At 37.0% G+C, this 62,121-nt stretch overlaps 9 protein-coding genes, 1 long non-coding RNA gene and 1 other non-coding gene across 11 annotated transcripts in view; 5 read left to right on the top strand and 6 right to left on the bottom strand.

Annotated features, from left to right (window-relative positions):
• The first annotated feature begins 3,715 nt into the window (after positions 1-3,715).
• LOC110760753 (homeobox-leucine zipper protein ATHB-15) lies at positions 3,716-10,731 on the top strand. The gene is made up of 18 exons (XM_021963071.2): positions 3,716-4,748; positions 5,117-5,276; positions 5,485-5,585; positions 5,690-5,780; positions 6,334-6,429; positions 6,507-6,620; positions 6,704-6,787; positions 6,933-7,088; positions 7,195-7,269; positions 7,453-7,559; positions 7,646-7,838; positions 8,050-8,235; positions 8,363-8,443; positions 9,008-9,142; positions 9,249-9,574; positions 9,887-9,992; positions 10,097-10,246; positions 10,426-10,731. The coding sequence occupies exons 1-18, from the start codon at positions 4,543-4,545 to the stop codon at positions 10,570-10,572; spliced, it is 2,514 nt and encodes an 837-aa protein (XP_021818763.1). The 5' UTR covers positions 3,716-4,542; the 3' UTR covers positions 10,573-10,731.
• An 891-nt stretch (positions 10,732-11,622) lies between these two features.
• LOC110760765 (CASP-like protein (DUF1677)) lies at positions 11,623-12,996 on the bottom strand. Its single transcript, XM_021963085.2, has one exon. The coding sequence runs from the start codon at positions 12,870-12,872 to the stop codon at positions 12,282-12,284; it is 591 nt and encodes a 196-aa protein (XP_021818777.1). The 5' UTR covers positions 12,873-12,996; the 3' UTR covers positions 11,623-12,281.
• A 3,548-nt stretch (positions 12,997-16,544) lies between these two features.
• On the top strand, positions 16,545-17,472 carry LOC110760764 (Avr9/Cf-9 rapidly elicited protein). The gene has a single exon (XM_021963084.2). It carries the CDS (start codon positions 16,650-16,652, stop codon positions 17,256-17,258), a length of 609 nt encoding a protein of 202 aa, XP_021818776.2. The 5' UTR covers positions 16,545-16,649; the 3' UTR covers positions 17,259-17,472.
• A 4,878-nt stretch (positions 17,473-22,350) lies between these two features.
• On the top strand, positions 22,351-23,517 carry LOC148295487 (uncharacterized). The gene is made up of 3 exons (XR_015834673.1): positions 22,351-22,679; positions 22,921-22,984; positions 23,372-23,517. It is a non-coding gene; the product is annotated as an uncharacterized LOC148295487 (long non-coding RNA).
• Positions 23,518-30,919: 7,402 nt separating this feature from the next.
• Positions 30,920-30,992, bottom strand: TRNAK-CUU (transfer RNA lysine (anticodon CUU)). Its single transcript has one exon. It is a non-coding gene; the product is annotated as a tRNA-Lys (tRNA).
• An 819-nt stretch (positions 30,993-31,811) lies between these two features.
• Positions 31,812-37,677, top strand: LOC110760752 (casein kinase 1-like protein HD16). The gene is made up of 16 exons (XM_021963070.2): positions 31,812-32,470; positions 33,495-33,620; positions 33,731-33,804; positions 33,891-33,960; positions 34,088-34,143; positions 34,253-34,324; positions 34,932-35,026; positions 35,116-35,182; positions 35,312-35,441; positions 35,529-35,747; positions 35,864-36,003; positions 36,179-36,353; positions 36,538-36,628; positions 36,740-36,897; positions 37,078-37,266; positions 37,362-37,677. Exons 1-16 carry the CDS (start codon positions 32,063-32,065, stop codon positions 37,419-37,421), a joined length of 2,130 nt encoding a protein of 709 aa, XP_021818762.2. The 5' UTR covers positions 31,812-32,062; the 3' UTR covers positions 37,422-37,677.
• Positions 37,678-38,501: 824 nt separating this feature from the next.
• SHH1 (SAWADEE HOMEODOMAIN protein) lies at positions 38,502-42,964 on the bottom strand. The gene is made up of 9 exons (XM_021963063.2): positions 42,682-42,964; positions 41,966-42,051; positions 41,740-41,785; positions 41,497-41,635; positions 40,390-40,453; positions 39,695-39,746; positions 39,248-39,391; positions 38,919-39,038; positions 38,502-38,829 (listed from the first exon to the last, which is right to left on the bottom strand). Exons 1-9 carry the CDS (start codon positions 42,745-42,747, stop codon positions 38,710-38,712), a joined length of 837 nt encoding a protein of 278 aa, XP_021818755.2. The 5' UTR covers positions 42,748-42,964; the 3' UTR covers positions 38,502-38,709.
• Positions 42,965-45,146: 2,182 nt separating this feature from the next.
• Positions 45,147-49,060, bottom strand: LOC110760775 (uncharacterized). The gene is made up of 4 exons (XM_021963097.2): positions 48,924-49,060; positions 48,703-48,775; positions 48,253-48,338; positions 45,147-46,541 (listed from the first exon to the last, which is right to left on the bottom strand). The coding sequence occupies exons 1-4, from the start codon at positions 49,058-49,060 to the stop codon at positions 46,451-46,453; spliced, it is 387 nt and encodes a 128-aa protein (XP_021818789.2). The 3' UTR covers positions 45,147-46,450.
• LOC110760776 (zinc finger CCCH domain-containing protein 20-like) lies at positions 45,413-45,842 on the bottom strand. Its single transcript, XM_088250208.1, has 2 exons — positions 45,724-45,842; positions 45,413-45,641 (listed from the first exon to the last, which is right to left on the bottom strand). Exons 1-2 carry the CDS (start codon positions 45,840-45,842, stop codon positions 45,413-45,415), a joined length of 348 nt encoding a protein of 115 aa, XP_088106334.1.
• Positions 49,061-50,317: 1,257 nt separating the features above from the next.
• DTA4 (downstream target of AGL15-4) lies at positions 50,318-52,465 on the bottom strand. Its single transcript, XM_021963088.2, has 3 exons — positions 51,594-52,465; positions 51,143-51,503; positions 50,318-50,617 (listed from the first exon to the last, which is right to left on the bottom strand). The coding sequence occupies exons 1-3, from the start codon at positions 52,127-52,129 to the stop codon at positions 50,399-50,401; spliced, it is 1,116 nt and encodes a 371-aa protein (XP_021818780.2). The 5' UTR covers positions 52,130-52,465; the 3' UTR covers positions 50,318-50,398.
• Positions 52,466-61,481: 9,016 nt separating this feature from the next.
• Positions 61,482-62,121, top strand: part of LOC148295486 (ABC transporter G family member 29-like) — a 9,149-nt gene continuing 8,509 nt past the window's right edge. Inside the window, exons 1-2 of the mRNA XM_088250179.1 lie at positions 61,482-61,774; positions 61,887-62,121. The exon at positions 61,887-62,121 is cut by the window's right edge and continues 193 nt beyond it. Of these exons, the coding sequence (XP_088106305.1) occupies positions 61,902-62,121 (220 nt within the window). The 5' untranslated portion in view covers positions 61,482-61,774; positions 61,887-61,901. The remainder of the gene's footprint in view (positions 61,775-61,886) is intronic.

Raw genomic sequence — 62,121 nt, 5'->3', positions numbered from 1 at the left:
TTCGCCACGTCATGGCTCCGTTTCTCGAAGTCATAGCCTTGTTGTGGGCCCCGCCATTTGCTTGTCGGGTCATGCCTTGTCTCCTCTCGCTGCATGCGGGCCCACATCGAGCCCACCACCGGCAATTAAAAGCCCTCCCTCTTTGAAATAAAAGATTAAAACAATTAATTAAAAAAAATAATAAGAGAGTATAGTATTTGCCATCTGGCAATTTCTGTCACGTGCATGTCATGTGCTAAAATTAGGGCGATGTATGCATGATGATGGGGTTTTTATTTTTTTGAATGTTTGAGATGGGGCAAGGCAAGGCAAGGGCGATGCATGATGAGATGAGTGGGTCGTAGGAGGAGTGTGCATAATTGTTCAAGTCCAGAAGTCAAAATTTCCGTACTATACTTACGTCCCTATCCATCGAATTCAATTCACCGCACCTTTTTTATTTTTTTGGTCGTAATTCACCGCACTTGGTGGGTCGTCAAATGAATTCTACTTCAATTAAAAATAAAAATAAAAATAAAAACAGGAAGCTCGTCTCTATTTAAAAGCTCAAAGCTCGTATTTTTCATAAGTTTTTTTTTTTAATCAAATTTAAAAGCTGGTCTCTTTTTTCTTTCCATTTCTCATGCCTCATTTTGTGGCCCAACTTGAATTGGATAGGAATTGACTCCAAATCAATCCTTATTATAGTCTCATTCCTCTAAATGAGACTTGTAAAACACAATATGTTGGACTGTTGTCCAAATTTAATAATCGCGTTTGAGCACACCAAACAATTACCAAGACTCTTGTCCATTTTAATTGAAATAGTTCAGTCCAGTTTCACCAAGAACTCAAAGTTTTATGTGGTGTCTAGATAGTTGGGAATGCAATTCTCATCACACGAGTATGAACTTCCCTTATAAGGGGAATTTCACACCATCAATTTTCCTTAACGCACTTTTTTTGACTAACTTACCTTCTAGGAAGTCCAAATTAACTTATTATCTTCTAAATTTCGAATACCATTTTTTACCATTGCAAGTATTAATAATTTTAATAAAAGTGTAAGGGTATTACAACAAAATTGGACACATTTTAATTCCTATCTTTGGTCTGGGTTTAGGGTTGAATTCAATTAGTCTATCTTTGGTCTTGGTTTAGGGCTCAACTTCTTTTTTTCAAAACGGGTTTTCAAACTGTGAATAGTTTGTCGACTCCACCTCAGATACACAAATCATGTGGTTTTTAAAGAACCAATCAACAAAATCATTTAATACGTACAAATGCTTTTGTCTATTTTAAGGGAAAACATTACCAAAAACGTGTTTGATCATTTGGATATTCATATACTTTTCTAGAAACATGACAAAGATTATTCTTTCAATTTACTTTGTTATAGAGGTTTACAATTTGTGTTGTAACAGTATAAATTGAATGAGACAATTGATATTATCGGTTGAGGAAAAACAAACAAAACAATCTCTCAAAGTAAAAAAACTTACATGTAACAGGATAGTACTGTTTTGCTATCCCCGGTCAATAATACAATAACACATGGAAAAGTTATCATATATGTCATTGCGTGATTGGTCGAAGATAGCAAAAAGTGTTATCCCCGTTACATGAGAGTTTCTCTCCTCTCAAAGGGGTGTTGTTTGTGAAACCAAATTCATAATTCCGGTGTCGTTTTCCATAATTTCCCAATCAAGGGCTCATTTGGTGTCTAGGATTGGATTAGGTTATTAACTTATCGATGTAACAAACGGACCCTTACTAACAATTTATTACAAACTTAGCATTAGATATTTTTCTTAGCCTAATTTATCAGATTGTGCCATGCCAAAAAAAGAAGATTCACATGCTAAATGTGAATTCGAACTTCCTATTATCATATATGTTTACAAGTTATGCTAAACACACAATCTACTACCCAAATACGCGGAGACAAATGTAAATATAGTATCAAGGAGTGGACCCCACCAAATTGTTGAGAGGCCATCATCAACCACTGGCATTATCCATGGTTGGACTGTCATGTATGTAATGTATGTACAAATTTTGAGCATAGTACCATTTCACATAATTTTCGTGACTGATTTTAATTTTAATTCCCTCCTCTAATGAAGTTGTTATTGTATCGATATTTCAAGTCAATTATTGATATGTAAAAAAGTCAAAATGTATGGTGATGTGTGTGACGTTATTACTCTTGTATCTTAAGTTAACCGCATATTGACATATAAGAAGGTTAAAGCATATAACAATATGCGATTAGATTGAAATACCATCGTAAAACATATGATAATACGTGATTGGATTGAAATACGAACTTCACATCCTTGTATTGTATGGATTAATTTTTTCTCATATAGCTAAATCTGCCTGAACGACAGAGGCTAGAGATAAGGCATATGCTAAACCCCTTCCTGTCCCTACAAAAAACACAAACACATTACATCACACACCACCCACCCCCCGATCCCATCACCCAAAATTTTCCCCATCTCACATGTCATGTCAAGGTCATGTCACGTATGTGCAATGCAATGCAAGAAATTATATATATATATAGCTGCTGCGAGTATATTGGTGCCTGCATTATCTGCATTTTTCTGCAAACAAAATCCATGTATATTAATTTCATTAATTATTACATATAATTATCATGAGATACAGTAGGATCTGTTCTCTACCTCTTATAGCATTGTGATGATGATGACGTAGCCTCCTAGTAAACAATTTTAAAAAGAAAAAGTAATAATTATTTAATACAGAAATAAATTGAAAATGATATTGGTTTTGTTGTTGGTGTGCAAGTGTAATAATCTTTTTCTTTTTGGGTATAGCTTTGAAATCGAGACGCATGCAAAAACCTAATGATGGTGTCCTCTGCCCTTCCTCCCCAGTCTCCCATGCCCCCTTTCTTTCTTTCTTTTTTTCTTTCCCCCTTTACTATTTCAAAAGCTTTTCTCATTTTTTTTTGCTTCTGTTCTGTTCTGTTCTGATGCGCGCATTATCTCCCTTCAATGCCCCTTCTGCCTGCTCCTGCAGGCTGCTGCTGCACTGCAAAATATCCCTCTGACCACCTATGCTTCCCAAATTTTCAACCTTTCATGCCCTCCAATTTTCTTTGACCAATTTGCCATCATTCCATCATCCATTAATAGTGCCCACCTCCTTCTCCGTCAATGAAAACTAAAACCCACCCATCAATAAGAAAGATCCTAAAACTGGTGTCTTCAACTCAGTCATAAAACATTTCCCTTTCATGTTATATACTATTTAGTTTATGTGTTGCTTGATTATTATCACAAAGACATATTTGCATAGTACTAGTATGTGTAACGGTAACGTTAAAATAGATTGAAAAAAGTAATAAATTCTTAATTCAAATGAAAAATTAAAAGATTATAGCGATTTGTTTGTATACGGCGATCGTCTCACAGTAACTGATCACGTAAATGACATGTAAACAAATAATTGTGAGAACAACGTTTGTACACATATGTTGGTTGGAAGTACTAATCCTAGTTGTATCACGATTGACACACTCTGATGTATATTTACTGTGTTGGTCTGAAAATTCAAAGGCATTGAGTTGAAGGAAGGGTAATCATGCAAATTCAGTGGGGACTGGAGGCAGAGATTGTCTTTCTGAAACTAGCTCAAGGACATTTTGGTCAATTGAATAGGATGAAAGAAAAACAGAACAAAAATATTCAAAGGTAAAGTTTTTGCTCCATTTCCCTACACACACAGTGGAGCGAGCGAAGAAGACCCTCTCTCTGAAGCCGAAAGTGACGAACCAATGAAAAACAACAACACCAACAACAAAACCGTATGAGTACCAAAGCAAAAACAAGAAAAGCAAACCAAAAACACTGAGCAAAAGCATAAAAAAAAATTTACTGCTTTGCTTTCCCTTTTCTTCTTCTTCTTCATCCAGCTCAAAGTCTTCACCTTTCAGCTTCCAAAACTCAAACCACACACGCATCAACCATGCTGCTCCCAACCCATTAGACCCCAGAAGATGTCTGGGAGATTAGATATGGAAACCATCGAGATCGGTGAGACGGTGACGTTTCCTCTGGTTCTTAGGCCGTAGTAGAGAGATCGCTTTGTCCCAGCTGGGGAGGAAGACTCGTTCCACTAACTGAGTCAATTTAGTAACTCGTGTTTCGTTTCAAACGTTTTGGTTTTAGTTTTGGTTTTTGGAATCAGATCGGTTGTGTTTGCTGATCTCGAAGGATTTGTATAGCTTCTTTGTGTTTGGTGCTGTCTCTTTGGGTTTAAAGAAAACGAGGACAACTCCGTTCCAGCTAAGGATAGTGCTGTTCCTTGTCGGTTTATCTCCATCCTGGGAAAAAGATATTTATTTTTGAATATTTAGGCATCAAGGTCTGCAAGTTTGTACATTTGGGTAGAGACCCAGTTGCCATTCTGGTCTGTTTTGGTGCTCTGAAGCTTTGAAAGGTGTTTGAAGTTGTGGTTTCAGCAAGAGAAGCCATCTGGGTTTGGTGTATTTTTTGTGGGTAGCAAGTGATTTTGAGCTGAACATTGGAAATGGCTATGTCCTGCAAGGATGGTAAAGGAGGATTGGATAATGGCAAGTATGTGAGGTACACACCTGAGCAGGTTGAGGCCCTTGAAAGGCTCTATCATGAATGCCCCAAACCCAGTTCGATTCGTCGCCAACAGCTTATTAGGGAGTGCCCAATTCTCTCTAACATCGAGCCCAAACAAATTAAGGTTTGGTTCCAGAATAGAAGGTATGGTTGGTAGCCAATCTTTGTACTTTTGGTTTTTCTCCTCTGTTTTGTTGGTTGCTTAGAGAAAGGTTAGGAAAGAAAAACTCGAATTTATGGCCTAGATCTTGAAATGTTTGATTCTTTGAGCAGAATGCAAGTCTATGGGTTCGTTGTGATGAATATAATCAGTTACAAATTACATTTAAATTCTGAATTTTGAGTGGAAATATGTCCTTAGTTAGCATACAGTATATTCAGTTGCATGGGGCTCGATTTCCTTATTTGTGCTAAATTGTTTATCAGAAAATCTTAATTACATTGCATTTATTTCAGTTCTTGGGCAACCCTTTAATGACAATGCATTGTCTGTTTCTGCTTTGTTGGTTCAGATGTAGAGAGAAGCAGCGGAAAGAGGCTTCGCGCCTCCAAGCTGTCAATAGGAAGCTCACCGCTATGAATAAGCTTTTAATGGAGGAAAATGATAGGTTGCAGAAGCAGGTGTCTCATCTGGTGTATGAAAATGGTTATTTCCGTCAGCATACCCAGGGGGTGAGAGTTCTAATCCTTTTGTGTATTTTCCCTCATTTGGAATCTTAGAATAGATAAAATCATTAGCCAGAAAAAAATTTGAATATAAGATTTTTTTGAAGAACAATTATTCAGCTACATAATATACCCAGAATGAATGTCTTGAATTATTGATTTTTGTAATTTCTGAATAATCTGGAAGTTGACATAAGTGCTTGTTTTCTTACAGACAACGCTTGCAACCAAAGACACGAGTTGTGAATCAGTGGTGACGAGTGGTCAACACCATTTGACACCTCAGCATCCGCCAAGGGATGCAAGTCCTGCAGGGTTAGTGGGATGTAGTTGTTATGTCCTTTTCAGTCATCGTGCTTTGTGACACCCTTATTGTTTGTGTGTGCGGCTTATGGGTTCATGCTTTGTTTGTTTTCTAGACTTTTGTCCATTGCAGAAGAAACTTTAGCAGAGTTTCTTTCAAAGGCTACTGGAACTGCTGTTGAGTGGGTCCAAATGCCTGGAATGAAGGTATATCTCTATCTTTCTTTTAATTAATCATTTTTATTCAATAAGTGAGTTGGAAATGCCAAAACAATGGAACAATGGGAAACTGGAATTATAATTCCAAATTTAAACATTTAAGTGATCAGGGCATTTAAGCCCAATTTGGAGCCGTACCTCTTCTCTGAAGGAGAAAGTGTGACAATAACATCTTGTGGCATGCTGATGTGGTCTTACATGTCCACTATGTTATTTGTGTGGATTTATAACGCCATGTCTGCATGACACATAGGACTGTCGCACCATAATTTTTCCTCTTAAGAGGAAATTTTAAGTTCAAGTCCTATATTCCCAGATGATGCAACTGATCCATTGTAAAACTGGAAACAACACGTTTTGATTATTGATATTTATTGCACTCTTAAATGCCATTTATTTAGCACGACTTAATTGATATTATTTTTTTGGGTTTTCTCTGAATATAGTAAAGTACAGTCTTCTATTTGTATATTGTATTTTGAAAGGGGATTTCTGCCTTTGAAATTTGTTTAATCCTTTCACCTCTTCTTGATATTTTCAGCCTGGTCCGGATTCCATTGGAATCGTTGCTATTTCTCATGGTTGCACTGGAGTGGCAGCACGAGCCTGCGGCCTGGTGGGTCTAGAGCCTACCAGGGTAAGTAAATATGATCCTTTGCGTCTATTTTCTTCTTCTTTGGGCTTATGATTGACTAATGATTATATTCTGTTTAGGTTGCAGAGATCCTCAAAGATCTCCCTTCGTGGCTGCGTGATTGCCGCGCTGTAGATGTTTTGAATGTACTGCCTACAGCAAACGGTGGAACCATTGAGTTGCTCTACATGCAGGTAGGTTCTACTTATCATATAAGTTATTGCATTCTTCTACCCATTTTTTTTGTGGTATTAATTTCTTAATTTTTCTGATGTAGCTCTATGCGCCGACAACTTTGGCGCCCGCATGTGATTTCTGGCTGTTGCGCTATACTTCTGTTTTAGAGGATGGCAGCCTTGTGGTATGTAGAATTATGAGTCATCTTACCAAATAACTATCATTTTGATTGAGCATTTAATACCTTGTGACGCACACAAGTAAACACCTGCTTAAATATCTTCACTTACCAGTTTACCTCAAGTTCTCATCATGTGTATAATCCTCAGATTTGTGTGAGGTCTCTGAAAAACACTCAAAATGGTCCAACCATGCCTCCAGTGCAGCATTTTGTTAGAGCAGAAATGCTGCCTAGTGGCTACCTCATACGACCCTGTGAAGGGGGTGGTTCAATTATACATATTGTTGACCATATGGATTTGGAGGTAAGTAAGCTTTTCATTAAGTATAATGGGATGATATTCTTCATTTACTTTAGTAGTGATATATCCATTAAAAGAATTATAGCTCTTACACTTGTTTCATCACTAGCCTTGTAGCGTACCAGAAGTCTTGCGCCCATTGTATGAATCATCTGCTGTTCTTGCTCAAAAGATGACAATGGCGGTAAGATTACCATATGGTTTATAGTTTTGACTTTATTGTTTTTAGGGTTAAGTCATGTATAATCATCCAGATGGATACATATGTATAATCAAGATGGATACTAATCTGTATGACAAGACTGCTACCATGAAGGGTATAGGGGAGATGATTAGTTTTTAATTAGTTTTTCTGACTTTCATTCAGGCTTTACGCCAGCTGAGGCAGATAGCACATGAGGTATCTCAATCTAATGTCACAGGGTGGGGCAGACGTCCTGCAGCTCTACGAGCACTAAGCCAGAGGCTTAGCAGGTTAGTATATTATGTTTGTTTCAGTAATCTCCATCAGTCAGCGAAGGGATCTTTCGTAATTGAAAGCTAATGGAGTTTTCTGCCAGGGGTTTTAATGAGGCACTTAATGGATTTACTGATGAGGGGTGGTCAATGATGGGAAATGATGGCATGGATGATGTTACTATCCTCATAAACTCATCTCCTGACAAGTTAATGGGTTTAAATCTTTCCTTTGCTAGTGGATTTCCAGCTGTCAGTAATTCTGTATTATGTGCTAAAGCATCAATGCTGCTACAGGTCAGGATGCTTACCATCTCTCATTTCAATCACCCTTAACAAACAACTGGAAATTAAAATTAACACACCAGCTAAGTTATGCCATGCATGGTATTTGCATTATGTAAATGCGGGGTGGCCTTTCTAATGGACAATGACTTTGAAAAATTTCACGGTGAGCTTACCTTCTAACCTTTTCCTTGTTGGTCGTGTACGTTTTTTATTTTTCCAGAATGTGCCTCCTGCTATCCTTCTTAGGTTCCTGCGCGAACATAGGTCAGAATGGGCAGACAACAATATTGATGCTTACTCAGCTGCAGCTGTTAAAGTTGGCCCTTGTAGCTTAGCTGGGTCACGAGTTGGAAGTTTCGGAGGTCAAGTTATACTCCCCCTGGCTCACACTATTGAACATGAAGAGGTAAGCAAGTTGATAATAAGGAATTTACAGCTTTTAAAAATGTCTTGTTTTACAGTGGTTTATACACCAGTCCAATAAGAAAACACTACTATGCTTTCTTTAATTTATATGTTTTTGTGCTTTTCAGTTCTTGGAAGTCATTAAACTGGAAGGTGTTGGCCATTCTCCTGAAGATGCAATGATGCCGAGAGAAATGTTTCTCTTGCAAGTACGTATCTGTTCTGGCTGTGTTAATGATGGTTCTTATATATGAGAGTGTTTGTCTTAGGTTACTGTTTTTGTGTTGGTCTCATAGCTTAGCTTGGACTGTCAAAGCCACATCATACAAACTAATTCGTAACCTGATTTTTTTTGGGGTAAATTAACCTGAATTGATTTCCTGCAAATCATAGGCATTTCATGTTTTAGCTCAAGCTCATAACCCGTTAAGTGCAAATTTGGAGTGTTCAGCATCATGCTAATTCAAATTAGTGTTCTGCATCATGTTTCTTGTTTACGATTCGTTATTTTTGGTCTAAAATATATGTGACGCATTTCAAGATATCCTGTGAATATGTGGTCAAGTTTTTTGTGAAAGAAAAGGCCTAAGAGTATGAGATATTGTGTTGTGAAATTACTAAGTGGATAACAGAAAACATGGAGAGACAAGTGATATGAATAAGAGATACAATATCGTGTTCCTATTCAATTTTTCCCCAATCATCTATTTAGTTGTTTTTTTGTCAAATGAAATTTGTTCTCTCACTTAAATTCCATATCTGGTTTTTAATAGCTATGCAGTGGAATGGACGAAAATGCTGTGGGTTCCTGTGCTGAACTCATATTTGCTCCGATTGATGCTTCCTTTGCTGATGATGCACCTCTTCTGCCTTCTGGTTTTCGCATCATTCCTCTCGATTATGGGAAGGTTAGCCTCTGAACTATATCTAAATTGATATTATCTGTCACAATCCATATGTTGCTAGTTTTTCAATGGAAATTCTTATTAGCTAGTGCTCTGGAAAATGTTTCAGGAAGCCTCCAGTCCAAACCGCACCTTGGACCTTGCTTCTGCTCTTGAAATTGGACCAACTGGAAATAAAGCATCGAGTGAATTTTCTGCAAATACTGGTTGTGTGAGATCTGTGATGACTATAGCATTTGAATTTGCATGCGAGAGCCACATGCAAGAACATGTAGCATCCATGGCCCGGCAATATGTTCGCAGCATCATATCTTCAGTTCAGAGGGTGGCATTAGCACTATCTCCTTCACATTTAAGTTCACATGCTGGTCTTCGCTCACCACTTGGTACTCCTGAAGCCCAAACACTTGCTCGTTGGATCTGCAACAGTTACAGGTGTTGTATACCTCTCTCTCTCTCTCTCTCTCTCTCTCTCTCTCTCTCTCTCTCTCTCTCTCTCTCTCCCCCCTCCCCCTTACGTTTTTTTGGTTGGGTTGAGGGGGGAAGGGATTATATTAATGTTGATTGAGACATGTCAAAATGTTGCCTGAGATACATGGAGCACTGTGGGACAATTGAAAATGAGCTTTTTGCTACACGTACAATATTGCCACATTATTTCTTCAGTTGCAATGCTACAAGTGTTTCAATCATAAAGTTTGATTAATGAAGCCATCTCATAATAAACCAGTACTATTGATATTGCAGGTGCTATTTGGGTGTGGAGCTGCTTAAATCCTCCAATGAAGGAGGTGAATCCATCCTCAAATCCTTGTGGCATCACTCAGATGCAATTATGTGCTGCTCTCTGAAGGTGAGCATTACACTTACGACCTGAAAAAGCACCAATACAACACTTTGCTTTCCTCTCATACCAACTTATTTTAAGCAATTTAATATTGAACTCCATTTATGCAGGCATTGCCAGTTTTTACCTTTGCAAACCAGGCAGGGCTCGACATGCTAGAGACCACCTTGGTTGCACTGCAAGACATAACTCTGGAAAAGATTTTTGATGACCATGGACGGAAGACTCTCTGCTCAGAATTCCCGCAAATAATGCAACAGGTCTAGTTGACCCTTTCCGAATTCTATAGTTTTTCCAATTTCATTTTAAACTAACGCGCAAAAGGAGAGCTAATTTAACAGCAGTCGTGAATGGTCTCCGTGTAAAGAATTGCTGAACACAATTCACTCAATGGAGTTATAAGCTTTGATTTTGATATGTCTGTTCTATAATTTTGTAGGGTTTTGCTTGCCTTCAAGGTGGCATATGCCTTTCCAGCATGGGGCGACCGGTGTCGTATGAGAGAGCAGTGGCTTGGAAAGTGTTGAATGAAGAGGAGACAGCTCACTGCATGTGTTTTCTATTTGTAAACTGGTCCTTCGTCTGATATCGGGGACCAGGTCACTAAGACTAGGGGGGTTATAATAGGGTTGAATAGAGGAGACTTGGAAACCTTTTATGCTTAAACTCTCTCTTATCTATGTTTTGCTGTGATAAATACTATGGATGTTAAGACTGATATTGTGTTAGCTTGTTCTTGCTGTACTCTTTAAATGCCTTGTTTCTATGCCTTTGTTTTCCAGTTTTTATCTTTTTCGGGTGGTTTCAGATGAAAAGATTGCATGGCAAAACAAAACTACATTGGAGAACCCTAATTGCACCGAAATAATTTATTTATGAGGATTGGATATCATGAGTTCTCTCTCTTTAAAGTATCTTGAGTTCCATTAATCTATAGTGTATGTTGGATAATCAAGTTTAAGGTATGTCATTTAAAAAAATACTTGGCTTGTCCAAACCATTTCTGTAGCATAAGTTACTCTGGTGCATTTTCTGCACTTCCCTTTTCGTTTGGGTTGTTATCATAAAACATTAGATCAAATTCAAACTTATATATTCAAAATGTTATTGGTTTGATTTTATAAAAAAAAAAATTGGAAAAAGGAGTTGCACATGGAACTGATCAATGAAACACCTCGAATACAAAATCAGCTTGAAGCAATGGGATTAAGACGCTACAGTATAAAACTCAACCTTTCTTTATTTCTTTCTCACCTTTGTTTCCATCTTTTCTCATATGGGAAAGATTCGAATTCTAAAATCATTTTCTTCTTCTATGGCAGTGCGCGTGAGAAAGTTGAATTAGGGTTGTTTATTTTACTATTACTTTTTTGGCAGTGCGCGTGAGAAAACTAACCGAGTGTCATGTTCGAAATTGCATGACACTTTGGCAGTGTGTGTGAGAAAACCCCCTATCTCTTCCTAACTTTGACAACCAAAAAACAATCGATTTAAATTAGTTTTTGTTGTTGTTGTTGCCGCCAAGGGCTTTAAATTAGTTAGGTGAGTGCGTTTCTACCTGAATTAATTTGATTGATTTGCCAGGATTGAGTTCACAACATTATTGCTTCTAGTTTCATCGACTAGAGAGGAAATATATAACAAACAACACTACTATTAAAATACATGATTTCAATACATATAGCTTGATGGAAAATTACATAGAGAGGCTTGAGGTCGGAGTCGAAGTGAGGATCCATATCATAGGAGCTCTTCACAGAAACTAACAACTAAGCCTTCTCAAGTCAGACAAATAGCTACGATGCACATGAGCAAGGGGACTAAGGAGGAAAAGAGAAAGGAAAAAAGAGTGCAATGAAGGAGCATTTGTTTAACCCCCAAAACCCCATATATAGGGTGACAGTTGGTGCTGGTTCAACACGTTAACATAATAAGTAGGAAACACAAAAAGAAAAGAAGGGGTGGAGGAGAGAATCAAGTAGACATTGAAAAAACCCTAGAGTACATAAACAGGGATAGCTAGGCGAGTTTGGACGAACCCGAAAAACCCAGAAGGAAAAATGTCGATCCATCACCGGTGCATAGAGTAATTTTGTTGTGAATCAATAAGACCATTAGAAGAGAAACCCTAAGAGAGATTTAAGAAGGTTAATTTATAGAGTGGGAGCTAGTTATACTAGTAAATAATCAGCATATATAAAAAGGGGAGAGGTTGACAAATACAAAACCATGCCCCCTAGAGATCATGATCAGATAGATGTATGGCAACTAGCCTTTTAATTAATTAGCAGCTATTCAAGCCATGGAGAGATCATTCATTTCCCTCGTAATCGCCGGAATGCAACTCGAACTCCGAGCAATTCCTCCCTTTCCCTTTGCCCCTCCTTTGTCCCTCGGGCTAATCGACTTGGCCCTCATACCTCTCCCTTCCATTTTGCTCTTCTTCAACATCTCCCTCATGGCCTCAGCTTGAAACAAAACTGGATAAGGCCTACTGTACTTGTTAAACCTAACACATGCACTTATATGTGTATTCAAGGCCTCTTCTTTATCTCCTCCATTTTTCTCCACCTCCTCTTTCACTGCCTCCGAGCATAACCCACATATCCACTTCCCCAAGAACTTGTCCCTCACTCGGTCTATGTACTCCGGCGTGCACTCTTCACTCATACCACAACACTCACACTTTGCATTTTCAACCTCTGAAATTGGTGGGAGGGATTTCAGATCTTGATCAACGGCTTCTTTGCTTAGCTCATATGAGATATCGGATACAGTTCTTTTAAGGCTATCGGATGAGAATGAGAGCTTTGGTGGCTTGGACTTGGAGAAGTTGTTGGTCCTAGAGTAGTTAGAGCCAACAATAGTCTCTCCATTAGGTGCCATGTTAGAAAATTTTGACGCAAACCCTAACGTAGGAATCAAGCTAAGTGGATTGAGTGAACTTGAATTTGGTAGTGGGAAGTTAATTTGGCCAAAGAACTTAGACGATTGTCACATGGTGGTAGAGAAGGAGGTCTAGTAGCCTACTTATAGTAGTCAGTTCGGACTTTACTGGGAATCTAAGGCCATTGTTATTTTTATGGATGTTGTTAATTCATATGTCACTTATCAATCGAAGTGTGAATAGTGCTCGTGACGATGCTAGATTTTTCAAGAAAGTTTTGAAAGAAAAGGAAAGCTGGTTTTGCTTTTCTAGGTCTGAAATAAATGCCTAGCTGATTTTTGCTAAAGAACTTTTTATGGGGTTCTAATTTTTTTTCCTTTGCTCTTGATCATGTGGAGGAGGATATTTTGGCTTCATGAAAAGGTCGCATATTCGTTTTTCTTTTGAAGAATAAAACATGAAGAAGCTGTGGCACATCCTATACCAAGACTATATGCTTGGTTAATAAGGATACTGAAAGTCTCAATTCATATCAAAAGCTTAATTTATTCAGCATGGAAAGCCATTGGAGTAGTTTTTACAATCACACCGCCAAGTGATGTTACCAATTCACTCATGTTATAATCTATATATCTATTTATTAAAGTTATACTCTAAGACAGGCACACTTAAAAACTCTCGAGAAAATTATGTTAATTTCAAAATTGGAATACATTACTATCATACTTACAGAGCATATTTATTCACGTAGAGGCTAGTTGTATTGTATCCATGAACGTGAAAGCTTATACAATAGTTTAGCCAAACAAAGTGTTAAAAAAATAAATACATAAATTGATTTTAGATCACCATTTATAAAATGATGACTTCCATAATTTAATGTTACATATTATTTGTCTGAGAAAAAGAAGAAGTAAGATGTCGCTTTACATGAAGTACCTAAAAGAAGGAAAATGTAATTTTGTAGCTTGAAAACAATTGTCTTTTGCTTTCACCAATAATTAATTTGTCCCTATAAAAGGTCACAAGTTGCATATTCACGTGTGCTCCTACTCAAACCATTAACCCTATACATCGATCGTGGTCCAACCAAACTCTCTCTACTAGCACCGAGCCCAAAATGAAAGAAAAGGACTGCCTGCCTCACATGTTGCCTCTCTCTCTCTCTCTCTCTCCCTCTCCACAACCACAACTCTTATTTCACGAGCAGTTATAAGTCAATCATACCAGATACATACATGAACTCTATATCTGTGTGTGTGGAGGGGAGAGGTTGGTGAGAGAGAGAGAGAGAGAGAGGTTAGGCTAATTTATTAATCATAGGAAGAAGCAGTCATTGTAACTCACATTTATCTTGTAAGAAAAAGGTTGCTTTAGATATGTGGATTTCATTGACAGATGACAATAAGTAAGAAATTAGTTTCTCTGTTTGGTCTTAATATTGTTTAGTTTTGATTTTCTTGGCTGTTATCAATCTAAGAGTTCTACGGTTCAATGTCAAACTCAAATATAAAAGATAACTTGTTACCCAAAAAAAATATAAAAGATAACTGACAAACTTGTAATGTTTTTTCAGTCACGATGCTTGAGATTTGAACTCAAAATCTACTCCAATAAAAATATAAAGGAAAACAGAGTGCCGTTAAACTAAATGATCATTTGACGACAAATTTGGTATTCAAAGCTCAGGCAAAAAAACAAAAACAATGTTAAATCAATTCTGGCTACATAAAAACCTCTAGCTGAGTAGGCTGGTATTTGTACACCCATGTTCCGCGCACACCATATTGAGATAAATATACCAGATTGGATGGGACACAATCATCATGTGATAGACTATGCGTGCATACAATAAATTTTCTTGGGAGGTTATTTTCTCATTTTTCTTTTCTTCACTTACGCTCTTTTTAGCTTTTTAATACTTTCTAATCAATATTGTTCTTTTTGGTTTTTTCTCTTTCCTATTTTACCCTTATCCTACAATTCTCTTTAATAAACATGTACAATCACTTACTAATAATATGAAACAACAAAAATCTGAGACTATTATGCATACCTTGCTCTCTGCATATCTAAGCTCCTAATGACAATTTGGTTAGTAGCATTCTTTGGTTCTTCTACCATATTTATATGTTAGCCCAAAAAATTTATTATCTATTAACTACAACAAAGATAAATAATACTCACATTTCTATCCATTTTCCAGATTTATTTTTGTTTTTTGTTTTATTTTCTGTTAACTTTTCTTAACTTTAGTTATCAAAATCTTAATGTAGGGTAAGAGTAGAATAGGAAAGAGAAAGAATAAAAGAGAACAATATTGATTAAAAAGTATTAAAAAGAGGAGTGTAAGTGGAGAAAAGGGGAGTGAAAAAATCACCTCCCATTTTCTTTTGTTGTGTTGTTTTTAATTTGTCTATCTGTTATAATATAAGTAGATCTTTATTGATATTATACCTTAAAAATGATAAATCTTAACCATATCGTCTACTTATATTATAGTACATTGACGAGTTATACCACATGACCGTTTTTCAGTGCTATATAATAATTTCTCGTCCTCCTGGTAGGGTGAATTTTGGGCCACGAAGCAATGTCATTCCTTTCCCGACTGTATTGCCAAGAACCCGATTAGCATCCAATTTCTAAACCGAAATGGCATCAGATAGTGAGAGGCCCAATAGGAGTGGTGAACATTAATGGAGTAATAAGCCCTAACAAACTTTTGGCCCGGCCCACTTTACGGGCCTAGAATGAATTATAGTTGGGTGTTCATAACAAACGTTGGGGTCTCCTTAGAACTATCCATTGATAAGAGAGCTCTGTTTACCATCAGGGCTATTGGGCTGGAACAATGAACCTAGTTTTCCTACGTTTAAAGTGCAAGTTAATTATTTTTGCACTACTAATTAAAATTTTATATAATATAATTTAAAAACTATGATCTTTTATATGATAAAATTATAATTAACCTTGAAGTTCAATACTAACACTAAATTGAACTAACTATACCAACCAACTAATTATTAGTTTAGTGGTAATTTTATTTTCAGTGTTGAAAGATGTCTCAAGTTCGAATCACCTATTTCTCAAGTATATAGAAGTTCTATATACACACATGTAAATTATATATTTACTAAATGAGATTATATTTTTCTTCTTAATATTGAAAGTTCAAATCTCCCTCCCTGTCTATTTTTTATTTATAATTTCTACCATCAAACTAATCGAATGTAAAATAGGTTTAATTGTCATTTCCCTTTGTCATAGTTGAAAATTGGATTCTCTCTATTATAATTAGAACTTTTATATACGGACTTGAAATTTTATACACGTTTGTACATACATATGATACTGTGTACGGATTGATCATTTAAAAAAAATTATGAAATAAAATAAAATTTAAAAAGTAACACCAAAATGTGCATAGATATATCCCTAAGAAAAGTAGCACTAAAAATCTATGCAACCCAAAAAACAACACAAGAAATCAGTACATCCACTCCACAACAAAGTCATTCTAGCAAGTGCACATTTGAAATAGAAACCCTACTTTTCAGACCATAAAACAAATAAAAATAATAATTTCCGAATAAGAAATCATACAAACCCAACTCTCTTCTCTTCCCCCACCTCCGTATCCACCCTTTAAATACCCCCTCCTCCCCTTCTTTTAGAACTCGTACCAAACAACTCTCTCTAATAATCTCTCTCTCTCTCTCTCTCTCTCTCTCTCTCTCTCAAACATTTCAGAAAATAGAATTAAAGCCTTGAAAATGGAACAAAATAATCTACCAGTAGTGGCCAAGAAAATATGGAGCATAGTACGTGTAGCTTTCTTCATGTTAAGAAAGGGCATTTCAAAGCGAAAGCTCCTCCTCGACCTCAACATGATGATGAAGCGTGGCAAGCTCGCCAGCAAAGCCCTAAGCAACCTCATGTTCCACCACCACCACAGCCAAAGCCACTCCCACCACTGCAGCGCCGCCTCCTCCGCCGCCCCTCGGGAGTACGAGTTCAGCTGCAGCAACACCCCCAACTACACCTTCCACCTCATGGGCAAGCGCCGCCACCAGAGCCACCACCACAACTTCTTCGCGTGTGCTCACGCGCCGCCCACTCAGGATGACGAGGTGGCGGCCGCTGGAGCCGTGAAGGCGGTGCTGGAAATGTTGAATAACGAAGTGATGGCTGCGGAGGCTTCAGTGGCAGCGTCACCGCTTCCCGGGTTCGGGAAGAGCCCCATGGTCCGCCAGCTGAGGATAACGGACTCTCCGTTTCCGTTGAGGGAGGCGGACGAGGACAGCCACGTGGACAAAGCGGCGGAGGAGTTTATAGAGAAGTTCTACAAGAATTTGTGGCAGCAGAATAGAATGCACGACTGATCAGTTTGGGGTCATGCACATATATTATCCGTTGAAGATATTTATGTGATGCGCAGAGCAGTTTATGTTTAATTTGAGTCATTTGAGTCCGCCTATATTGTTGTTGTTGTTGGGTGTTTGATAAACAATAAAATTAAGAGAATTAGCTTAGCTTAATTAATTTGTGTCAACCTGCAGTTGTTTTTCTTAATTTCAATTTCAAGTCCTTAATTGATTTCTATGTTCTTGAAAACGCTGCATTATCAAAACCAAAACAAAAGTTGGTCAATCCAAATTTTCAGGCTTTTAGCCTCGTGGGTTTTCTATTTCTTTTATTGAGGTTTGTTTGTTTGTTTGTTTTTTTTAAATTTTTATAAAAAAAACATAAACAGATTCACGGTATATATTTGGAATTAAAAATTTGAAAAACAAAGATACAGTTAGATTCATCATCTCTCAAGGTACCAGTTCGTACAGCAAAGCTTGCAGGAACCTGGGGAGAAAGTTTTAGTTTGTTTAATCTTGTTTCTTAATTTTTCACTTTAAATTTCCTACCTATTGAAAATCAAATTAATGCATGCATGCATAATATTCTAATTTCCTGCATAATTTATATATATATATATATATATATATATATATATATATATAATTTCTTATGGGATTTGTAATTTCAAAGCCAGGTTGGAAAGTCTGAACACTGCTAATCATTTGAACCTTAGTTTGCAAGTCATATGCATGCGCTCCAATTTACAAGGACCAGTTTGGGGCCATAAGAGAGAGAGAGAGAGAGAGTTGATTATGCTATAAATTAAATTAAATTAAATTAAATGAAAATTCAAAAGCTCAGAGTGGCTTTTACAGCTACAGTACCACTTCCACTACATCCTGATGTGATTCCACTACGTTAAAGCGAAACCAATATAGTACTAGCAAAACGCTGGCCCCTCCTCCCCCTAAAAAAATTAGTCACCTTTTTTTTTATATATAATTTATACTTTTCCTTTTTTCTCTCTTTTTTCCTTTGTTTTTATCAAGTTTTATAAGAAAACTTGCTGCTTTTTTCAAGATCGTATACATAGTCATACACTCAAATTACAAATGAAAAGAAACACAGCACTATTGATCTGAGGGTTTCGTAAAGAGACGTCTTTACCAGACAGCTAGGACCTGCTATGAAGCCGTTGATAACGACCACACCAACAACAGAGAAAAAGGTTCAAAACATGGGTGAAAATCCAAAAATAAATCCTGTTCCAGCACATTTCATTGTGCGTTGGTGCATGAAACTTGGTGAATGATTGATTTGTTTAGTAACCCAGTAATTATAAAATTAAAAGTTCATTTCATAAAGAAGGTTATGTCAGTAATTTAATTAACATTTAAATTCTAAAACAAGGTTAACGTTGGATGTTAGTTTGACACAGATGGATTAGGTATACATATGACAGATCATATATGGATTAATTAACCTTTAGGTTATTTTTTTGGATAACAAATTTGTAGATTAATTTATAACCCACCATTTCCCCTACCTCGCCTAATGTCACTTGAGCTACTCAGGGGTACATCTCAAAGGGTTATTTTTTTGATAGCTAGGTTCAAAACCTTTGAATCTTTTTTTTAAAAGACAAAGAAATGTCGTATCAGAGCTTTATTTATTTCTCTTTAATATAAATTTTAAATTTTTTAAAAAAATACAAGCGATAGTCTAAACTACAAGAAGGATGAGGGTTTGAACATGACATCACTGGTCTGTTAATCAAAGCGCTTTCTAACTGGACTGGACCCAATTGGCATAAGCCCTAAACCTTAGAATCTTAAAAACTATGTCTCGAGCCCTCCCATACATTAAAGCGATGGGCATGCATTATTGTCTTGAAGAATCTCATATAGAACCAAAGATACCACTCCAATCCAAAGCTTTGAGCCGACAAAAGGCCAATGCAAACAATAGTATAATTAATTTTAGGTCAATTAATTTGTGGTTAACTCCAAAAATTAGTGCTCAAGTCGATCCCAATAGTAGATACGTGAAAGTGAGATGCATATATATGTTGGTATTTCTTGCGGGCAAAGATGTTTGTTTTGGCTAAGCACTGTGGGCAGAAGTGCTAATGAATTGCAAGTCGCTTTAGCTTTTTAATTTCCATATTTTTAATATGAAAGGTGTCATCAATCTAAGTTCTCATAAAGCCAAAAACTTTAAGTAATATGTTAGGTGCAAATAAGAAATCCAGGCAAATTGCTAGACAGATGTCACCTTTTGAACTCACCGCTGGTCAAGATTGACATGCTTCACGTGTAAAACCAAACTTGTAAATTAAGAATTATATCAAGGATTTTTTTAGTGAAAACAACCCCTTTGTTATTTAAATCAAGGTGAATTGAACACCTGCTGGGCACGCATACTTAGTTATTAAGAGAAGAGAGAGATACTTTCTCTCACCCCGAAACATCAAACTAAACACGATATTGGCAAGAAAAATCTTTTTATTTAGGTTTTTTATGGTACTATATGAATTCCATGTATTTCTCACATTTATATGTAAAGCCCTTTCACTTAGGGTGCTTTTGGTTTCCTGCTAGTGTAGGATTTGTTGGTCTTTCATGATCTCTCTCTGGAGTACTGGTGCTGCAATGAGCCTTCTGGATCAACTCTGAGTGAATTGGGCTTGATTTTTTGTGCCTTTCTCATTGTCTTGCTGGATTTAAATTTTCCAGATTATTGTATGCAAGAACCTCCGTTTGAGATGTGTTCTTACTATTAATATCTTGTTCCCATGTTATAATGAATTTATGCTTGTTCTCAAAACAGAACAAAAAACCTTTGGTGGCAGCTGAGTTAAGAGGATTTTGTATTTTATTCAAAATGTATGAGTAATAAATTTAGTTTGAGAAAAAAAGGGATTCTTATATATATTTATATACAAATATTTTTTGAATACAAACGATAATCTAAACTATAAGAAGAGAGCGATTTCTCATACACACACTACCACATTGCCATGGAGAGGTTAGAATTTGAGATCACTTGTTTGCAAGTCAATGCCATTTTCCACTGGACTAGATCCTGTGACTAGAGATTCTTATATTTAATAAGTTTCTAGTTCATGAGCTATAAGAGTCTACCTAACACAATAGTCCACATAAGTTATAGGCACGGTGGTGTGGATGGGTAGGTTGGGTTGTGACGGTGGTGTCCGGTAGCTAGAGATTTTGTACATTATATTCATAGATTTTTTCTAGTTTCATGCCTGAACAGAACATGAATATTAATTGATAAATAAATGTGACTGCTATTAATATAAATAGATCAAATTCGGGTCGTCTATTCTCTAAAAATCTGAAAATACCCACCCTTAATTTCTAATCACTAATCTTTTCTCTCTCTAACATTTTTCTAGTTCAACAAACATATATAGCTGCTAAGGGTTTGGATTAATATTGCACCCCATGATAATGGTTGACTTGTAGAATTTGATAAAACATAATAAAATTAAAATATCACCCAAAGTATTCACAGTACATCATCAATCAACAAATAAAAAGTAAAAGTCAGTCTCCACTTTTCACTTTTGCCATTCCACCGTCTCTCTCATATGTGAGATATTTTGTGCGAGTTTTTTTGTTGGGGAGGCTCATGCAACTCACTTCTTGTCAGCCTGCCTTTCTAATTAACTTTATAACTCGTATTGATTTGGTTTGGCCACGCTCGAAGATATGTTGAATTCAAATTTCATGAACGATAATTTGAATTTCTTCTCGTATTAGATAAGTTAGAAAAGTAAGAATAATATTTACGCAAGTTCAAATAAACTCGGTTAGAATAATCTCATAATTGAGGTGATTAATTGCCAAACTCCTAATTTTAAGGCGCTTATGTTGCAGCTTAGATTGTGTGTGGGTCGAAAACTAAAGATTCTTTCAAATTTAGCTGTGGATTTTGGGTTCAATTATTGGACTCTTTTTCGTTTAATATTTGATATGTATGATGTGTGTGTATATATCCCTGTTCTGATACTGACATGCTTTTCGTCTGTATTTTTGTTTGACATATTTGACATTTCATACTTCGAAGTAGTTGACTAGTCAGGATCACACCTTTTCAATTTTGGGTCTGCAAATTAATTTAAAGGGTAATCTTTTCACAAAGTAAACTATTTCTATGTAGAAGGTTTTGGTTTTTAGAATCCATCCAGGAACTTAGTTCTCATGTAACCAAATTTTAGATGCATGGACCCATCAAATTATAAACATTTGTTGCACTAAAACACCGTCATATGATATATTCAGTTCACCTACTATAGAATGAGTGGATATTTATTGATATATACTATATCTTAAAATTTAATCTCGTTTTCGTTGTCTACCTTAATCGTCATTTTCTCATCCATAAGTAAATTCTCAATTTTTATCTGCTTGTAAAAGTTGTTCAACCGGCATAGTAATTTTTCTTTTAAACTTCCTCTTATTAGATTTTAGGTTTTAACTTTTGAGTCTTGGAATGGTGAATTTGCACTTTAAAATAATTAACATGTCAGGAAAGAGATTAAAAAAAATAAGAAGAAAAGAAATTGTTGATAGTCGAAGCACCTTACATACATAAAAGGAAATCCGAATATTAACGTCCAAATAAGAGAATAATTATGTGTATATATAATATAGTTTTAGGTGCCAACATTTGGAAGTGCATTTGTAAGATTACGATGCATCTTGGTGATTAAGAAAAATGATATGTATTAGAGTACATGCACATCTTGGTGATTAAGATATATACCCTATATATATATACATATTTAAATTCTCAGATCTTTGTTTGATGTATATTCGCCAAAAGGATGGCTACAAACCATTAGGACTTTTCCTCTGAGATGCTAGCTAGGGGTGGGCATCAAAACCGAAATACCGAAGTCATCCCGAAACCGTGTCAAACCGTGTCAATTTCGTGCCATCCCGTTTGGTGTTGATGTGTAAACGGGATGATACCGTGTCATCCCGTTACTGTTTGACACGACATCGGTTTCACATTTGTGATCCCGGTTGATGTCATACCGTACCGAATAGTAAATTATTTTATTAATTCCTATTTTCATTTCAGTTCTAACCCTAAGTCCATAGAGATGTTTTTGTCGACTGCCTCTTTGTTTCTCTGCGTTTTTTCCTCCTTTCTCCTTTCCTCTGTCTGGTTTTTCTCTTCTCTTCTCCTTTCTCAATCAAATTGAATCTGTTCCCAACTCCACAACATCAATCGATCTCATCTTCTTCTCCTCCTCATCCTCCTTTGTCTCTGTCTCTCTGTCTCTCTGTCTCTCTGTCTCTGTTCTTCTCCAAAACGGCAAAACCAAACCCGTGGAAAAGGAAAGCCCCAACCCAACCCGAAGTCTCTCCGAATTTGTAGGATCTTCTTCTTCAAGCCTTACCCTCTGCTACCAATCTCAGGTATTTGTTTTCAAATTTGAGAGATTATTTGATTTTGGGAAGACATGAATTGGTTCTGTAAGCATGTGTGGGAATCTATTAATACCATATGGTATCAATTCTCTTATTATTTAGGATGGATTGGTTTTGATTTTGGGAAGACATGAATTATTAACATGCATATGGGCTACTGTCAGTTTACTGTTTATGTATATGTATATATATCTGATAGTTATGTTCTTAAAGAAGTTTCTGTGCTCAGATTTCAGGCACAATAACTGTGGTTCAGCATCAATTCTATTCCATGACAAACTAGACCTCCAATGGTACACGACATCACTAATCAAGTATCAAGATTTGAAATAGTTGGATTTCAAACCTAAATTCATACATCTCAGACCCTAAATACAAAATAAATGAATTTTGAATGCCATAGCATTTAGACCACAAGTTGGCATTTCGATACCAAATGCAAATATCTTTTATGCATTCCATGGTCTGTTTTCTTATATATAAGCATATAAATTGTGCATTAATTTACTATCATTAAATTTTATATTGTCTCATCTTCTTACAACATGAAATGCAATGGTAGCACACGTGGGTTCAATTAATCATTTAAATTATGAATGTAATCAAGACCAGCCATTTGAATTAATTGGTATCATATCATAATCAAACCCAAAGTAATATTAATTTGTCATTTGGTGCAGCTTTGCTGTTAAATTATTCTTGCATCAGCTCTCCAATGTAGCTTGAAGCCCCAATTGGGAATTTGGAATGGTAAGAAGCCTTGAAACTTGTTTTTACTATTATTATGAATCTATTAATGATATCCATATGATACTTTTGTTCTATGCATCAGTCTGCATATAATGCTTCTTCAACGGGAACCTCACCCTCATTTGAGATGGCACCACCACCAACACAGTCTGCACCATATCCAACCCAATTTTCAGAAGGAGCTGTACTGTCAACGCCACCTCAAACTCAAATTGAAGATGATGATGATGACTCAGTAAGTGAAATCAACTCAGAAACTAAACCTAGATGTGTGAAACGTAGTTGGGTTTGGGATCATTTTACTACATATGAGGACAAGAAACATGAAAAAAAGAAAGATGCAACAGGGAAGATTATAGAAGTTGAAGTGGTTCATAAGAGAGCAAAATGTGTCTATTGTCCTAAAGGTCCTTTAGGAGATTATGTTGTGGATAGTGGGAAAAATGGGACAAGTGGAATGCTTAACCACATTAGAAAGTATTGCAGATATTACCCTGCAAATGTTGACAAAACTCAGAAGATAATTAGTGGTGATAAGAGTCAAGGTAACAAGCTTGTTGCTAGGGGGTTTGTGCAGACTGATGTTTTGGAAGCTTGTGCTGAGATGATTATTATAGATGAGCTTCCATTCAGTTTTGTAGAGAAGAAGGGCTTTAGGAAATTTTGCAGTGTTGCTTGCCCTTTGTTCAATGTTCCTAGCAGGAGAACAATTGTAAGACAATTTCTGAAAATGTATGATGAGCAGAGGTTGAAGTTGAAGAAAGATTTGAGGGAAACTAGGGTGTGCCTCACTACTGATACTTGGACTAGTGTCCAAAACTGTAATTATATGGTGTTAACTGCTCATTTCATTGATTCTGAGTGGAAAATGCACAAGAGGGTTTTAAACTTTTGTGTGATTTCAAATCACCAAGGTTCAACAATAGGGAAGCTCATTGAAAGTTGTTTACTTGAGTGGGGGATAGAAAAAGTTTTGGCTATAACTGTGGATAATGCATCTGCTAATAAAGTTGCTATAAATTGGGTTAGGTCAAAGTTGAATAGAAGGGCAAAAGCAGAACCTGTTTTGCAAGGGAAGTACCTACATGTGAGATGTCTTGCTCATATCACAAACTTAATTGTAGTTAGTGGTTTGAAGAGGCTTTCTAAGTCTATTTTGGCCATTAGAAATGCAGTTAGGTATGTTAGGTCTTCTCCTCAAAGGTTGGAGTTTTTTAAAACATGTGTGGAAGCAGAGGGACTGTCCCTCAAAGGTATGGTTTGCATGGATGTCCCCACAAGGTGGAATTCGACATTTATAATGTTGGATGCAGCCTTAAAATATAAAAAGGCTTTTGTAAGAATGGGGGAGGATGATGACAGCCCTTTCTTGGCTTACTTCAAGGAACCAGAACATGAAGTTGATGAGGATGGTGTGGTTGTAAGCAATACTAAGCATATTAGGGTTGGACCACCAAGTGAAGATGATTGGGAGAATGCTACTGTTTTTGTGAAGTTCTTGAGGGTTTTTTATGAGGTCACACTGAAGGTGAGTGCATCGTTGCACCCCACTGTCAACAAAGCTTTTCATTCTATTTTAGCAATAGAAAAAGAGATTGATAAATTGTTTGTGTTACCTGAGATGGCCACTGGTTCAGAAGCAGAAAAAGTGTTGATTGATATGGCAAGCAAAATGAGAGAAAAATATAACAAGTACTTTGTCAAATTTGAAGATATGAATGTGATGTTGGTTGTTGCTATTGTTTTGGACCCTAGATTCAAGCTTAGGCATGTGACACATCTGTTTAAGAAGGAGAAGTTTGATGATGCAGAAGTGGAAAAAAAAAACCAGAGAGATAAAGGAGGTGTTGATGTCTATGTATGAAGAATATGTACCTAGATTGGATGGTGGAATTCACATGAAAGGTGGAAATGTGAATTCTGCTCCACAGACAGTGAATGCAAGTTCAGAAGATGTTGATGATATAATGGATGATTGGATAAAGGTGGTGGAAGAGAGTGAAGAGGCTGTGGTTGCACATGAAGTGGATACCTACTTGCATGATCCTTTGGAATTAACAACCAAAGAGGTCTATTTTGACATCTTGTTATGGTGGAAGCTCAATGGTCCTAAGTATCCTGTGTTGGCAGCTATTGCAAAGGATATTCTTGCCATTCAAGTATCAACAGTGGCATCTGAGAGTTGTTTTAGCACTGGGGGAAGAGTAATTGATGCATTTAGGAGTTCATTAACTCCTAGATCAGTGGAGGCATTGATATGTATGCAAAATTGGTTGAAGGGAGATGACATTTGCACAACTTTAGAAGATGAACCTACTCCTGAAGAATATGAGTTTTATGAGAGTGTTGAATTAGGTTTGTTTACTATGTTTATTAATTATTACTTATAATGTTGTATTTATTTTTAATTTGATCTTAAATGTTTAGGCTTTTTAATTGTTTATTATTTTATAATGTTACATTTGGTTATAAGAACATGTGTGGATTTATTTTTTGCAGAATATGCAAGTACTGAAGCTGCTGCCACCAGTACAAACACATTTGGTTTAACTTGAAAATTTGCAGATTTGATTGAACTATTGTAAGTTGTAACAGGAGCCATTTGATTTTCAGAATTGATTGAATCTGAAGAATTGCATATTTGATTGAACTCTTGTAAGTTGTAACAGCAGCCATTTTCAGATTTGATTGAACTTGAAAATTTGCAGATTTGATTGAACTATTGTAAGTTGTAACAGCAGCCATTTGATTTTCAGATTTGATTGAACTTGAAAATTTGCAGATTTGATTGAACTATTGTAAGTTGTAACAGCAGCCATTTGATTTTCAGATTTGATTGAACTTGAAAATTTGCAGATTTGATTGAACTATTGTATGTTGTAACAGCAGCCATTTGATTTTCAGATTTGATTGAACTTGAAAATTTGCAGATTTGATTGAACTATTGTAACAGCATCCATTTGATTTTCAGATTTGATTGAACTTGAAAATTTGTAGATTTGTTACGGTATCAACATTGATACCGAATCATACCGATCCCGTTTGGGTTCGGTACGATTTGAACGTGTTTTCAAAAACCCTCATCCCGTGTCATCCCATACCGATTCCACTATTCGGGATTGACACCGGGATGACCTTCATCCCGTGTCATGTCATACCGTGCCCACCCCTAATGCTAGCTACTCTTCCAGGGCTGTCCAAGAAAGGAACTGTTTTGTTGTGATGAAAGTGTTATTTTGCTTTTCTTTTGTACTAAAGCTCGCAAGTAAATGATGTGTTTGTATACATCTCGTTAAGAATAAATGAAGTTCAGAGTGGATCCAGATTTGAATAAATGACAGACTAACACATTATTTGGCAAGTAAAACTTAGTAAAAAAGGTTGATGTGTACAGAGCATTACTCAAAGAACACCTTTTGTTAGGGAAGGAAGGAAAAAATAGTAGAAAATTGATATATACTATGGTCTTGCGACAAAACAATGTGCATGTGTAAGATATTAAAATTGACTTCAAATTGAAAACTATGAGCAAAAAGCCTTGCTTTAAAGGTGGGGGGAAACTTGAAAGTGGCAAAATTATACGGCTCCAAAAAAAAGTTCAATTTCTTTCATGCCAACCTTTCTCCATTTCCCCCACTCACAAAAAGAGGGTCTTACAATAATACAAAGCATGCATCCTCTTTCACTTGTAAATCCTAATTACATTTGTGAGTGCAACATCAAAATGCCCACACGCATATCATTTTTGGACGTTTATGCAGACACAGATCCACATATATGTGCATGAAAGTTGTTCAAAAGCTTGCACTGATCTAACTCTAAAATAAAAAGTTACTAGAATGGAAATTGATTTGTTTGGTATTGGTCCAATGTCTTCCGTGATCCCCTGTTTTAAAAGGTCGAGAAAGAAAAGCGAAGAGGATGATGTAAGGAGAGATGTTCTGGTTGATATGATTAAGTAATTAATTTTTTCAGGTTAGTGAATTTTTTTGATAGAAGTGACATTGGGGGAGGAAGGAATCAAACCTAAAATCTCGGGTGCATGGATAAATGCTCATAACCACTTGAGTTATAAACTCCTTATCAGGTTAGTGAATTTTTTAAATTAAATAACTCAAGTTAATAAGGAAAAACTTTTGTTATAACTGTAACATCGCGTGATTGTGTTATGTATGTATAAAGTCTAAAATTCATATCTTGAGTTTAAAAATTAGTTATTATACATAATACTCTATCAAGACCATCGATCCTTAATAACATACATGCAATTGAAAGATAGCATTTTGGTACATATATTGTATATACATGGATGATGAACATAGTTGCAACTTTGCAACCCAAAAGTTAAAAAATATGCTTTAACGTTAACGTTCATATATATATATATATTAGGTTGAGTGTGTGATTTATATAAATTTGAGTGTTTTAATTTTTAAATGTTCCAAAAAGCAAGCTTAGAAAACGACCCAAAAGAAAGAGTTGGTGGGTTGTAGGCGAAGTGCCTAATAATTGAACCTCACTCGACCACACCAACGATGTCTCTCTAGCTAGATCATGCCAAGAACATACTTCCATGATCTTTTAATTGCCATTGAAGCCTTTTTTTTTTGGCATACATTTTGAGACACGTGGCATTCCATGCACATAATTAAGGATTATGTCAAATACAAGTACCATCAATCTCATTCAGGCAACATATCTAGCTAGCTTTACCAAACCCAACAAAAAAAAAAGAAAAAAAAAAAAAGTATAGCTAGGTCAAAAGAAAGGGGGGAGGGGTGGGTTTAAAAAAAAAAAAAAAACCTTTGTAGTGCTTTTTAATCTTTCACAATTAGCATGTGCATTAGTGAAAAAGCAAGTATTTAATTACCTTAGTGCTACATCTGGCAGCTAAATTACCATGGAGTTGCAAAAATAATTATTGGGAAGCAAACTTAGGGCAACTGGAAAAGTTGTCGTACGCATTGCTTTTTTTTCCCTGTTGCTTCAAAATTATTATTGTCCATGCTTAAAGAGACTTTAGAGTTCATATGCTTTGCTTTTTGGCCACTTAGAATGAGTTGTTTTGTTTTGCATCCAAAGCCAAAACTTGTGTTGCCCTAAATATATGGTGCTCATCCACAGACTTAAATTAGGAGAGTTGTATTGGTATTGGGCACCAAAAGTCTAGCTGTTGGTGTTTGAGGTGGCAATTCCTAACTCAATAATTCTGCACACCATCAATTTGATTATCCAAACCAAGCTCCAGCAGAATGTACGATATGTACAGCCCATTTAAGCTCAAAAATGGTATTGGATTGGATGAGTGGATTATGGATAAATAATCCAACAATTATATATATATATATAGTTCTTCTCTTATGCAGACGTTATTATCGTACGTGTAGACGTCATTGTAAATAATGAAGGATAGTAGAAAATACATGGTTTCTATGTGTGCATGATAATAACATCCAAATAGTTTGTTTATAGAGTATTAACCCCCATTTTTTCACCGGGATAATAACATCCGAATATCCTCATAGGAGAAAATCTGTATTATATCAAAAGATAAAAGGGCTTAAATCAATCCTCCTGTGTCTTTCTTATTAAGGAAAAGTGGCCTAGCTAGACAGAGATTCTAGTGCATATTATAGGGCCCTTAATTGGATCTTATCTTATCTACTTTATTATACGTGCCTTCATATCATACGATCTAAAATTTCCTTTTAAATGACTTCTCAGCAAATAGGAGCACGATCTCCAACACTGACAATTAGATAAAATACCTAAAAAGAATAGATTTGGACATGTAGAATCTGGATTAAGAGAATAAAATATACTTGGATAAAATGTGAATCAACATCATGAGACTTATCAACATAACCTAACCCTTCGTATTATTGTTGTTTCAGATATACCTTTCAAAGGGGTGCAACTTGGATGAGTTGAACATGAACTCAACTCAAAATTTGAATGGGCTAAGTGAGTTAGAGAAAGCATGCACTAGCTATAAGCATGGGTTGATAGATTAGCATTCAACCCATACTGGATCAATCGAAACCTTATGACTGTTACTTGTAGACATATACATAAGATTGTATACATATTCTATTTTAAAAAATAATATCAAATGTCAAATAATAGATATTTAAGTTGAGAAATATTAAATAATAGTTGATCTCATACTCGTTTATTCTCTCATCAATACATGACTTTTCCAATTCATGATCTCTCATTCCAAGTAAACTCGTCTGATCCAATCTCCTTATTTGGTGGCCAACTTTGAATTGGATTGGAGTTGAGTCCAAGTGAGTCACAACCCATCTAGATGAGACTTGTAAGACACAATATGTTGGACGGTTGTCCAATTTAATAAGTATAGTCCTAACATACCAAACAACTGTCATGACACTTGTCCAATTTAATTGAAATAGTCTAATCTAGTCTGACCCACCAAACATAGAGGAAAATTGTAAGCCACAAGATGTTGGACTGTTGTCCAATTAATAATTCAACAACAAATATTTATATATATATATATATATATATATATATATATATTTTGGGGCGAAGATACTGGGCTAACACCCATCTCTTATCTCAATGACACAAAAGGATAGAGAAACTAAATGAGGCCTATAGACTCCAAGTAAATCTTCACTTAGAAACTAAGAGCTCATTTGGGACTGCTTCTCTAGGAAATAAACATTTATAAATTTATTGAACAATAGTTAGATTATTAGTCTAATTAATTGAAGCAGTCCAATCTAGACCTAGCCACCAACGGGGCCATATGCATATATCGAATTAACCTACATTTCAGGTTATTTTTGGTAAATTAAATATATGAACTGAAGTGGTGAGTTGAGCCCAACCCAATCATTCTAGGTCAACTTGAGCTCAATCTGGCTTAACAAGTTGTTGGCACTTGATCAGTTGACTTCATTGGCACTTGATCAGTTGACCTTGGGCCCAAACCCAAATTGGGTATATGTCTACTTGAGCTTCGACTTGACGTCCTAAACTGCCCAACAACCCGACTTGCTCCTCTACTCCCACCCAAAAAAGCTATATCATTCTGAATTCAAAATTCATAACTACTTTTTTTGAGGTGGCTAGAATGAGAGTTATAGGGAGGAGGTTCTTAATAGCCGTCCGATTCAGTGCTGAGTTATTGTTAAATTGTTGGATTGAACCCTCGTTACATAAGCTCCCACTTTTTCTTTGGTCACAGCTGCTAAATTGCTAAAGCCATCCAAAATTTACTCCTCTTTCTTTTTGGTCCATTAGCCAACATTAAAATAAAAAAATAAAAAAGAAATGGTATCTTGGCCATTAGCCAAATGTTGACCTTCAACCTACAAAAAAGGGTTCAAGTCCAAAGGCATCATCAGAATGTCTCATTCTCATAGACCAAAAGAAAGTGTTATTGGGCCACTGATAATAAGGAACCGTATCAAATGGCTAAAGAATTATATATATATAAAAAATGAAATCGCCCACCGTGGGGCTCGAACCCACGACCACAAGGTTAAGAGCCTTGCGCTCTACCAACTGAGCTAGACGGGCTTGTTGTTTGTAACTCAATTTCCTCAGTATTAATCTGTTTACCACGCGCTCTAAAGACATGTTTAGACATTACCAAAGGCCAAACCAAGCAATTAGATTAATCATTCACTCATTAGAATTTAAGATTTCCAAGAATTACAAACAATGCCAATTATAACAATCATACAGCTTTCTCAACACGTCATGTCTTTGAATTAAATTTAACATTCGTTACAGATAATAACCATTACAAACTAAGGCTGCTTATAATTCTATTAACACAATTTTTCTATCGTAAAAGACTATATAATCTTTTAAAAACCTATATGAAATACTATTGTCCCGTAATATACCTCAATTTAACAATCATTATGATCCACTGCTATTATTTTTGATATAAAAAAAAACCACTATTATTTTTGCTTTTATGAAACTTACTTTTCTTAGAAGCAATTTCTTTTTTTTGGTTAGAAGAATTTTGTTAGAAGCATTTGAAAACTGAAATTGAGATATAAAAAATCGTAACGTTTTGCACAAAATAATCATGACTTCAATCAGTCAACGATGAATCTATGAAAGTTCCAACTTTCCAATTATTTGCAGCCACCGCGAGAGGTGGCTAGGGCAGTTTGGGAAATTCAGAATTCCATCAAGCCCTTTTTCGTCTTTGCACAACAATTGCTTTTCAACCCCAAGAATAAACAAAATAAATAAAAAACCTAAATCCCACCGTGAATTACCCTCCTCATCAACGTCCCCAATTCACCGACATGAAAAAAATAAAATAGCTTTCCCAAATTTCACTTTATTTCCTTTATTTTTCGAATAAAACATTTAATTATAAATTAATACCTTTCAATGCCTTCGTCTTCGCTCTTTCTCTCTCTCTGAAACTAGTCGAAGCCCTCCCTCTGAGTCTTTCTGATCTCTTCCAAACCCTAGTTTCTCTTCAACGATCACAGGCTCAGCGATTCGCGAATTGCCGATTGAACCCCAAGACTCCACATTCTTTCGACGCATTACTCAGCCAATAGTCGAGGCCTTAAACGGCGGCGCGGAGAAGACGGAGCATGAGAATCGGACGATGAACGATGCCAATACCGCGTGGCGGAGTGCGCAGGGGACGAGGAGCAGCAGCTAAGAAGCAGAAAAAGGAGAAGGTTCCGAGTCCGATCGACGCTGGAGAGGCGATAGCGACGAGAACAAGGCGGAGGCGAGCGGCGGCTGCGGCGGCAGAAGCAGTGCCGAGTAATCCGAATAACAGGAACGAGACTAATAAGGCGAAAGAAGAGGAGCACAAACGAGAGGAGGTGGTGGTGGTGGGTGATCCGCAAAACGTAGTCGTTGAGGAGGAGGAGGAGGAGGAGGAGGAGGAGAAGGAAGTGGAAGAGAAGAAAATGGATGAGTATAGTGGCGGAGGTGGGGCCGGCGGCGCTCCGAGTAATGATAAGGCAAATGCTGGTGAAGACGAAGGAAGCACAACTCCGCTTCCTGAGAAGGTACTATCTTTATTATTGTTTACATTACTTTTTATATTTGTAACGAAAGGATTTGGTCTTTACCGAATCCTATCGAACATGAATGCCTTTTGGTGGTCATCTGCATAATAACATGTTGCGGGAAGTGGGATTGTGGGGCATTGGGGTTTGTTACTGTGGTTGAGTGAACATGTTTGTTTTTATTTGATTTAGCTTTGAGGTTTCGTAAGCAGTGAATTTTGTGGCTTGTGTTAACAACTTAAATGCAAATGTGCATTCTGTTCTGACTAGATAGTGTATACTTGGATCAGAATCCTCTCTCCATTTTATGAAATGGAGAGGTCTGGTTGGTAGATCATGGCCATTCATTTTGTATGGATCTGGGAACAAGTGTTTTGGTAGATAGGCTATGTGGTGTTCTATGTGTTGACATTATTGATCATAATGTTTGACGACTTATCCCTAATTTGTACTGCATTTTGGTGTTTTGCCTGATTGCTCGCCTCCTTTAAATGGGCAAGAATTGAAACCTGAACTTTACCTCCTGTAACCCCTTTTGGAAACTTTGGTTGACTCTGAGAAGGTGTCTGGGCACCTTTTTCTAGATCACGTTAGCACAATTAAGTAGTGAAAACAAATTAAGTTACTGGTTGAAGTTGGAGTGCAGTTATGGAGGTATTTTGAGAACTAGAAGTGTACTGCATGATCTAATTCTTAGAATCACATAATGTATTGATGGATACTGTATAAGCAGCATGTGTTTCTGTGTATTGACTCACATTTTTTATGATCACCATGCTTTAGTCCTTGTGTCCTGTTAGTTATAGGTTTATCCCATTATATATTCTTGAATAATAATTATTGTTTTAATTATTACTAATAATAACGAGCAGTAGTTATAACTATAACTCTGAGAATTGCACCACTATGCTTAGTCTAACAAGTGCTGCATCTTTAGACAACGTCCATAGTTTTTTTTTTTTTTTTTTGAATCGCTTGACATAAATTGATGTCTTTATGCTAATTCCTAGGTTTGTTGCTGCAGGTTCATGTTGGTGGTTCCCCTGTTTACAAAGTAGAACGAAAGCTGGGTAAGGGTGGCTTTGGACAAGTTTTTGTTGGTCGACGTGTTTTGAATACAAATGAGAGAACTGGCCCAGGGGCTGTAGAGGTACAACAATTTGTTAAATTTGACTGTTGAGTTTTATTCTCTCTTTGTCTTTACCTTTTACTTTCTTTTGTCTCTCCCTTACCTACACATTCTTTTCCTTGGTATCTTAGGTAGCCTTAAAATTCGAGCATAGAAATAGTAAAGGGTGTAACTATGGACCACCAGCTGAGTGGCTAGTATACAAGTGAGCATGCCTCTATCTCTCATGTTTTGGTATTGTTTTTAAATTTTATTTGTGCATCCATAATTTACTTTGTGTTGCTTGTACAGCACTCTTGGTGGCAGCCATGGTGTGCCACGAGTACACTTTAAAGGCCAGCAAGGCGACTATTATATCATGGTATGCAGTCTTTTTTTGGCTTACTTGTTTTGAGTCTTGTTAGCAATACTATAATGTTTTGGGAGTCATATGATATACTAGTTCATGAATAGCTTTTTGATTTTGACTGAAAACTTTTATGCTGCAGGTTATGGATATGTTGGGGCCAAGCTTGTGGGATGTTTGGAATAATAACTCTCATACGTGAGTTTCAGTTACAAAATTGACTCCTAATTTAGTAAATAGTTTAATTATTATCTTACGGATTTCATGAATTTTCAGTTTCATAATTTAGTTGTCTTCTGAATTTTAGAATGACCACTGAAATGGTTGCGTGCATTGCCATTGAAGCAATATCAATATTGGAGAAGATGCATTCTCGAGGGTAAGATTTTTTGTTACAAATCAATGCACATTTGTTATCATTGTCATTGTTTCTCTCTCTCTCTCTCTCTCTCTCTCTCTCTCTCTGTGTGTCTGTCTTTCTCTAGCCTTCCTTTCACTCTCATATCATTTCACTTTGGTGCTTTGGTCTGGAACATTATTTATCCAGAAAAAACCTTTCGGCTATGTGATCAATTTCTTTAGAGAAGTTTATATGTGGGAAGTATTAATGCGAAAGAATAAGTATGCCTAAGATTCTTCTCTGTGATAGCTTGATATCATATTTAGGCTTTTCAACAATACGAGAGCACATGGCATGCACAATTTACTCTTTTCCTCTACATCATACAATTTTGTTGTTTAGTTTATTAAGACATTAGGAAGCTAGTTATATAGAAAGCTTTTATGGACAATATGCTCTGTTTGCAGTTTTGATTTAGAAATTGTTTGGGACAGTTGAAGTAGTTTTGGGGGATAGCCACTGTATTTGTATTTTGGCTATCTTATTAAATTGAATGTGTTTAGGATTAGTTCTTCAGATGTTTTTGCAGTTTGTTGAAAGCCATATTAAAAATGATTTTAAGCTATGCTACCACATCTATTTTCAGGTATGTACATGGGGATGTAAAGCCTGAGAATTTTCTGCTTGGCCCACCTGGGACTCCTGACGAGAAAAAGTTGTTTTTAGTTGATCTTGGACTAGGTATTTTGTGAATCTCGGTTTCCTTAATGTTATGTCGTATAGTGGTTCTCAGTAAGTTATCATATTATAACTTGTTTTGGGTTTATCAGCAACTAGATGGAGAGAAACTACAACTGGTCGGCATGTAGAATATGACCAGAGGCCAGATGTTTTCAGGTATAAGCACGGTTTCCTATCTAGTCTTCTGGGATAGTTTGAATGCTGCTTTGTTTTTGCCTTCCTCTTCTTTATTCTCCCTTGTTCAAGCTTTCTGCTACTTAGTTCTTAAGTTTTTTGGTCCGACAGAGGAACAGTGCGTTATGCTAGCGTGCATGCTCATTTAGGGAGAACGGGTAGTAGGAGAGATGATCTCGAGTCTCTAGCTTACACCCTTGTATTCCTTCTTCGCGGTCGTCTCCCTTGGCAAGGATACCAGGTTTGCCCTTTCTTTCTTAGTTTAAATAAAAATTTCTGTCTTGCCTACCTTGCTTTTATTTTACTTTTAGCATGGTGGTTCTTTCAGGGAGAGAATAAAGGGTTTCTTGTTTGCAAGAAGAAGATGGCAACATCTCCAGAGATATTGTGTTCCTTCTCTCCACAGCCTTTTAGACAGTTTGTGGAATATGTGGTGAACTTGAAGTTTGATGAAGAACCTAATTATGCAAAATATATATCACTCTTTGACGGGATTGTAGGTCCAAATCCTGATATCAGGCCAATAAACACAGAGGGTGCACAGAAGGTGTGTATGATCTTCTCTCCTTTCGATGATGATGCTTACCCTTGAGCAGTAGTTTATGTACTTGTATTTTTAGAAGAAGGATTGTGCATCTAATATATGCTCCATGTATTGTGAAGCTTATTAATCTGGTTGGTCATAAGAGAGGAAGATTGACAATGGAGGAAGATGATGAACAACCAAAGAAGAGGATTCGAATGGGTATGCCAGCAACACAATGGATTAGTGTCTATAATGCTCGCAGACCAATGAAGCAAAGGTATTTGTATGACTCAAGCAGTGAATCATTTACTTATTTGGTGATGGTTTTGGGGACTTCTCTTCTTGATAATATAATAGATATACCCTGTGTATCATGCTTTCTATTTTTATAGTTAAATTGTTGTCTTCTTGTCGTCATATTGTTTAAACTGTTTCTTCTCATGTTTCTATAGGTATCACTATAATGTGGCTGATACAAGGCTTGCTCAGCATATCGAGAAGGGGAACGAGGATGGGTTATATATTAGCAGTGTGGCCTCTTCTCAAGATTTGTGGGCCTTAATTATGGATGCAGGCACTGATTTCACTTCCCAAGTCTACGAACTCTCACCATGTTCTCTTCACAAGGTACATGCATATGCTTTTTAATCAACCTGAAGTGATTGTCTTTGTTGGCATACTGACTTTGTTTTTATGAGAGTTTGTATGTTCACTTTGGTATTTTATTGCTAACTTTTAATAAACTGTTTGCATGTAACAGTCCTTTCATTCAAATTGTAATGTTTCATGAATTTTTTGGATGTGTTTGAAGGAATGGATAATGGAGCAGTGGGAGAATAACTATTACATCAGTGCGATAGCTGGAGCTACTAATGGGAGTTCATTAGTAGTAATGTCCAAGGGTTAGTATAGTGTTTTGGGGTTTTCATGGACATTTAAACTGGAAAGGGTGTGTTTTCTTTTTGATTTTTTGAATTCTTTTATTTATTACTGATGTCAATTGTTCGGTCCAGGTACACCATTCACGCAGCAGTCGTACAAAGTAAGCGATACATTTCCTTTCAAGTGGATTAACAAAAAGTGGAGGGAGGGTTTTTATGTTACTGCAATGGCCACTTCAGGAAGTAGATGGGCAGTTGTTATGTCTCGTGGTGCAGGTTATTCGGAGCAGGTAATCTTGGATGAAAAAACACATTTCCTTCTCTGAGTTGTCTTTCCAATTGCCTATGGTGGTTAGCACTTTTGATTTTATAGTAGGTAGTGAGTAATTGGAGAAGCAATTTGGCCTAGTGAATTAGTGAACTGTACAGAACTATTTATTTAACAGGGCAGACCATTTTTTGTTTTTCAGGTTGTTGAACTAGATTTCCTTTATCCCAGCGAAGGTATTCATCGGCGGTGGGACTCTGGATATCGTATAACAGCAACTGCAGCAACGTGGGATCAGGCTGCATTTGTTCTTAGTGTGCCAAGGAGGAAGCCTCAAGACGAAACACAAGAGACTCTTCGTACTTCTGCTTTTCCTAGTACACATGTCAAGGTAACGTATATTTATCATTTTGTTTTGTCAAGGACCTTTTCTTTTCCGTCTTTCAATATGTTGGCATAAGAGTAACTCAAATCCGGGTATTACAGGAGAAGTGGGCGAAGAATCTCTATATTGCATCTATGTGTTATGGACGAACAGTTTCTTAAGCTGCTGAGAATTGTTAGGGATGCTCCGTACACCATCCGGTATTGCTCTGATAGCTCATCTGATTCTCTCTCTTGACTGGGGTGTCGTAACATCCACCGTTGACAAAATTTTGATGACTTTGAAGAAGCTCTAGTTAATTGTAATTATAGAAACTTTTAGCGGAAACCTATTGTTCGTCTCTGTGTGGGAATTGTCTCTTGATGTCAATGATAAATTAAAAGCTCATTTTCGTGCAAAAAAGGAGCATATTGCCTATTTTCTACTCCCAAGGACCTTCACGTCAGAAATATTCGTATATGCTTTAACCACAACTTGAACGAACCAATCTGGCATCCTTGCCAAACAATCACTTGCCGACAAGTTTGGAATATTGTGATGTGCTTTGGCATGTGACTGGTTTTGGGAGCGAAATTGAAACTTGGGAGTATTTATATGTAATATATAATATTATATATAATCGCTTCTTGAACTGCAAGGCCTCGTTTTTGGTTTTTGTTGAGGAACAAAAACAATTACAGAACAAAGCCTCGAGTCTCACCGAGGCCATAACGAAGAAACAATCCAAACTTTTTTTTTCCTGAATGTATTAACTTCTACAAAACAAGAAAGAACAGAAACAAATGAACTCATACTAAGATTGAATGAAACATCAATTAAGACAATGTTCTAGTAAATTATTCGAAATGAAATGTCCCTTTTAAGGTAATCACACAAAGAATCTGCGGTCCCCCGCCCCTCTTTAAAACTCTAGCTTTAGGTTTGAAGAAGTTGGTCAATTTCTTCTTTTACTGTCGGAAGCAGTTGGTCAATTTCAAACAAGGAAAGGTAAGGGCATCCGGCCAAAAATTGAAAGCTGCTCTTTAGGCATCTACATGGATTTGGGCTGAGTTGGGGGTCTGCGATTGCCAATTGATTTGATTTACAGAGGAAAGAAAGCAGGAAAGAGTGCAGAAATGACAAACAAATTTGCAAGCCAGATATAAGAGCGTATTGCGAGAGAAAGAGAGTACATTTCATGAACATGAACATGCAGCCACACTGTCTGGTCAAGATTCCATTGCAAAAGAAGATTCAGCTCAGGTTGCAAGGCCCTTGAAGCAGAACATACATTTGAACATTTCTAATCGTTTTTTTTATAATAGTTTTGGGATGAGTTCCCAAATGATCACAAACTCTCATCTGTTAGCTATAACAAAATGAAAAGCCAACTAGCTTTTTCGTAGCTAATTCTGATGTCGAGCAAAATTGAACTCTCAAAAAATTTACAAACATCTCCGGTGCTACATTTCAATAAAGAAAAGAGAATCTCATGTCTTTATTTCTAAATAGGTCGTGTTGCTGGGTATTAGTAACAGCTGAAGTGTTTTGTGCAGGCCTGATACATAACCTCCCCAGCTGAATTTCTTCCTGGTATATTAGTACATCAATCCAGATCAGGCTACATTAGAGAGATACAATGAAGTGGAACAAAAACACGTGCACACAGAGAGATTTACCTCGGTGTTATCATGGTCAAATCGAACAACAAAAATGCACTTGCAGCCTGTTACGTCATGTAGCCCCCTTTGGATATCCACAACATGGGCATCACAGTAGACAGCTTGATGTTCCCTTTCCTGTACATAAGGTATTACGTCCGTAAGATAAGACAGTACATATATCTTCGGAGAGGTTTGCCTTATCAAAAGTATGCCTTCTGCAATATTTTGAACTCCAATATCTTCTGTCAAATGTTAATTTATAGAGGTTCCCATTTGTCTGGACCCCTATACTCATGATTGACAGCTTAAGGAACAGATTGCAAAGAAATAAAGTAAAAGATTACCTGGAAGCTTAGCACTAGGTCCCCAACCTTCACCTTATGACACTCAGAGGCTTCTAAAGGAATAGAGCGCTCACGCACTGCTCTAGTCACATTCACCCACTCATCATCCTCCCTACCGAAGCCAGAATATCGCACCCGAACTTCCTGTCACATAGAACAACATTGAACTCCTTTTCATACATTGGACAAACATAGTAAAATCTCTCATCAAGCAGAGACAACATTTGCAAGAATATCGAACCTAGTCATTGAAAAATTAATGCCTGGTTGAAAATGAAAATTATCATGACTGGGAATGATGCAAATAAAGCACAGAGAACAAGACATAATGGAATATTTTACTGCATTATTCTAAAGGAACTCTAATTAGAAAAGTCACCTAAGCTAAGAACTATGTTTACACCCAAATGGAGAAGAATGAACAATAAAGATGAGGACGAATCTTACAAGTTCTCCTGAATTAACAACTCTGTAAGAGAGGAATGAAGCAACATCATACCTGGAAACCAAAGAAATGTTAAGCTATGACTTTAGTGAAATTTGAATTGAAATGATAATAAACAATGTACAAATTTTCACATTGAATTTCTATTTTTTCTGCAATTATTTAATTCCCAAAACATCTTGAGTTAATTTATAGTAACAAAATATATTAGAGAATAAAGGAGTTTTCATACTTTAATCCACGAAAGTAAACTATTCGAAATGCAAAAGACATAACTACTTTGGCTGATTTCCTAGCAAGTAAATTAGGTCAGTTCATTTTTCTTCCAGTTCAAGCATAATCAGGTTTGGCAATTTTCTTCTGAACCTGAGTTTGATTGCACTGCATTAGAACTACAATCACAAGTTATGGATCTGTCTGTAGTTTATATTTTACCTTTTCCCTCAGAAAAATGGTCCAGGAGAGCTAATGCAAAACAGAAAAGATTTGCATAATGTATATTAAATGATGCCATTGCTTTATATGCTAAACTTACGCTTATAATAAACAGGGAATATACTCATGCCACATACCAATGAAGAATTGTTTCAAATGAAACATAAAAAATCAAGTATAATTTTCAAATACTTAGTATGCAGAAACACATAAATTGTACTTAGAAAAAGAAGTTTTTTTCCTTGAATAGATGAATTCTTACCACGCATCATCTTTTGCTGATCGTGCTTCAAATGCCAACTCGTGGAGTTCTGTGATCCATGTACCTGAGTTAAAGTTATCAAGTAAATTTTTCAGAAAATTAATAATTGAACTCAGAGATAGACGGAAGATTCCCAATTCCACCAACATGCATGATTAAAATTTTGAGATTACGTGTTAAGCAATAAGTTCCTGTATCACAACTGTAAAATTCAATATTTATCATCACATAAGGACAGCATAAGCATTCTATACAACAGACAGACACGCCAAATAAATGTTGCAGGAGCACCTGCTCGTGAAAACTATGTCAGATGGTTGCCATCTAAAGAAGATAGCAGCAATAATGAGCCCAAAAGCCTGGAAGAGCGACTTAAAACTTACGGCTGCACTAAAGGAAGAAAGATAATAAGACATGGAGACACACAGCACGCAAAAGTTTTACACTAAGGTAAAAATATAGTGCATACAACTAATTACTATAAGCCAAAACAGATGTAAGTTTGACCAGAGATACTATCATGCTAGCAGAATCCAAGCCAATCAAGAAAGAAAGTACAGCTCCTATCAGACCAAAAGTATAGTAACTGGGTTATGGAATTGTTTGGGCCTGGTTGACGAAAAGAGGGAAACAGGAATAGAATTTATTGCACTTCAAAAACAGTATATAATTGCACTTCTGAGGACCCATCATAAGCGAATGTATGATTTCTGGTCCAGAAAAAACATCATGTACACACGGCCAAGGATATTGCTACACGGCCAGTGGTTAAAGCTTTATGGATGTTATTAATACTGTTAGCACCAGAAATTGATCAATTAGGTCATGGACATCAAGAATGACGAAGGTTTGCCCTTCTCTGCCAAGGTAGCACCAACATGCTACAATGGTTTTTGAAAGGATCCAAGCTGGTGCATTCTAATCTGGAATGGAAAGAAATTAACAGTAATTTGCATCATTAAATTTTATTTATGTCAATTTGATGCTAGCATAGAAATAATTCTCACTACATGATAAAATTAAAATTTTCATCACAGGAAAAAATCATTAAAATACATTCATGACAATCTCTTCTACAACTTTATCCATACTGACAAAAAGGATGACCTTTCGGCTTCTGAGAGTTTTCAGTTGCATTGCTTGAAACATTTGAATCTGAAAGATCAACAAATAACTCGAGCGCAGTAGGTGAGGAATTGCTATTGGCTAGCAACTCTTTTTGTTTGTTCTGGAACCAACTTTGAACCTATAACAAAATAAGAACATGATAGCATTACAACAAGCTCCATATAAAATATAAACAATAAGATTTAGATGCAAGAGGGGAAAAGGAAAAAAGAAATGAAAAACCTGTTCCCAAGTTATATCAGGTTTTCCAGCACGGATTGGAGTGCAACTGAAAAGACAGAGCAAAGCAAAAAAACTTAATAAAAGAAACCCTGTTATGTTGAAGTATGCAATGAATATTTAACACTAAGAAGTTATTCTTTTCGTTTGTTTCCTTTGACAAGTAAATATAACAAATCTGTCTACCTAATTAAGGCTAAAGGCTACTATTTAGCATTACTGAAATCACCTGAAACTCGTTGCAAGATCTTGGAAAAACTCCTGACTAAGCGACTGTTGTCCTGCATGCTTAATTAAATTTTCCATTTCCATAATCTGTCAAAGTGCAAAATATAGTCAATATCTAATACAGAATTTCAAAAGACAATATTACAGAGTCAATGCATGGAGGCGAGCTCCCTAGACTAAGATTACTTCTTTGACTAATCTCTCCTGTTATTGTTCCAACCCCAAAAGCATGAGGAGTACTTCAGCCACATGCTCTTTATCCCAATTAATTGTTCATGGAAAACCATTTCTCCTCAACCCACCTTGATGTAAGCTTATGTACATATATAATATATATGTTAAGGTGACAGTGTGTTATACATAACAGCCAATCGAAAACACACACAGGTGTGAGAGAAAGCCTCAACCTTTCACATCAAATCCCATAATTTCTTTTGGTCTGATTATATTTCCAAGAATTTAGTAGTAAAAAAATGCACCTAGAAGGTGGTTAGAGTGTTATGGTACAAAACTAAATTTTCCATAAGAAGCAAAAGTCCAACACCAACAATCTTCATACAGAAAATAACCAATTATAGAAAACAAAAAAACCCATGACAGCAGCTGAATTTATAGCAAAACCGAGGAAATTTCTGCACATTAAGATGTGAAATCACAGAGGCAGGTAGTTGACAGTACGAATTGAAGGAAACACAAAAAGGGATCAAATTTTTTTACCTCAGAATGAGTGAATACAGATAGAGAATTCATTGGTTCTCTTTTTCTTGTACGAAAAACTTCCATCTCTGTCGAACTGGAGATTTTAAATTCCAAGCTGATGTGAAATGAGAGTGAGACGAGAGTGATGCCAGTCACCTTTTTCTCTGGGTTTTTGTCTCTGTCTCAACTCAACTCCCAAGGGAGGTTTTGAAAGAAGTCTGGGTTCGCTGCTACGATGTCTTCGGCTCTTTGATCCAGTGGCCAATTGAAAGCTGCCACAGCAACTGAAAACCTGTCTTCTGTTGTGGTTTTTTTTCCTTTTAAAATCTATTTGTTTCTTTAACTGGAAATTGTTTTTCTTTTTCCATAACTAAACGAGAAGAGATGACGTGGCATAAGCCCATCGAGCCGAATTTTGGGCCTAAAAGCAAAAGTAACCAGACCCAAAGCTAAAATTAAAGGGATGGACCTCAACGTTGTGGCACAACAAGCTCGGCCCAAGAAACAAGGCTTGACCCTGGTCATAAATTGGGCCCAAAGCTGCAGCCCAATAGCGAAAGTAAAAACTTACTAGTCATGGCCCGATGGTTTCACAGCCGAGAAGACTGGTAGGCACAAACTCCTTTGAGCCTTCACGTGCACCATCTCAATAACACCTTAGAGCACAAAGCAAAAGGAATGATGGGACGTCAACCACTTTTTGAAACTTGAAGATCGGAGCAGAACCCTCGACCCGACAAGCAACTACTTCCCAAAATATACCTAAGAGATAATTACCCTTAATTAATTAACTTGCATGAAACATGAGCAACACTAATTCAAGACATTATCACGTATTAACTATGAAGGAAACATGCATTTAAATTTTAACTCACTGGATTTTAGGCTACAACATACATGAATCAAATATATAAAGCGGCGGAAGCAAATTTTAGTTCTTACTAAGCCTGATGCTATCCAATTTCCCAGTATCTTTTTATGTTTAATCTCATCTATGCCCAAACGAAAAGGGAGGAAATGATGAAGCTTTCTTACCCTTGAAGCTCTCTTGGATTGTCTCCAAGTTTTCACTTTTATAAAGGCATTCTTCCTTGTTGCTTGCTTCATAGATTCTTCACAAGGTACCAAAATAGACACCCTCTAGTTCATACACACAGATGTAGTGTAAGAGATAAAAAAAACGGGTAAACTGCCGAATTACCCCTTGAACTTGTACCTAATCATCAATTTACCCCCTGTCCTTTTTTTTCAAAAAATTAAGGACTCGAACTAAATTTTATTTTCGATTCCCCCCTACCGTCTAAATCTCAACATTTCATCCAATTTGTTGTTAAATATGAGGGAAAATTGGTCATTTTAAATGTTGAAATAATATATATAATTATTTTAACAAACAGAGGGGCCTACCCACTTCATCTCTTTCCCTTTTGTTGTAATTAAAGATAGGGTATACTAGTGATTTGCCCCATAAACTTGTACCTAATTTTCAATTAGCCCCTTATTCTTTTTTTTATTTATAGAAAATTAAGGATATGAACTTTTTTTTTCTCCAATTTCCCCCCTGCCGTCTAAATTCCCAACATTTCATCCAATTTTCAGTTAAATCATTTTAAAAAATTGAAGAAAAAGAAGAAAATTGACCCCCCAAAAAAAAAAACATTGAAGCAGCAACCCAGGCCGTTGTCTTCAACCTCTCAAGTGTGGTGGTCTGTCAGCTCACAATCATTTATATGTTCAATGGCTCTGCCTCGCTGCCCCTTTCTTTCATTGCTACCCAATCTTCAATCTCTATTGACAGAAGCAAGTTATTTCCAACCATTAGCACCAAGAAATAGGGTGAATCGCCCCCTTCCCCAGTTCTATCTCCTCCAGCCAGCATCTACAAACCCAGAAACCAGAAAAATAGGAAAATTGACAACAACAAAAAAATATAGAAAAATAGGAAAATTAACAACAACAACAAAAAGAAAAAAAAAAGACACTGAACCAAACCTATCGCCACTCCCCTCCCCCAGCAACCCTATCTCCAACCCCCCTCCCCCATCTACATCTCCTTCAGCAACCCCATCAACCCTAAACCCTAAAACCTCAGCCGAAACCCATCCCCATGTGAGATCCATTCCAAGCCCCAGCCGAAACCCATCCGCAACCCTTGCCCCCAAGTCCCACGGTTTTGGCTCGATGACGGCGGCTGCAAGATCTAGGCTTCACGATGGCGACGACGACTTCACAACTTCACGACTTAATGGCCATAGATGGAAACAGCCACAGAGAAGAAGACAGAGACCGAGGGAAGAGATAAGAAGAAAAAGAAGAAGGAAAGAGAGAGAGAGAGAGAGAGTTTTCAGTTTTTATTTCTATTTTCTATTTTCTATTTTATTTTTCATTTTTTTATTTATTTTTCACGTACAAAATGACTATTTTACCCTCACATTTAACGGCAAATTGGATGAAATGTTGTAGATTTAGACGGAGGGGGGAAATTGGCGAAAAAAATAATTTCATATCCTTAATTTTCTAAAAAAAAAGGATAGGGGGTTAATTGAAAGCGACGTACAAGTTCAAGGGGTATTTCGCGAGTAAACCCTTAAAGATACAGAGGGGAGGGGGGAGCTCGAATGGGAACAAAGAGAGAGAGAGAGAGAGAGAGAGAGAGAGAAAGAGAAAGAGAGAGAAAGGAGGAAGAGATGGAGATGAACAAATCATCAGAGAACCATTTAAGAACCCATATGTGCCCACTTGGCCCCACTCACTTCACCAGCTCCGAAACCCACCCAACATCAGAAGCACCACAACTGGGGCTTGATTCGACCAGACCTAGAGAATTCTCCTTCCTTAGTCTCTCAAACATATTTTCCCTTAATCCCCTTCTAGACTCCACCCTCTCCATGGCAGGCTCTTCCTCACAACCCTCCTTGCAGAAATCCAAATACCCAATTCCAAAACGAGTTGGTACACGGGCCGGATTCAAGGGGAGGCTACATAAACCGTGTCGAAGAATTGACTCGCGTGGAGACTCGAACCCAGAGATCTTGGAGACCCAAACCCGGAAGAACTCACTTGGACATTCCAAGAAGAAGGCAAAGACTTGACCTTTCCAAGTTGCAAGCCACCATTTCGTTGACAGAGTTCGAACCCAGAGATCGACTCAGCGACTGGGTCATCGAAGAAACCTCCATCCCTTCGTGTTTTGATTAGAAATTGAAGGCTTTGAAAGGTTGGGGTTGTGTGGATGATTTCTGTGGGGACTAGGGATGCGAGGAAGGGTGGCTTGCAGTGGTGGTCATGGGGGAATGGGGATGGGTCCGTGATGGGGGATGGGAAGAGGTGAATGGTCTGGGAGTAAAAAAAATGAAGAGAGGGAGATGGGGGGATTGGTCTGGAGTGAAGGGATGGTGGTCATGGGGGAATGGGGTGGAGAAGAAGACCGCAAAGGGGATAGGAAATTTTTTTTTCATTTTTGTTTTTTTTTTCTTTAATTTTTTCAAAAAATATATTTTTAATGAGTTAACAAAAAATTTAATGAAATATTGAGAAATTAGACGACAAGGGGGAAATTGAGAATAAAATTTAGTTTGAGTCCTTAATTTTTTTTTTTTTAAAAGGTCAGGGGGTAAATTGATAATTAGGTACAAGTAGGACACGGCAATTAAAATAATAATTAATTCTCAATATTTCAATGTCACATAATTCCATAAAACAAAATAAATAACTCATGTTCATCATCCATACATAATAATTAATACACCACAAAATAAAACATAAATGATCTAACTCTCAATCTTCTTCAATCATCTATGTCTTCATTGTTGTTATTGGAAAACAACACGCCCTCTAATTCCGCACACCCGCGTTCTCCAAATTCTTTGATATCAACCCTGACAAGCAAATGAAACCAAACCCATTGCAAATTAAATCCAACTCAAGTCAATTCCATTACCAAAACCTGTGTGTGACTTAACTTTCTCAAAACAAAACCAAGCATCATTTCACAATTATCAATCAGCCAATGAACAATAGAACACGAATCATAACAAAATTAGGATAATAATTCCATTTGGCATAAAAGAATTTGAAAACAAAGGGAAAAAAAAATTGAAAAGGTACTTACCTTTGCAAAAGCGGGAGAAGAGGAGAAGAGGAGAAGAGGAAGAGCTGCGCGGAACTGACTGAAGTGGTGGCTGCTGAACTGATTCATTTAGGTTTAAAAATGTCTTTTTCCACTTTTAACCAATCTTTTTCAAAATACTTCAAATCAGTCCACCAAAGTTCCAAAAATCACGTTTAGACCCCAATTTTTATTTTCAAAATTTCAATCTGGTCCCTGCCGTGTCTTGACCGTGTCGGCGGCGTGTCTTGACGTGTCCCAGCCGTTGACCGTGTCCAACGCGTGTCGGAGGCGTGTCGGCGTGTCGGAGTGTCCGACACTCCGACACTTCAGCAGTTTGGAGTGTCGGTGCAACATAGGTGTTAGCCCTCTCCTCTTGGTGGCCGATTCTAGCATGGCATATTGGACATTTCTCTCCTCCCAAACCCACTCCAAAGTTGGAGGCTTCAAACCCTAGAGAGAAAATGGCTAAAGTATGTCTTATATAGGCCACAAGGGATGAAGCAAAAAAGCCCCACCCTAGAATTTCGGCCATGGTAGTGTTTGGGATCCTTTTGGGCTCACTTGAATTGTGTTGTCATACAACACTTATTCCTAGGCCTAATGAGTCCTTGTGTATTTTTTCTTTTGGCCCAAAATGACTTTAAAGCTCAAACCGAGTCCACCTTCAAACTAAATCCATAATTAACAATTTAATTATAATTTGTAACTTAACCATTAAGTTCAAATTATAGTCCAAATAATTTGACTTGGTCAACTATTTTGGTCAAATGCGTTGACTTTGACAATTACTTTCAACGTCTTATTTTCTTCATGTGTTCTTCTTATTATATTTATTCGTGTGCAATAACATATGTTCCAATTAGCAAGGTAGTGGGTAGGTTCGATTCCTCCGAACTGAGCGTGAATTAAATCCCATCATTTAATTCTCTCTATTGATGAAGACTAAATATATTAGACCTTACAAGGTTTCCACAAGTCATGAGTGACACTTAGCAGTGTGTCATGGCTACCTAAGCTAAGTGGAAAAGGTGAAGAACCTATTCAAGTTTATATCAAAGACCCCTCATAAGCCAAAGCAGATGTAAATTTGACCAAAGATCACCATGCTAGCAGAATCCAAGTCAATCAATATGCAAAGAAGGTACATCCCCAGTCATCAGATCAAAAGTATAGTAACAGTATATCATAAGCGAACGTATGATTTCTGGTCCCAAAATAACATCATTTAGACACGGACAAGGATGTTGCTGCACGGCCAGTGGTTAAAGCTTTATGGATGTTACTAATACCGTTAGCACCAGAAAAGACAGAGCAAAGCAAAAAACTTAATAAAAGAAACCCTGTTGTGTTGAAGAATGCAATGAATATTTAACTCTAAGAAGTTATTCTTTTCGTTTTTTCCTTTAACAAGTAAATATAACAAATATTTCTGCATAATTAAGGCTATAGGCTATACTGTTTAGCATTACTGAATTCACCTGAAACTTGTTGCAAGATCTTGGAGAAACTCCTGACTAAGGGATTGTTGTCCTGCATGCTTAGTTAAATTTTCCATTTCCATAATCTGTTAAAGTACAAAACATAGTCAATATTTAATACAGAATTTGAAAAGACAATATTACAGAGTTACTGCATGGTGAGCTCCCTAGACTTGAAAGATTACTTCTTTGACTATAATGTCTCCTATTACTGTTCCAACCCCTAAAGTATGAAGAGTATTTCAGCCAAATACCCTTTATCCCAATGAATTGTTCATGGTAAACCATTTCTCCTCAACTCTCCTTGGTGAGGTGACAGTGTGATATATATAACAGCCAATAAAACACACACACACACACACACAGAGAAAGCCTCAATCTTTCACATCAAATCCAATATTTCCTTTTGGTCTGATTATATTCAAGAATTTAGTAGTAAAAGGAATGCACCTGGAAGCTGGTTAGAGTGTTTTGATGCAGAAATTCAATTTTCCATAAGAAGCAAAAGTCCAACACCAACAATCTTCATACAGAAAACAAAAAAAACCCATGAGAGCAGCTGAATTTATAGCAAAACAGAGGAAATTTATGCAGATTAAGATGTGCAATCAGAGGCAGGTAGTTGACAGTGCCTATTGAAGGAGACACAAAAAGGGATCAAACAAATTTACCTCAGAATTAGTGAATACAGACAGATAGAGAATTCATTGGTTCTCTTTTTCTTGTCCAAAGTTTTCCAACTCTGTCGAACTGGAGATTTTAAATTCCAATCTGATGTAAAATGAGAGTGAGATGAGAGTGATGCCATGCCAGTCACCTTTTCTACTGGGTTTTTGTGTCTCAAGTCTCAACTCCAAGTGATGTTTTGAAAGAAATCTAGATTCGCTGCTACGATGTCTACGGCTCTCTGATCCAGTGGCCAATTGAAAGCTGCCACGGCAACTGAAAACCTGTCTTCTGTTTTTTTTTTTTTTTTTTTTCCATAACTAAACAAGAAGGGTGAGTCATATTTTTTGTTTCAATTTTCGCTTGGTTATGTTCGAGGGATCAAACATCTATTACAATCCTAAGTTTCAAACTTATTCCATTAGTTTTACTTTATTATTTTTTGGAGTGCTGCTAAACGAATTTTAAAATTAACTGAGTACATCTTGTAGTCTAAGTGCATTCTAATTTTTTCTTAGCCTAAAAATGTACATACATTTTCCTGGTAAGAATTTGCTAACAAGTTACAAGGAAACCAAATCATGCATTTTTGTTGCTTCAACACAATAGGAAAAATAAAAAATAAAAGAGAAAGTTCAAATATTCTCTTGTAATTAATTTAGTATTTATACCAACGAAGTGGTTTCTCAATAAGATCATGCCTCTTGTTGTTTAATAAAAAGGAAAGTTCATTTGTTGGAAAAAAAAAAAAAGTAGTGTTGATCTTAGGCGAATTGTATTTGTACTCAAGATTAGTTCAAATTTAACGAGCTTTAATTCCTTTGCGAGCTTCTCCTTTGAAAAAAGGGCTACAATCTATTCGCCATAAACCTTTTTTTTTTGTTTAATATTTTTAAAGAAGTGTAATGAGCTCATCAATTTTCACAAAAACCTTATGTTGTATATATATATTTTTTTGTTTGGCCAATCCTTATATGTACTTATAGAACAACTTTATTTTGCGTGCATTGGTTTGAGCATACCACTCAAAAGTTTTGATCGTTTCCCATATCAACCAAATTACTAGTCATTTTTTTGTGAAATTCGTACATCCTAACTATTGGTCCGTGATATAGAAGCCATCCTTTTGAAAATTGGTAATACATAAATTAGACAAGTAAACATACCCGTTTGGAGGGTGAGACTGGATTGGACTATTTTAATTAAAATGGACAACAGTTCTGGCCGTTGTTATGTGCACTGGGACTGGACTTATTAAAATGGACAACAATCCAACATATTGTGTCTTACAAGTTACAAGTCTCACCTAAAAAGATGGGACTAATAAGGACTGGCAAAAAAAAAAACATATATAATACTGTCGAAAGCATTGTAGTAGAAAACATATCACAAATAGACCTTTTACCAAAGGAGAGTAAAATGTTGTCCATTTTTTGAGGAACAAATGTGTATAATATTCCTTATTAACTGCCAAAATACATCAGAAATTTCTGTAGAAGTACACTAAAAATTGGTAGACAAGAGTTAAAAATATGGCCATTATAGCTTGTTCACCAAGTGATATAGTCTTTTCCTTGTTGCTTTGGGAGTTTGAAATAAAGGTTGGAGGAGAATAGAGAAAAGCCATTGAGATGCAGTCCTCCTCACCTTTAAAGATTGGCCTTCCTATCACATGCTTATACTGGCCACCACTCCATGCCTGCAAGAGAACAAAGCAAACAGTTCATATATGTACAGTAATGTTCGCTTACGAGACAGTCTGGCGTCTTATGCTGCTAGACTAACAATATAAAACCCCACTCCAAGTAAACAGACGCTTAATGAATAATTTAAATTGTTTAAATTGAAAATTTAACAACATAATATGACGGATAATTTGATAAGAGAAGATATTTCTAACTATATATTAAAACATTTTTTGTCCTATGATTAGACCATCCCACATAGGTGGCATTGGATATAAAATACAGAAAGCAATGATGGTCGAAGATACTAATCGCCATGATGGTGGGCTTGCAGCCATCATATACCTCTGCTACAACGCAAGGGAGAACATGACTTTAGTGCAACTTTTACACAACTTTAAAAACACAGTAAATGGAAACTAAAGCAATAGGCCATCTGGAGAGACAAAGTAATTATCATTCTGGCTTTATTATTAGATTAACTGGTCTCCTCCCTTGGTCCCAGTAAATAACAATAACCAAAGTTAAATTTAATTTACCTGAATTTGATCCCCAGTGGTGACTACTAGAGCATTTTTATCTGGGGTGAAAGAAACCCAACCTTTCTTGGAGTAAACATGGAACTCTGAAGAACCATCACAAAGATGCAAACACAAGGCATGAGAATAATCAGTTCCTCTTATCAACATCTTAATCACATCATATCTTAAAGAGCTGTCCCATTCGTCTTCTAAAACATTCTGGCTGTGCTTGTACAGGCAACAGACTGTCCCAAGTTCTTTCCCTTGCACCATATCATCATTTCCATAAACGAATTTTGTTTGAGAATTTTTCAATAAGCTTGGTAGGATTTTCCCAGAAACCTTCTCAATATCTGTCATTAGGGTCTCCAGTTTCTCACTGCAAAATAAAAGAAGTTTGGAATTGTAATCCTAATTGGTTTCATGAAAACAAACAAAAGCCAATTAATTGCATTTATTTGTTAATTACCTGAAATTTGAATATCCAACTGGTGCAATTCTCTCCATTGTCAACTTCAAATCTTGGTCTCTACACCAAACGAACTCTTCGCTCAGTTCACTGCCAGCCTCCTCACCATGAACCTCCTCAAACCCGTATGGCTTGTCCGGTAACCGGGTTATCTCCGCCCTCTTCTCCGGCGGTACCTGGAAGATTCCGGTGGCTGCAGCCTGCACAGAGCTCACAAGCTCACTTGAAATTCCATGGTTCACCAGCTGAAAACACCCGTTTCTTGCTATGGACTCCACAACCTTGCAAAGACTAGCATCAAACTCATCCAGATTCAATGCTAACAAATCAATAGTGGGGGGATTTTCAAGTGAATTTTGTTTAGGGAAGAACTTGTCTGGCAAAATGAGGTCAGGGACTTGGAGGGAGTGCTCGAGGTACTCAGTGAGGACTTCATCGTTTGTGACCAATGATCGGCGGCCTGAGGCGATAGGAGAAGGCGGTGGTGCACGAAAATCAATCGGGTTTTCAGAGACGGGTTGAGGTGAGGCTGCCATTGGGACTAAAACTAGAGGTGAGTGATGCAAATAAGCCCACTTGTTCTACTTCTTCTTGTGTTCTTCTATGGCTGTACATCTTTATAATTCTTTTCTTGTTGCTAAAGAAAAAGAAAAAAAAAGAAAAAAAGGAGCAAGGAGCAGCAATGATGACATGTCTTGGGGTTCAGCTACATCCCTCCTAAGAATGATCAATGATAAACACAAGGTCTTTCACTTTTTGTGATTTGCTTTTCTTTTCTATTGTTCTCACTTTCTTTACAGCTCCATTGTTAATCATCAGCTCCCTGGTTTTCTCTTTTGTGGCATTTGCCAGACTTTTGGTGAGGGCCCTTCATCTCATATAACAAAACAAAAATCTTCAAAAGACAGATATGTAGGTGTTGTGGTTCTATTGTTTGTACGAGAATTACCATTGTTTTTGGCCAATGATGTTAAGTTTCAATTTCAAAATCAATCTGGATGGACAGAGGTGTATATGCTGTGATTCTATTATTTGTCCAAAAATCATTGATTTTGTTTCCCTCTTTTTGTTCGCGAAATTCTATAGTGAAGTGCCATATACGGACTATAAATGTGAATCTTCGTATTAGCCAATCATCATTTCATTAAACCTTGAATCCTGAACGACTCCTCTTTGTTCAATGAGTCGAAAAATATATGCTTATTTTTGGGCTGACCAACTCGTTTGTCCAATTCAATGGGTTACAACTTGGCTCAAGCCCATCAATGGATTGGGCTGACCCAACCCACCCAACCCGATATTGGGCCATCATTTTGCAGTGTTGCATTTACAGCAAGAGTTTCTAGAGGTATCTTTTTGTCACTGCCGCCTCCAAAAACGATCTTCTACACACCAACATAATCAGAAGACGAAGACGACAAGGACATGAGTTGTATGTGGATGCATAAGCATATTCTCTCAAACATTATCTTCTACAAAGGTGATGTCTGCGGCAGGCTTCAATAGTTTCATTTTTCTTAGTTTATATTATCATTTAGAGCTTGATAATGTTATGACTTATGGGCATAATTTGATTTTTGGTATGAGATATTGTGGGGATATATGACACTTTCTGCTTTTTTCCTTGTCTAATATAGCACATGTTGCTATCACAAGCTCAGATTAATGTCTTTTCTGGTCATCAAGTGTACACACGACATGTTAAATTTGTTACTTCCAAATGAAAGCTTCGATTCAAGTCTTGACAATCGTCAGTAAATATATTCTACCTCGCCACATTTTGGGGAATCTTTTGAGCACAACTCAAACAAAATACGTCAGATATAGACATTTAAACTAATGCTTTCGTCAACTTTTTATTATTATACAATAAATATTGAGAGAGAGAGAGAGATTTGAACACAAAACTCCAAATATAGGAATAACTATTGTTAACCACTTGAGATACAAGCCACTTGCCCCTCATCTACCATCAAATTCTATTCCAAGCCACCTAAGAGATGACGTTTTAATGGATCATGGGCATGTTTCACCAAATATTAATTTCTAGATGGTTTATGTCCCTTCCTCTTTCAAAGTATTTATTTTGAGTTGAATAGTTAGCCAGAAGATTTTCATGTATCACTTTCGCCAAATTTTTTCTCGCAAGGAATTGGAATTAAACATTGAGATCATTGTCGAAAATGAACACGTGGCTTGGATGTCTCTTGTCAAAATGTTTAGCCACACTTTCGGCATTGATTTGAGGACCATTCATCTGCAAGCGAAGTTGACATTATTGTACAACTAGAGCTAGCGACATGTCAACTTGGGTTAATGAGAAAACCAGAAGAATGAAACCAAAAGCATCACACCCCAATGGCCAACGGACGCCTAAGCTTCTCTCTCTCTCTCTCTCTCTCTCTCTCTCTCTTAGCTAAAATTTAGCTAAAAATATAAGAAAGCTATTTTAGGAGCTCTCTAAAAAATTTCAACTCCAACCATACTCCTTAATTTGGAGAGTCATAAATGCTATAACTTTTTTTTGATTGGTCCATCTCTATTAAAAAATAAAATAAAAAATAGTTAGCATTAAATAAAGGTTTCAAAAACTCATTAAATAAGGCAACATTAAATTATAGGGAGCCACTAGGAGTCCTTTCTCTCTCCTCAGATTTAGGAGCTCCTAGAGGACTCCCTATTTTAGGAGGTGGATAGGGAGCATGGTTGGAGTTGCATTTTTACAATGCCTCCCTAAAATTTGTCTAAGGAGGTGATTTAGGGAGCCCATTGTAGATGCTCTTAGAACATCTAACTCAAAACCAATCTATCAATGGGGTCTCTAGCCCATTAAAATATTGCCTTTATTTGCAGATCAATGGTCTTATGTTCGAATTCCCATGACACCTTTGCAGTGTATGTGAGAAACCCCCTTCCCTGTAGCTAGTTTAGACTATCACTTGTATTAAAAATAAAAAATAGGACATAAAATTATATATTGAGGTGACTGACTTTGTTATTATTTCAAGTCTTCTCTCTATCATACTATAGCCACTAGCGTAGCCAATACATGCCCAGGGTGGGCATGCACTGGCCCCCTCTCAAATATTGTTGTATAAACAATTATATGTTAGTGATATTGTAAAAATATTATAAAATTCCTCACAAATTCTTAAATGCCCGCCATTTTTGCTTCTTTTTCATTCTCTTGTCTAAATTTCTTTTGAATTACAAGTATTTGTTATCATAAAAGAGTGATAGGTTATTCGTACAAAAAATAGAGAATTAAGGATTTCTTAAAAACTAGGTTGATTTGTCATAAAGGAAAGTACTTGAATTTTTAAGAGTGCCCCCTCTTAAATTCCTGGCTCCACCTGGACCTATCTAACCAAGAAGACATCGGAACGTAGGTTTTAGTTGCCGTACACCAATTGCATTCTGACCTAGTCCCCCACCACAAAAAAAAGGTCCTTGGAATGATATGAAGTTGAACCTGGAATTTTTTTCCTATTTTTTTGGTCATTCGGGGACCAGGGAAGTTGAAAAGTATTTTATTTTGTTCCTTCCTAAACTGCTACTGCGTCTCTACTTCTCCTTTCACAATCAAGCCTTCTTCTTCCAAGGCCAATTGCCTGCACCACATTTCTTTGTTTAATACCAACGTTCTGCTTCTAACAAGTATCTTCAAGTCAAAAGTGTGCGTCATACATCACTTTGGCTGCTTTTCCGTCTCCTTTCATCTCTGATGCTCATCAGCTTCTATTCTTCAATAATCAACGCCTGCCTTCCAGCTAATTACTATGGTCCCCTCCATTTTAACTTTCTTCCTTCGAATTCCATCTTCTCTTCAACTTGGATCAATTTTAATCTTTTATAGAAGAGTCTATGAAATCTCTCATCACGATCAACTTGGATAAAGTTGCTCTCACTTATAACATAACTTTATTGTAATTGTAATACTAGCATGTTTATCGTGAAGCTTATGTTTAGGGTTTGGATGGACCATCGAAGCTAAACAAAACTGGGCTGTTGATGGATATAATAGATTTGAACTTTGTGATATCAGTTCATGTAGTGTATTATATATAATAGATATGAAGAGGTTCCACTTCAAAATCAATTGGCAATGGAAGTAGCCTAAGTCCTTATCAACCCAGGCTAGATCTCTTAATATTTCAATATGGAACAAATACTCTCAACACGCCCCTGCACGTGTGGCGAAATTTCAAACCTAACACGTGGACAACACATATTGGATAATGTGGGAACACGTGTGACGTGTGGCTGTTGAGCCAAACACGTGAAGCTTTACTTTGATATCATGAAATGTTTGGAATTTCTTGAAAATCCCTTTGGCTTTTCTGTACTTCTCACCCTCTTCAATAAAATGAAGACACATAACCATTTTGATATAATGTTATAATTTTGGAATATATCGCGGTAGTTCTAAAAAATTAGAATTTATCAATTTAAAAAATCGTAATAATTTTCAGAACTTACATATAGATCTAATTTCACAACTATTCTTTTTTTGTTTTGAAAATTAGCGATAATATTGAAAGAGACAAAGGTTACATGAGATCGGCAAGCAAATCCTTTTGAATAAAATCAGGAGGCTGCTCCCAAAAGCAAACTTGCTGAGTTGAAAGTGCAAAATGAGCGATACAGTGTGCTACTTTGTTGCCTTCTCTACGAACATGGGAGAGAGAACAACAATCCCACCGAGCCAGGAGAAATCTGGCATCATCAATGAAACGGCCCAGCTCAGAGGTGTCATTGTTGGGGCCATTAACAGCAAGGACAAGAGCCTGTGAGTCACTTTCCAAAGTCACAGGAATGCCCAACCATGTTTGAACAACAGCTAGTCCTTCGAGAAGAGCCAGAGTCTCCACATGTGCAGGGGATAAGATTCAAGATGTCGAAGTTAGAAATCCTCGGATAAGATTCAACAGTAATTCTCAAATTACATTTGATCGAAAATTTTCGGACCACACAATTAGAAAATGGGGCAGAAGCAGTCAAATAATATGGGTAGAATATTTTCAGATATATTTCATTCTCCGAAAGGAGGTATTTATAATACAGGTTACAAACCCTAGTAGGGTTTAATTAGGAAATAAGTGGAATCCTAATTACATAATATCTACACAAAAGGAAAAATAAATAAAACCCAAATAGAATAGGATATGCTCTACTCGCTAACACTCCCCCTCAAGTTGGAGCAAAGATGTCACGCATGCCCAACTTGTCAAGCGAGTTGAGAAAGATACTTGTAGAAACAGCTTTCGTAAGAACATCAGCTAACTGATACTCTGAACGGATGAAGGGGAAGGACACAATCTCCGCATCCAACTTTTCCTTAATGAAATTTCGATCAACCTCCACATGCTTTGTACAGTCATGTTGTACAGGATTATGAGCAATTGCAATCGCAGCCGTATTGTCACAATATAACTCCATGAGTTTATTAGGCCCAAAACCAAGGTCTTTCAACAATCTTCTCAACCATAGTAACTCAGATACACCATGGGCCATTCCCCGATAATCGGCCTCAGCACTAGATCTAGACACCAACTTTTGTTTCTTGCTCCTCCACGTAACAAGATTGCCACCCACAAACATAAAATACCCAGATGTCGAATGCCTATCTGTGGTTGAACCTGCCCAATCAGCATCTGTATACCCTTCTACATTTGTATGGCCATACTTGGAGAAAATTAACCCATTGCCAGGAGTTACTTTCAGATACCTTAAAATACGAGTCACAGCCCCCATATGATCTACACTAGGGGAGTGCATAAACTGACTCACTATATTTACAGCATACGCAATATCTGGACGAGTATGAGCCAAATAAATCAACTTCCCCACAAGTCGTTGATAACGTTCTTTATCAGTTGGAACTTGATCGGGATATAACCCCAACTTGTGATTATGTTCACTAGGAGTATCAATGGGTTTACAATCCAACATTCCAGTTTCTGTAAGCAAATCCAAAACATACTTTCTTTGGGATAAAAAAATACCATGCTTAGATCTGGAAACTTCAATCCCAAGAAAGTATTTCAAGTCACCTAATGATTTCATCTCAAATTGAGACGCAAGATATTTCTGAAGACTCTGTATTTCCACCTGATCATCTCCAGTTACAATCATATCATCAACATAAATTATTAAAACTGTCAATTTACCTCTGCGACGTTTCAGAAACAAAGTATGATCCGAGTTACTTTGTACATACCCAGACTTCCTCATAGCTGCAGCAAACCTCCCGAACCAAGCTCTTGGAGACTGCTTTAGTCCATATAATGATTTCCGTAACTTACACACTATACCCTCCTTAGATGTTACAAGGATACCCGGCGGAGGATCCATGTATATTTCTTCTTTGAGGTCACCATGGAGGAATGCATTCTTGACATCAAATTGTAATAGCGGTCAATCATGATTAGCAACTAAGGACAAGAGTACGCGTACAGTGTTGAGCTTGGCTACTAGAGCGAAAGTCTCCGTGTAATCCACTCCATAAGTCTGAGTATACCCTTTTGCTACCAATCTTGCCCTGTAACGGTCAATAGAACCATCAGCCTTATGCTTCAAAGTAAACACCCATCTGCACCCAACTGCCTTTTTTCCTTTTGGCAAAGGAACTAACTCCCAAGTAGCATTCTTGTTCAAGACTTACATCTCAATATGCATTGCATCTACCCAGTTTTGATCAGATAGAGCATCCTGCAACTTAGTTGGCACACATACACTAGATAATTGACACAAATATGATGCATATGACTTAGATAAACGATGAGTTGACATATAATGGTTAATGAGATATTTGGACTTGGCATGTATATCAGGAGAATATTGTATTTTAGGTTTCCCACGGGTAGTGCGTGGGGGCAATGAATAAGTAGGCACATCACTAGAAAGTACCTTATTATCACGAGTTGATTGGGGCAGTGGCAGGGCAGAGGGGGGTCTTGTATCAATTTCATCTGTACGAGAGTCGCTAGTATCACTGTTATGTCCTTCTGAGAGAGGCTCGAAAAATTCCAAAATATCACCTGGCGACCGGTCGTGACATTCCTGGCGACCGGTCGCTTCACTCGTATCGTCATTGTCGTCGCTCGTCGAGGCAGGCGACCGGTCGTTTCCTATGTGTGACCGGTCGTTTTCAGGCAGATTCGTTAGCGACCGGTCATTCACTTCTATGCGACCGGTAGTATCTAGGCAGATTCGTTCACGACCGGTCGCTTCCTCCATGCGACCGGTCGCTTCCTGTTCTTCAAAAAATCCTTCTTCATGTTCTTCAGAAATTCCTTCTTCAGGTCCAACATCTTCCATATTTTTCACTCCGAAACTCTTCAATTCACTCCCCCTCTCCCCTTGAATTAGAGATGAGGGAGATACATAATAAGGCACTTCTTCATGGAAAGTCACATCCAAAGTAACATGCACCTTCTGGGTAGGTGGATGATAACACTTATAACCCTTCTGAGTAGAAGAATAACCAATAAAGACACATCGCAGAGCACAAGGATCAAGTTTACTCCGTTGATGAGAGTGTACATAAGCAACACACCCAAAAACTTTAGGGGGCAACTTGGAAACGGAAACAGGGGAAACATGGTCACCAAACACATCATGCGGAGTCTTGAAATCAAGAACCCGGCTAGGAGTACGATTAATCAAATAGGCAGCAGACAGAACAGCATGCCCCCAAAGGTGATGGGGAACAGACATATCCAACATGAGTGAGCGGGCAACTTCAAGCAAGTGTCGGTTCTTTCTTTCAGACACACCATTTTGTTGAGGAGTAAAAAGGGTTGTCGTCTGGTGAATAATCCCTTGAGTACGGAAGAAAGACGCTAAAGTATTATTCACATATTCACCTCCGTTGTCTGTCCGAAATACTTTGACTCGAGCATGAAACTGAGTAGACACCACAGTACAAAACTCTGGAAGGATGGAAACAAAATCATGTTTATTTTTCAGCAAGAAAACCCAAGTAAGTCGGGTACAATCATCAATAAATGTGACGAACCAACGAAATCCGTTCGAAGTAACGCGAGCCGGACCCCACACATCAGAATGCACTAAATCAAAAGGCTTTGCAGCTTTACTGTCACTTAAAGGAAATATAGTGCGATGGCTCTTGGCCAAAATACATGTCTCACACTTAAAACTGGACTCATCACAGGAGCGGAATAAAGATGGAAACAGACGCTTAAGGTAGCCAAATGACGGGTGTCCCAAGCGACGATGCCATAACCAAATTTGTTGTTTGTCTTTGACACTGCAACTTTGAACAGTATTAACGACACGATCACGAACTGGTGCAGAAGGCAATGTCAAATAATATAACCCCCCTATCCGTTTACCATGCTCAATTATCTCGTGAGTCCTAAGATCCTGAAAAGAGCAATGGGTAGGATAGAAAGTAGCAGAAGCATTAAGTGTATCAAGTAAGCGACCAACAGATAACAAGTTACAATGGATATTGGGAACTAATAACGCATGAGACAAGGACAGAGTTGGGGTGAGAGAAATGGTGCCCTCGCCAATAATTGGAGAGGGCAAGCCATTAGCACTAGTTATGTATGGGTTACGGGTGTTACTAGACAACTCATCAAAAAATTTAGCATCATAAGTCATATGATCAGAAGCACCAGTGTCAATTATTCAAGTATTAGAGCCAGTACCTGGAATAGAGTCAGAGACACGCAAATTCGCAGAAGCAGCAGCAGCACCAACAATGGAATTATCACCCATGATTGTAGCAGAAATCCAACAAATCACGCAGAGTATACAACAGAACACAGCACAGACACAAATCTGGCAGATGTACGAAGACAGTAGAGGCACACAGTAGAGGCACGAACACGACAGAGCACACAGCAGAACACCACAAAGGTGCAGGCACAAGAACCCTAAAGAAATTAGGGCACACAGTAGAACACGGGTGGGCACAACATACACAGGTCACCAGAAACCTGAACCTGGCTCTGATACCAAGTCAAATAATATGGGTAGAATATTTTCAGATATATTTCATTCTCCGAAATGAGGTATTTATAATACAGGTTACAAACCCTAGTAGGGTTTAATTAGGAAATAAGTGGAATCCTAATTACATAATATCTACACAAAAGGAAAAATAAATAAAACCCAAATAGAATAGGATATGCTCTACTCGCTAACAGAAGCCACATGCCTTTCCTCCTATATTAACTACATGTGTTGTACATCTGTGCTTTAAAAAAAAACAATTTGATCACGGCACCCACAAAGGGCGTGGTCAATTTCAAATGTTTGAAAACGCACCCTTCTATTAGCCACAATTAATGTTGATCAACGAACGTATTCGGTTGAAATCGGAATTTTCAAACTAAATTGTGCTCCATACATGTAGGTCTCTAGAAGGAATGCTAGCAACCTTCTCTCTAATCTTCTTTTTTGGATATTCTCTATTTTTTATTTGACATGTGTCATTCTCCTTACACTTAAAACAATGTCATTAATATATTATATAAGCTAACTTTTGCTTTTCAAGTTTACCCTTATTAAATGTATTCAATTTATCCAAAAAAATTTCACAACTTTCTTACCATCTTATTAATTTTTTTTTAACGTCAATTATTTTTTTTAAAGAAAATGTATGCTTTTAAAAAAAACAGAGAAAATGCCCCTTTTTTTTTTAACGTCAAGTTTAGACTTTTTTTTTCTTTCTATCTAAACCCTTTGTGTTTAAAAAAAAAAAAAGCAGACATTTTCTTTTAAAAAAAATAATTGACGTGAAAACAAAATTAATATTGACTATTTCAATGATTTAAGAAATAGAGAATTTTCACCCTCTTGTGCATGTATAAATACCACAAAACTTCTCAAAGGGAACAAATCACACCAGTCCAAAATCTCCTCAGGGCCATTTGGCAAGGGAGAAAATTAGAAAGAGAGATTTTGATTTCCAAGAATAAAGTTGAGAAAGTGGGGAAGTGTGAAGAGAATAATTTTTCAAACTCCACCAACCCATTTCCTCTGCTTCCTGTTCAGTTTCCAAAGGAGAGAAACCAAACCCCTTCCCCCTTGTCATTCAACAAACACCAAATAAGTAAGTTCTTCATCCCTTGTTTGGTTGGCAAGAAAAGTTCACAAAACTCCCCCTTCAACTAAAAACCAAGAATTTGGTGTTGAACCCCGTTGAGGTATTCTGTTTCCTTATTTAGAAACCCAAATTTCAATTTTCTCAGAAACCAAACAGAGCATAAAGCTATTCCATTTTTACTAAATTATCATTATTTTTTTGTAACATTTCAGAACGGTAAGTCGAAAATGGACGCAACAGAGAAAGTGAAAGGTTCACAATCACATCAGAGGCACCATAGCTATAGCAGAAGCATAAGCAGGAGTTTTAGCAGAGCAAGTTGGAGCATGGAAGAAGTGTTTGCGAATGCCTCGCACTCTCGGAGAAACAGCCACGTCGATGAAGATGAAGAGGCTCTGAAATGGGCAGCCATTGAGAAACTGCCCACATATGATCGGCTAAGAACAA

Source organism: Prunus avium, chromosome 3, assembly GCF_965620075.1.
Source record: "Prunus avium chromosome 3, drPruAviu1.hap1.1, whole genome shotgun sequence".
Classification (NCBI taxonomy): Eukaryota; Viridiplantae; Streptophyta; class Magnoliopsida; order Rosales; family Rosaceae; genus Prunus; species Prunus avium.
This window is presented reverse-complemented; position numbering and strand designations above follow the sequence as displayed.

Coding starts and splice junctions, on each gene's coding strand:
- LOC110760753 (XM_021963071.2), top strand. CDS start 4,543: ATGGCTATGTCCTGCAAGGATGGTAAAGGAGGATTGGATAATGGCAAG. Junction 4,749..5,116: donor GTTTGGTTCCAGAATAGAAG/GTATGGTTGGTA, acceptor TTGTTGGTTCAG/ATGTAGAGAGAAGCAGCGGA. Junction 7,560..7,645: donor CTAAGCCAGAGGCTTAGCAG/GTTAGTATATTA, acceptor GTTTTCTGCCAG/GGGTTTTAATGAGGCACTTA.
- LOC110760765 (XM_021963085.2), bottom strand. CDS start 12,872: ATGGCACCTAATGGAGAGACTATTGTTGGCTCTAACTACTCTAGGACC.
- LOC110760764 (XM_021963084.2), top strand. CDS start 16,650: ATGGAACAAAATAATCTACCAGTAGTGGCCAAGAAAATATGGAGCATA.
- LOC110760752 (XM_021963070.2), top strand. CDS start 32,063: ATGCCAATACCGCGTGGCGGAGTGCGCAGGGGACGAGGAGCAGCAGCT. Junction 35,748..35,863: donor ACACAGAGGGTGCACAGAAG/GTGTGTATGATC, acceptor TGTATTGTGAAG/CTTATTAATCTGGTTGGTCA. Junction 36,629..36,739: donor ATTAGTAGTAATGTCCAAGG/GTTAGTATAGTG, acceptor TGTTCGGTCCAG/GTACACCATTCACGCAGCAG.
- SHH1 (XM_021963063.2), bottom strand. CDS start 42,747: ATGGAAGTTTTTCGTACAAGAAAAAGAGAACCAATGAATTCTCTATCT. Junction 39,039..39,247: donor ACCTAGTGCTAAGCTTCCAG/GTAATCTTTTAC, acceptor CCTTATGTACAG/GAAAGGGAACATCAAGCTGT. Junction 38,830..38,918: donor TTGACCATGATAACACCGAG/GTAAATCTCTCT, acceptor CTAATATACCAG/GAAGAAATTCAGCTGGGGAG.
- LOC110760776 (XM_088250208.1), bottom strand. CDS start 45,842: ATGGAGGTTTCTTCGATGACCCAGTCGCTGAGTCGATCTCTGGGTTCG. Junction 45,642..45,723: donor CTTCTTCTTGGAATGTCCAA/GTGAGTTCTTCC, acceptor CGGTTTATGTAG/CCTCCCCTTGAATCCGGCCC.
- LOC110760775 (XM_021963097.2), bottom strand. CDS start 49,060: ATGGCATCACTCTCATCTCACTCTCATTTTACATCAGATTGGAATTTA. Junction 48,339..48,702: donor ACACTCTAACCAGCTTCCAG/GTGCATTCCTTT, acceptor GTACTTTAACAG/ATTATGGAAATGGAAAATTT. Junction 46,542..48,252: donor GATCTTGCAACAAGTTTCAG/GTGAATTCAGTA, acceptor TTTGCTTGTCAG/GGTTGATATCAAAGAATTTG.
- DTA4 (XM_021963088.2), bottom strand. CDS start 52,129: ATGGCAGCCTCACCTCAACCCGTCTCTGAAAACCCGATTGATTTTCGT. Junction 51,504..51,593: donor GTTGGATATTCAAATTTCAG/GTAATTAACAAA, acceptor TTTATTTTGCAG/TGAGAAACTGGAGACCCTAA. Junction 50,618..51,142: donor CCACTGGGGATCAAATTCAG/GTAAATTAAATT, acceptor GTTCTCTTGCAG/GCATGGAGTGGTGGCCAGTA.